The following is a 72,089-nucleotide window of genomic DNA, read 5'->3' on the forward strand; positions in this document are numbered from 1 at the left end:
CTGTGAGATGTGAAGCAAATTGTCACTGGCAGGGATTCATTTTATCTCCTGCTATCGGGCGTGTGCAGTTAATTATGCTGCCACGTTTCAAGAACTTATTATGGCTCCTCTGCTTAATTACACTTATCTTTTATGACGCCACATCAGCGACCTGGTGTGCACACTACATCGTTTTCAGTCTCCGTCTGAACACAAATGTGAGAACGCAATGACATGTTGTGTTTTAATATCCACCAATATATTCACCAAAGCTCTAATGTCATACACAACAGTCGAAAAACAAGATAATCCAGGATATGGCGTCAGTTCAGTTCAGAGTCTCATCACAGTCTTGACCAAATATGGCGTTCAACAATGTATGATATTAGTTTTGCCCACATATGGAGTTATTTGCCTGACGTTTGTGTGGCTGAACCAATATATGTGTTGGTGTGTAGAACAGCACTGCATTCTTTTATAGACCGTTGGCCAAATTGTTGTTGTTCTTGTTCACAATGTGGTGCTGGACCTTGCAGCTGAACAGAGGAACAGGGAGATCCTTGGATGCTGCTGTAACAGTGGGCCACAAACTGTACTCCTTTGGAGGGTACTGTAACTTAAATGACAATGACCAGATTGCAGTGCATCTCTTCAACACAGTGTCTTTGCGTTGGATTCAGTTGCCTCCTGTGACAATGGGAGGCAATTTGGAATTTCCTCCTGAGGTTCCCTCCAACCGCGTGGACCACACAGCTGTGCTCATAGAAGATATCGTTTACATCTGGGGGGGAACCGTGGATTTTCAGATAGACAAGAATGCTGATGGTTTCGCCGTCCATGGGAACGACTCCAACATTGTTTATGGTTTTGATGTTGACACTCACAGATGGTTAAAGCCCGGTGTTTCTGGAACAGTTCCAGAGGGGAGGGCGAGCCACTCAGCCTGTGTCACGGAGAAGGTCATGTATGTCTATGGAGGATGGAACCAGGTGATTGGGGACACTAATCACATCTACAAGTTGGACACTACCACCATGGTCTGGTCTTTAATTAACACCACAGGCACTCCGCAACCTGCTTCTTCCGGTCACTCTGCCACCATCATCGGGACAAAGATGTTTGTATTTGGGGGCGAGCCGCACCAGGACAACGTCATCAGAGTGTTTGACACAGAGACCAAGTGCTGGATGAGCACACCATCACTGTCAACACAGATTTTTCCAGAAGGACGCTGGGGTCATTCTGCCTTTACCTACAATGGAGAGCTGTACATATTTGGTGGATACTCTCTTCATTTGAAGCAGCACTTTAACGATCTGTGGAAGTTTAATCCAGAGACCATCTCCTGGAAGAAGGTTCAGCCCAAGGGAAAACTCCCAGGGGTGTCATTGATGTCCTGTTGCATGGTGGGAGATCTTATCATCCTCTTCAGGGGATTCAACAAACTTAGTGTCCTGTTCATCTTAGACTTGAGTCCTAGTCTTAAGACATTATGCAAGCTAGCAGTTTTTCATTATGATCTGGAGCAGACTGAACTCCCACATGACATCATGTGGGAACTGTCAGCCATGACGGCAACAGTGTAAATAATAAATCCACCAATGACAACTGTGTTGTCTGTTCTGAAGTATAAACTCAGAATGTCACCCCAACCGTCCAGACTATAGGATCTGATTAGATCCACCAATTAACTGAGTTTTAACAGGTTCCATTTACTGTTATTTTACTTGTTTAGCACATTGTCCAGTACACTAATATCGGATGAATGTGTTTGTTTGATTGATTGATTGATTGATTGAAGACTTAGAAGTTTGCATAGGAAAAGGTACAGTTTCATGACGGTACAGTTCACTGGTACAAGGTCTACTAAAAGGAGATCCTAGAAAAGACTAAGCTTATTTCCACAGGAAACCATTGAAGTATCTAATATAACATTGAATGACAGACGAATAGAACACAGTACTATGCAGTAGATATGCAAAGAAAATAAAATGAAATAAAATAACTTATTATTTATAAATAATAATAATAATAGAATAATGCAACAAAAAAGTGGGAATCCCTCTTTCCAGCTCCCAAGAACCACCAGCAACAAGGATCTGAAGCCTTTTTATGGGTTTTATTAATGCAAAGTCATTAATAAAATGAATGACTTCAGAGTGGGCTTACAGCCATAAAGCAAAAGGAACTAAACAAACCAAGTGACGCTCGTGTCACTTTGCCTAACAATGTGTCATCATGTCATCAGGTGCCAACAAACCAGTCAGCTCCATATACAATATTCACAAACACAGTAAGCTTCCATATTGTGTAACAATGAGCTGCCCAAAGAGGACGAAACAAACAAATAACATGAAACTCATGGACACAACGGAAGGGAATTTATAACAGGGAACAAAATGTTTCAGTCCAGTTATGTTGCAAAGTGGTGGGAAACAAAAACAATGAAGAAGCTGTAGAAAAAGTCATTTTTGAGGTAGGCTACCATAACGTTAAAAAAAAAAATCCAATTTTTTTTCCTCAACAAGAGCTTTGTCTCGACTCAGAGGTCTTTGGGGCAGTACGTCCTCTCAAAGCGCGCCACGTCAAACTTGCGGAGGCAGCCGTTGTAATTCATGTAGCGGATCTTCCCCAAGACACTTCTCTCTGTCCAGGCCCGGTCATGGAGGCCACAGATAGACCACATGCAACCTGGGGCAGGGGACAGGAGTTAGACCACATGCAACCTGAAGAGGGTACTGTAGTCTCGTTTAGCCAGACTATTCCACAAGCTCCGAATGCTATATAGAGTCTACCTCCCGAAATCTGAGTAACGGAAGCTGGCATTTCCGGTCCCGAAAAAATAAATCATTTTTATTTCTATTTCTGCTAAGCAGCAAGCTATAGATGCTTAGATGATTTTCATTTATATTGGGATATATTTGCGTGACTGTAAAGATGAAACGGAAGTGGGGAGGAGGCTTCGCATCTGCTTTAAATTTTACTCGTGATCGGGGCTTCCATGCTCTTTGTGAGCAGAATTGTGTGAGGCAACGGCCTGGCTACGCGAGACTAAGAGAAGGGGACAGGAGTTAGGAAGGACATGCATAATAGAGGAGGGTCTTCGGGATAGATTCACTGCATCATTATTGTTGTCGGTCTTGAATTGTCGGTCTTGAATTGTCCTGTAAGTCAGGGGTCTTCAACGTTTTCAGGCCAAAGACCCCTTAGCTGAGAGAGATGAAGCAGGGACCCCCAGATTCCATATAGTTTCATCGTTTGACAGCACAATCATCAGTGTATTTTGGATTCATGTCAGTTTGTGTTTTCAGATATTTAACCACTTGAACCTTCAATACTTAATAAACTTTACCTTTCACTCTGTACTTACTGTAGTGTGTTCTATATTTTCCCCTGTACACCAAACCTCTTTGCCAAAAATAGCCGATCTACAAGCTCACAACGCCTCGCAGCGCGAGGCGTTGTGAGCTTGTAGATCTGCTATTTTTGGCTAAAGTTCTCAGAATATGTACGTAAGGGTTCAAGTGGTTAATATAAAAAAGGAGAAAAAAAAACATTTCTATCACACAAATATTTGAAGGACCCCCTGTAGTAACTCTGAGGACCCCCTAGGGGTCCCGGACCCCCTGCTGAAGACCCCTGCTGTAAGTAATAGCAATGTGACGTTATGTCCCAGTATTGTGTGTTATCGTATAGTGTTTGAAAACTGAAACTGTACAGATATACATGATGACATTCAATTGGAAATGAAGTGTCAAAGTGAAAATAACATAATCTTTTTATTACTTTGTTTTTTTAACAGCAGAAGACTCCAAAGACGACATGCCATGACATGAGACACAGTGATAATATATTGTGCTGTCAGTGTGTAAAAACTAAAACTAAAATGCAAGTTCTAACAAGAAAATATACAGTAACAAAATAAAGAAGAACAGAAAAGGCATTTCTATCAACTCGACCAACACACCAGCCCCACTCCACGAACCATTTTATACAAAGAATGTTTCAACAGAAGTCAAGTCAACAGAAAGTTTATATTCTAAATGTAATCTTTTTGAGGCAGTATTAATGTTAAAGTTGCAATATAGCAGAGCAATAACAACGAAGTTTGTAGGAAAGGTTCTTCTTGAGGTAGGCTACATACAGTATGTAAACAGTAAAAAGAAGAAAAAAGAAAATAAAAACTGTCAGGAGATTTTCTTCATGGCCAACTCTCAGACGTCTTTGGGGCAGTACGTCCTCTCAAAGCGGGCCACGTCAAACTTGCGGAGGCAGCCGTTGTAATTCATGTAGCGGATCTTCCCAAAGACCTCTCTCTCTGTCCAACCCATGTCATGAATCCCACAGATAGACCACATGCAACCTGGAACAGGGGAACGAGTTGGGAGTAGTCTCACGTAGCCAGACAACTGTTCCACCATCTCCGAATGCTATACGAGCCTGGAACTACACCTAACGGAAGCCCAGAGCGGAAGCTGTCACCTGTCTTCCATTCACGAAAATATTGTAATATTTTATTTTAGAATTTCTATTTCTGATAAGCAGCCAGTTCGAAATATGCTATGATTGGAAAGGAGCGCTTGTTTTCGGTGATGGCGACGGAGGCGCGCCGTCTCAGGCGACCATGAGCCACGTGAGACACCGCCCAGAGAGCGGTAGCGAGCGAGTTGCCGTGACGAGCGTTGCGACGGTCGCATGAGCCGACTCAGCGCCGTTACCGAGTTATGTGCCGTTATGGACAGAATAGTAAATTTGTCCCCCCGACTTTCGGCACCTCCGCGCGGTCCCAGTGAACACAGCGAAGCGCTCCCTACCTCCTTGCCCACCACTGGCCCCCACCGTTGCGCTCAGGGTCCCAGGGAAAACCGCGGTCGCGCTGCAGACTGTATGACGGCAGCATTTGGAAATTGTGGGAGGCAACAGTCTGGCTCGCGAGACTAAGTTCGGAAGCATTTGAGGAACTTCTTCGGGAAAGAATGTAGTTGTAATTAAGAGTAATTTGTGAATAATAACTAGGGCTGGGCATTTAACCAAAATATACATCCGGAATTTTACAACCAACAACTAACTTAAAGGGATAATTCACCCCCAAAATGACTTTTTTTCTATTGATTACTCACCCCATGGAGACTTAAATTCATGGAAGCCAATAATTTGAGGGAACAAAGCAGGCTCTTTGTGTCTCCATAGGGAACCACTCTTAGAAATGCGACCAAAACAAAATAATCCATAAATTCAAATCTCAATGGGGTGAGTAATCGAGCTTGTAGATTGACCATTTTACATAATAACGTAATAGTAACAATTTATCATAATCGAGGCAGAGTTAGAAATAATGGTGACAGTGATTCTAAGTTTTAGCCTCAAACTTACCGACGAAACCATTGGGGTCCTGTCCATCCAGCGAGTAGCGGTCGTTGAGGTAGAGGGCGTTGGAGAGCGCCTCATCTGGTGAAGAGGTCCATTCCAGGATCTTTTTGGCCCAGTACATCCTCAGGAAGCCATGCATCTTGCCTTCAGTCACCATCTGGTACTGGAGGTGAGAAAATACAGAGCAGTTGTAACGGAGGTGAATCGGACCTCACCACCCGGGCTTCGAACCCGGGCCTCCCACGTGAAAGTCCAATATCTTAACCATCGCTCCAAAGGGATATCCCTCTGGAACGAGGGAGATACTAGACTTTTGAGGCTTCAAGGCTAGGTCTGCGACCTCATTTCGTCGACTAAAACTATGACGAAAAATGTTTGTCGACTGCGTTTTTTTGTCAAAATAAAAACTAGACTAAAACGATAGGGAGGGACTAGTGGAAAAGAGAGTAACTTTTTGTTTGGTTACTCTCAGGTGTTGTGTGCTAAAAATAGCAGATCTACAAGCTCACAACGCGTTGCAGCGCGACGCGTTGTGAGCTTGTAGATCTGCTATTTTCAGCACACAACCAAGTGTAAAATCAGTCATTACGATGCCATCAAGGCCTGCCAAAATACATTTCAGTTGACTAAATCAACTGTAGAGTTAGTCGACTAAAATTAAACTAAAACTAAAACTTTTCAGGTGACTAAATGGACGACTACCGGCTCCGCCCCCTCCAAAAGCTGCCTCCGCCACTATCACAGCGCGCCGCTATTGGCTTCATTCACTTCAATGGGAAATACGGCGGATTGTACACACATTTTACACATTAAATATTAATTCCGTTTTGGACCCAGAGCTTCGAAATCTCTTCCAATCCATCAACAAGGCCTGGATCTGCATTGGAAAAAATATTTAGACCTTTACACTTTTAAAACAATACGACATAGGAATATATAAGGTCGCAGCAGAGGAATAAGGTTGCTGGACCACAGAAAGCCGTTTCAAACCAATTTAAATATGAATGGACTGTATTGGCCTAAACGACAATAACCCATGACTACAAACACCTTATTTGTTATGTTAAATAGCAACTGATATGTAATGTACGTCTCTGAATGTCTGAATGAACAGGGGTAGCGACGCGAAGTGTTGTATTTCAACTCTGCTTTCGACTGCAGGCTGTGGGTAGGGGCGTCACAAGGGGGGGAAAAGTGGGACTGACTTACCAGGGCCCACGGTGGAAGGGCCTTAATTATTTTAGACTTTAACGATTGAAAAATAGCAGATATACAAGCTCATAGCGCGGCACTGAGTGCCACGCTGCGAGCTTGTAGATTTGCTATTTTTGAAATCCCACGATGAAGAACATTCATGTGGGCCCACAGCGAATCCTTATACCCAGGGCCCAGAATTTGATGCGACACCCTCTCCCTCTGCGGCTCGGCAGCTAAACTTGTCAGGAATCGCGAACATTTCACGCCAGAGATATCAAATGTTATAGATAAGATTTATAAGCAATCGGCATGATAAGAAACATGTAGCCTACATTTGAAGCAGTTTATTCTGGTTGGTTGTTTGTGTAATGGAGAGTAATAGCCTCTAAACTAATCAGTGAAAAGTGAAAACGGCTCTGTATAGGTCCAGCAGACAGGCGATTTCCTCATTCTGCTGTTGCGTCCTTATATATTCCTTTGTCGTATTGTTTTAAAAGTTTAAAGGTCTATATATTTTTCCAGTGCATATCCAGGCCTTTGTTGACGGATTGGACGAGATTTCGAAGCTCTGGGTCCAAAACGGAATTAATATTTAATGTGTAAAATCCGCTGTATATCCATTCAAGTGAATGGTGCGGCTGTGATTCTCGTCGGAGGTCTCGGCGGAGAGGTGGGGGCGGAGCTCCCGGTAGTCATGAATTATGACTAAAACTAAATGGCATTTTATTCAAAAGACTATGACTAAAACTAAATCAAAATTTGCTGTCAAAAACAACACTGATACAGAGCAACAAGAAAACACACTAATATTATATCTTGTCTAAGCCAGTGGTTCTCAACATGTGGGTACAGTAAACAAACCAAAATACAATTTAGGTGTATAGACGGTATCGGCACATTTCTAAAGTGACAATTTAAGGACTTTTTAATACCTCTAAAATGACAACATCTGCCACATTGTCAAATATTAGAGGCAGGAACTGACTTGCAAGGCATTGTGAGCATGTAGATCAGCTATTTTCACAATAGAACTGTGTTATACAAAGTGTAACGCCTCAACTCTTACAACTCTTAGTGCTCGTCAGGGTGGGGTGGGGTCCCCAGTTCAACTATGATTATTTTGGGGGTTGCGGCCTGAAAAGGTTGAGAACCACTGGTCTAAGCGGCATACGACAAACGCCAACATTACTTTAACAACTTAAGCCCTAAATACTTTGGCGCATGATCAAATAGCAATAGTAGCATACTGTATCTACAAGCTTACAGCATGTCGCATTGCGACGAGTAGATCTACTAATCTAAAATATTTTTCATAATTGAACAGTTGAGATTTCTTTTAGTTTTAGTTTTTGCCCCAAATTGGGTTAAAGCGGCACTACGTAACTTTTTTATAACCCATTTAGGCCTAAAATTATTGGATGCTTTAACTATTAAAAAATAGCAGATATACAAGCTCACAGCGCGGCACCGAGTGCCGCGCTGCGAGCTTGTAGATCTGCTATTTTTGAAAAAAGTCGTGAAAATGTGTGCAAAGAGAACGTTTGTAACTCAAATTTTGCTTCTGGGTGGTCCCTGGAACTAAATATTTTGAGATGGGAGTCCGTGGCCAAATAAAGATCATTTTGGGGGTCCTTCACATGAAAAGGTTTGAGAACCACTGACATAGTAGTCTCTCAAGAACAGACACACTGAGCTCCAGTTAAGTGAAAAGGACCTTTTCTTTGACGATGGCAGGCCAGATTGCTGACATAGAAACATATGTTTTTCAAAAAATCTTAGAAGGATTTGTAATGATGGAGACAGAGACACGTGGTTCAAGTGCACAAATCAAACGGTTTATTCGGGGGATTCTTGATAGTAGGGGGGAGGGGCAAAAATCAACTAATTTCCAAACATAAATTCTTCCCGGTCCGGGGTATTCTTCAAACAAACATTTCAGAGTTCTCCTATGTTGCCGCCCGAGCAACGTCCTTCCAGCCCAAAGACAGAACCAGAACTGAGGGAGAGTCAGCACCTTTATAGCCAGAGCTTAATCAGCCGCACTCAATGCAGCTGTGACCAGCCTGTTAGTTGAAGGGCAGGTGGGAACATATCAAGCTGATTAAGAACAGAGTTAGGCACATACCTCCCTTCTATGAGCTGTCCAAGGGGACAGGGCTGGCCGTGGTGCTGAACTTCTCCCTCAGTTAACCCCTGGTTAACCTGCTGGAAGTACTCACCCGGGCGTCTAGGCAGTGACACTCCACATACCCCCCCTCTAAGCTCACAGCCTGGGGTGGGAGCTTCAGGTCCTTGCTCCTCATACAAACGGGACATGGCATCGGCATGCTGGATATCTTTTCCTGGTCGATGCTCCACTCTAAACTTGTAGTTTTGTAACTCGAGGAACCAGCGGGTGACTCTAGCATTCTTATCTTTATTTGTGGACATCCACCTCAGTGGTGCGTGGTCCGTCACGAGGGTGAACTCCCTGCCCCATAGGTAGTACCTCAAGTGGTGTATTGCCCACTTTACTGCCAGGCACTCCTTTTCCACGGTCGAGTAGTTCATCTCGTGCTTCAGCAGCTTTCTGCTTATGGGATGTTCTTCTCCCTCAATGACCTGTGCCAAGACCGCCCCTATGCCCGTGCCAGACGCATCTGTGTGCAAAACGAAAGGTTTAGTGAAGTCCGGGGCCACCAGGACTGGCTCCTCACACAGGGCTCGTCTCAGCGCCTGGAAGGCAGCCTCTGTCTCTTCCGTCCATTTAACGTGGTGGGGAAGGCGGTCTCGGGTCAGGTCATGGAGAGGTGCTGCACGAGTAGCATAGTTCGCAATAAATTTTGAATAATAGGACACTAAGCCCAAAAATGATTTCACCTGTTTCTTTGTAATAGGGCGTGGCCAGTTCTGGATCCTCTCAACTTTCTGTGTCTGTGGTTTCAGACACCCCCTTCCAATTGTGTAGCCAAGATAATCGGTCTCAGCCAGCCCCAGCCGACACTTCTTAGCGTTTGCAGTCAGGCCCGCCTGCCGTAGCGCTCCCAGGATGGCCTCCAGGTGCTGCAGGTGGTCTGTCCAGGTGGAGCTGTGGATCACAATGTCGTCCAAGTAGGCGGCCGCATATCGTTGGTGGGGGCGGAGGACACGGTCCATCAACCTTTGGAAGGTGGCGGGTGCGCCATGGACCCCAAAGGGGAGCACTTTGTACTGGAACAACCCGTCGGGGGTCGCAAAGGCAGTCTTTGGCTTGGCTCTCTCCGTCAAGGGGACCTGCCAGTAACCCTTTGTCAGATCTAGGGTACTGACAAAGCGAGCAGGCCCCAGGCGTTCGATAAGCTCGTCGACGCGTGGCATTGGATAGGCATCGAACAGAGCGACCTCGTTGACTTTTCTAAAGTCGTTGCAAAACCGTAAGGTACCGTCCGGCTTCGGGACAATCACAATTGGGCTGGACCAGGGGCTGTAGGATTCTTCAATCACCTCTAGCTCCAGCATCTTTCTCACCTCTTCTCGAATCGCGTCTCGTCTGGCTTCGGGTATCCGGTATGGGCGTTGACGGACCACCGTCCCCAGGGGGGTTTGTATGTCATGTTTGATGAGAGACGTTCGCCCAGGCAGGTCCGAGAACACATCTCGGCTTCGACTTACGAGCTCTCTCAGGTCCTGCTGCTGTGGGGGCGAGAGGTCGGTGCCTGTTACAACAGGTGGTGGGGCCTGGGGAGAGACAGCCGTTAACAAGGCGGGATTTGGTGGAATAACTGTAGCATGCCATTTCTTAAGAATGTTTATGTGGTATATTTGATGCCCCTTTCGCCGGCCCGGCTGTCTTACCCGATAGTTCACTGGCCCCACCTTTTCGACCACCTCATATGGCCCCTGCCACTTGGCAAGGAACTTGCATTCATTGCTCGGCACGAGCACCAACACCTTCTCGCCCACTTGGAACTCCCGTAGCTGGGCACCTCTGTTGTATGTTCTACATTGGGCTGCCTGGGCTTTCGCCATATGCTCCCGTACGAGTGGCCAGACTTTCTTCATCCTGGTCTGCATCTGGTCCACGTGCTCGATAATGTTTCGGTGGGGAGAAGTTTGGTTTGCCCATGCTTCCTTAGCTAAGTCTAGCAGACCCCTGGGGTTTCGACCATATAAGAGTTCAAAGGGTGAGAAGCCTGTAGAGGCCTGGGGAACTTCACGAATGGCAAAGAGAACATATGGCAACAGCTGATCCCAGTTTTTCCCGTCTACATCGGTTAACTTTTTAAGCATCTGCTTTAAGGTCTTATTAAAGCGTTCTACTAGGCCATCTGACTGGGGGTGATAGACTGAAGTACGCAACTGTTTCACTTTTAACCACCTACACAAGGCAGCCATGACTCGTGACATGAAACAGCTTCCTTGGTCTGTCAATACTTCCTCCGCTATCCCCATACGGCTAAACAACATGAATAACTCTCTGGCTACATTCTTGGCCGTGGCCGTGCGAAGGGGGATGGCTTCTGAGTAACGTGTGGCGTAATCTAATATGACAAGAATGAACCTGTGGCCCCTGGCAGTTTTTGGGAGAGGCCCTACAATGTCCATCCCCAATCGGGTGAACGGGGTCCCAATAATGGGCAAAGGTATGAGCGGATTATGCTGGGTCGGCCGTGGCGCGGTCTTCTGGCATTCTTCTCCGGGGCCTTGGATTCTCTGGCCGGACCCCAGCCGCCCAATACCGGTCAAAGAGGACACAATCTGAGCCAATGAGAAGCGGTACGGGCAGGTTGGGCACCACCCCCGCCGGCACCGTGGCGTCCCCACGTGGTGTCTGGATGCGAACCTGGGTGACAGGATACTGCCGCATGTCGCCGTGCACACAGGTTACGGGGATGGTGGTGGTGCCGACAGGGCCTGCTAGATCCGCTCGAACCAGCGTAACGACACTGCCCGAGTCTAGGAGTGCCAGAGCGTCGGTGCCGTCCACCTTCACCGGGAGCGTGGCGCGATGGTGGCCCCCCAGGGCGCTGTAGGAGGATGCGAGCAGGCTGCGTCGTGGGGCGTCGGAGCTCACTGCTGAGGCCATAGTGACGTCTCTCTCTGGACAGGCCCACGATATATGGTCTTCCTGACCACAAACATAACATTTCCTCGGCGAGGCTCGGACCGGCCGGTCAGTTGGTGGCACGGGTCTGAAGGAGGGCGGCGGCTGTGTAGGCGGCGTCCCCCGCCTACGCTCCCGGCTGGATCTCTCCTCCGCCGGCCCCCGTGGGCCCTCCACTTTTGTAGTCTTCATCATGTCCAGGCTGACCTGGTGGTTCTCTAATAAGGCGACTAAGTTGTCTAATGAGACAGGGCTGACTTGGGAGGTATATCTTCTTGCATCGGGCGGCAACGCTCTTATACATCTGTCAATAACCAACCTCTCTATCCAGGGAGGGTCCCCCGGACTTGTGAGCCAGCTTTGAGTGTACCGTAATAGGGCGGCTACCTGGGGTCGTGTCGGTTGAGAGGAGTCGTAGACCCAGCTATGGTAGCGCTGGGCGCGTGCCGGCAGGCTATATCCGTGGCGGGATAGTATGGCAGCCTTTAGCTTGTTGTAGTCCCTTGCATCGGCCACCGGAAGGTCTCTGCAAACGCGCTGTGTCTCCCCAGTCAGAAAGGGAGCCAATATGGAGGCCCAGTCGCCCGCTGGCCACCGCTCTCGAACCGCTGTCCGCTCGAAAACCTCCAAGAACGCCTCAACATCGTCCTCGGGTGATAACTTGGTTAACACATCACCAGGGGCTCGGGGGGTTGTATTGTCTTTGTCAATTTTTTTCAAAAGTTCCTGCACCGCATTTTGTAGGTCACTCTGACTTTTTAGCAGCGCGGTGAGAGCTTGTTCCATCGTGTCTGTCATCGGCGATCAGTCATTACCCGTATTCTCCACCATAATGTAATGATGGAGACAGAGACACGTGGTTCAAGTGCACGAATCAAACGGTTTATTCGGGGGATTCTTGATAGTAGGGGGGAGGGGCAAAAATCAACTAATTTCCAAACATAAATTCTTCCCGGTCCGGGGTATTCTTCAAACAAACATTTCAGAGTTCTCCTATGTTGCCGCCCGAGCAACGTCCTTCCAGCCCAAAGACAGAACCAGAACTGAGGGAGAGTCAGCACCTTTATAGCCAGAGCTTAATCAGCCGCACTCAATGCAGCTGTGACCAGCCTGTTAGTTGAAGGGCAGGTGGGAACATATCAAGCTGATTAAGAACAGAGTTAGGCACATACCTCCCTTCTATTAGTGGGGCTGTTAACCAAACCAATTGTGCATTTTATGACAGAAGCATGAAACTTTCTACAGTGTTTCTATATACTATGAAGTTTGTTTTCAGACGTGGAAGCACTTCTGAATTGACCTCTGCGGCCCCCGAAATCCAAGATGTCCGTCCAAAAAAGTGTTTTTACCTTTTTAACTCCAAATGCATTGATTTTAAGACCAATAAATGTATTAAAGTTGAATATAAAATCAGGCATTGCGGACAATTTGGTACCAGGTACGTGTCTGTATCCATTTCAGTTCTTGAGATACAGCATATAGGTACACCTGAGTCTGTAAACGTACCTATATGTTGTATCTCAAAAACTGTAATAGATACAGACACATACTTGGTACCAAAATATCCGCAATGCCCAACTTTATATTCAACTATAATATGTGTATGGGTCTTAAAACCAATGCTTTTGGAGTTATAAAGGAGAAAACACTTTTTTGGACGGACATCTTGGATTTCGGGGGCCGCCATCTTTGATTTTCACATGGCTCGGCTTCTTAATTCAAAGAGTGGCCTCCAAAGATGATGTGTACCAATTTTCACGCTTGTATCACCGAGTGAACGATTGCTCTTATTATTTCCTGTACTATGAGGCAGTTTCTTCATTGTCAAATTAGTTTTTGTACCAAGCTGCACAGGCACATCCATATGCTCCACTTCAGTAAAGCCCTCTTTTATGACAGAGACAATGCCCTATACTGCACTGGTTTACACTTGCCTGTAAGTGGAAACCACTGCACAAACTGTTCCAAGCATCTGGCCTGAAGAGGTTCTTAAGTTAAGGTTCTGGGGGACCAACCTGCCTTCTACCATGTGCCAGCCACAATTCATTGGTGAGGGGTTTGTGAACTTCCAAACGTATTACTGCTAATGTGGTAGTGAAATGAAAATGCAAGTAGCAAAGCAAATATTAGTTGATGCTGGCAAAAGTGATAATGAATATAATTGTCTTTGGGTGTGATGGAGGATATGGCTGATTCTGTGTGTGCAGTCATACCTGGTTGTCAGGGGGCCAAAGCTGATATTGACTTGACCTAAGATAACACCTCCTGGTTGTATTTTGACAAATCAGTACTGACCATTTATTTTAAATTTGCTGCAATAATGTTGAGCAAAGTTGCATAATTATGTAAATGTACTGCTAATGTGGTAATGTAATGGAAATGCAGGTAGCAAAGCTAATAATAGTTGATGCTGGCAAGAGTAATGGTGAATATTATTTCAAGAGCATGATGCCCTTGTTTGCTGCTTATGATCACAGACATGAGACACATTATAAACCGTTGGTCCATCACCTACAATGAAGGTGTTTGTGCAACCTTGGCAGAGGATACCAGATCATGTTTTGGACTGACACATGATGATGAAGACACCAAGAATCAAAAGATCACATCTTCCAATAGGAGAATGTTTATGATCTAGTGTCTCTTACAACTGGTGATGTTGATTCAGAAGATACACTGAAGGACCTTGGAAATGCTGCAGTCTGGCGAGATAATTATCACTTAATTTGTTGGGAACCAACTGGTAATAAAGAATAAAGACTTCCACGAAAGACTTCCACGACAGCCTCTCCAAAAACGTCCTCAACCCCAGTGCAGAGTGCTCTCACTACCAGTTCACTATAGGAAAAAAGAGAGCCTGGAAATTGTTCCAGCCCTCAACTTCTCCATAACTTTGGTGAGGATGAAGTACCAAGTACAGCTACTATCTCATTGGCAGTTTGTATGCACACTCTATGACCCCAAATCAACAGCAAATCAAGGGTATCCAAAGCCCTCACCAATGAATTGTGGCTGGCACATGGTAGAAGGCAGGTTGGCCCCCAGCTTTAAACTTAAGAACCTCTTCAGGCCAGATGCTTGGAACAGTTTTGCAGTGGTTTCCACTTACAGGCAAGTGTAAACCAGTGCAGTATAGGGCATTGTCTCTGTCATAAAAGAGGGCTTTACTGAAGTGGAGCATATGGATGTGCCTGTGCAGCTTGGTACAAAAACTAATTTGACAATGAAGAAACTGACAATGAAGAATTAGATCTTGATCAGGAGTCTTGCCTCATAGTACAGGAAATAATAAGAGCAATCGTTCACTCTGTGATAAAAGCGTGAAAATTGGTACACATCATCTTTGGAGGCCACTCTTTGAATTAAGAAGCCGAGCCAGGTGAAAATCAAAGATGGCGGCCCCCGAAATCCAAGAGGTCCGTTCAAAAAAGTGTTTTTTCCTTTATAACTCCAAAAGCATTGGTTTTAAGACCCATAAACATATTATAGTTGAATATAAAGTTGGGCATTGCGGATATTTTGGTACCGAGTATGTGTCTGTATCTATTACAGTTTTTGAGATACAACATATAGGTACGTTTACAGACTCAGGTGTACCTATATGCTGTATCTCAAGAACTGAAATGGATACAGACACGTACCTGGTACCAAATTGTCCGCAATGCCTGATTTTATATTCAACTTTAATACATTTATGGGTCTTAAAATCAATGCATTTGGAGTTATAAAGGTAAAAACACTATTTTGGACGGACAGTCGGACATCTTGGATTTCGGGGGCCGCAGAGGTCAATTCAGAAGTGCTTCCACGTCTGAAAACAAACTTCATAGTATATAGAAACACTGTAGAAAGTTTCATGCTTCTGTCATAAAATGCACAATACCTTCCATATAATGAGCTTAACAGCTGCACTATATGAGCTGTCCAAGGGGACAGGGCTGGCCGTGGTGCTGAACTTCTCCCTCAGTTAACCCCTGGTTAACCTGCTGGAAGTACTCACCCGGGCGTCTAGGCAGTGACACTCCACAGATTCCAAAGACACTTATAGAATCGGGTCAAAATTCTAATTTTCACGATTTTTCAAAAATAGCAGATCTACAAGCTCGCAGCGCGGCACTCGGTGCCGCGCTGTGAGCTTGTATATCTGCTATTTTTCAATAGTTAAAGCATAAAATAATGATACACAAAATGTGTACCCGTTCTGAATGGGTTAATGAATAAAATGTTATGTTGTCCAATCTGTATGGAAAAGTATTAACACAATATCACTCTACCATACATCTATCGTCTTCTATATGTCTCACAGGATCTGACATGACGTTTGACCTGATGGCCAAGATTACATTTACCCCCCTATTAGCTCAAAGGTCAAAATGTCAGCATTTGCACAGGAAACCGGGTTCAAATCCAGACTAAGGGCCAATTCATACTCCACTTTTAGAGACCAAATTTATTTCGGTTCGGTTCGGGGAGAGTCACACAATCTCGGTGGCACCGAACAGAGCCGAACCGAAATAAATACGTCTCTAAAAGTGGAGTATGAATCAGCAAACTTTGATTTTGCCAATGTTTTTCAATAGGAACGCAGCGGTTTGTTGCCATTCGAGGATTTCCGCAAAAAAAAGAAACACTTGTTCCCATTAAAAAGCATTGGCAGAACTTAAGTGTTCAGTGTGACTAGGGATGGAGCCCTAAACAAGGGTAGCGCGATAATCCGATAAAAGATAAGCTTTGGGCTTATCAAGCTTGTTATCGAGCATAGCGGCCCATGATGTCATGTTTAAAGGAGCTATGGTTTTTTTTTTCTTGAAAAACGGACGCTAAAATAAAAATTATGTTTCGAAAATATTTTATAAAAAAAACAAGCTTCATATATAAATGACCACAAAAAGTGTAAAATAATGATAAAGTTATCATTTTGGCCATTGTCAGGCTGACACTTTGTTTACATTCTGGGTAGGATGTAAACAAAGTGTCAGCCTGACAATTGCCGAAATGATTATTTCATCAGTATTTTACGCTTTTTGTGCTCATTTTTGAATAGAAACACATATATGAAGCCTATTTTTCATAACATATTTTCAAAACATTTATTTTTATTTTAGCATCAGTTTTTCAAGAAAAAGTTGACTATAGCTCCTTTAAACAATCAAGACAAGAGGCGATCAAGAAATTATTACAGTACTATCCATAATATAAAGCCATTTAACACTTATTGCACACTAATGAATGATTGTTTTTAATGTTCTTTAACTCATTGTATGCCAGGCCCGATAGTCCCGAGATTATTTCAATGTCTTTACCTGCCAGGCCCGATAGTCCCGAGAATTTCCCGTTTTTGAAAAAAAAAAAAAAAAAAAAAAAGAATTGACCCCAAAAAAATGTAGTAGGCATGATAGCAATTGCGAAATTGCATGTTTAACCCCCATAGCAACCCCATCTTTCAAACATGGCAGCCATCTTTGTTTACATTTTAGGAAAACATAATGGCTGTAATCTCATGAAGGCCTGAACGGATTTCCATTCGGATTTTTTGTTTGAAAGCTGTGAGCAATGTGGACACACGTGGTGCATTATCTAGGCATGGGTGTGCATGATCCGTGCACTATAAATTACATGGAAGTCTATGGAGACGAATGGCAAATGGGAGTACGAAGGATTCTTAAAAGACGGTTAATGTGTTAATGATATGTGTAACTTTTGTCAATTGTCATCTTCATAGATGGTGGTCAGCAAAAACTCACAGTCGCAACAACTGGCCAATAAAAAAAGATACCATTTATGTTCTGAATTTGTCGTCTCATATCTTTCCACAAAATATTAGAAAATGCTCAATAGTAGGCTCGATAAAAGCCCGGCTCAATAAGCAGGATCGATAAGGTGCTGATTATCAATAAAAAATAACGAGCTCCATTCCTAAGTGTGACCGCACCCTAAAAGAGGAACGTTTTGAAGTGGTTAACCACTTGAACCCCAGGGGGGTCCAGGGGAAAAATCCGCCTAAAATGCATGCCCAAAATGGAACAGTTGTGGACACAAAACTACAATGATTGTGGCTACTCTTGACCCACCACATGTAAGCTAACCCCTGAAAATTCACAAATGCAGCGTAAAACATGACAATTCTCTTACCAAAGTGTAATGCTGTGATCACTTACTAGGAAAAAGAGGATTGAAAAAGACCTCCGCCTATGGAACATTTACATTCTGAATAGTGAAAAAGACTCAAGACCTCATTGGAGACATATATATTGAATAGAGAAATTGTCCATCAAGGTATCGTCAATAAACCCTTTTGCAAATCCCGCCCCATTCTGCCCTGTTACTATGATGGGACATTAACCCTGGGCAGATTGTTTTTATAGTGGAGGTGGATGGGATTTTTTTTTCCCTTCAAAGCCTCATTACAGCTATATAAAGTACCAAAGGAAAAACACCTAGGTGATATTAATAAAAAGGGAAGACAAAGGTACAGTAGTTACATTGCAAAACAGGGGATTTACCCGAAAATATATGTTTTAATTTGTTTAATCCCAGTGGGACAGAATCCTCTTTGCAGATTCTTTTATAGTGGTAGTGGATGCGATTTTTTTTCCCTTCATAGCCTCATTACAGCTATATAAAGTACCACAAAAAACACATCTACGTGATATTAATAAAAAGGGAAGAAAAAGGTACAGTAATTACATAGCAAAACAGTAGTTTTCCCCCGAAAAATAAATGTTTTAATTAGTTTAATCCTCTGGATCAGAGATAGAAAGAGAAGCGAATTGCATCTTGGGTACTAGGAAGAGGACAGAGAGAATGTTTCTCCTCACATAATAGGCTGGCTTTTCGTAATTCTGCCCATTTAAATTATATGTACCCAATCGTGACTCTTAGACCATTGATAAGGTACATGTGAACTAGTTTGTTGAAGCTTATTCGTTATGATGAGCGAGATCGCTTGACGCTTGCCGTCGCTATCACCGTACCGGCCGATCTCCGTGTCGCGCACTGCGGACAGTTTTTGAAAGGCTGAAGCAACATTCTCCACTGCACAAACTCCACCCCCGATAGCAAAAAGTGAATGTTTTTTTCTGGTTGGCCAGTCAGGGAGTCTCAGGGACCAATCAGAAGGCTGACAAACGGTCTATTGATAGGCAACATCTTATGAATATATTTCAAACTATATATACTCTACAGATGCTTTAGTGAGAGTAGTGCTGTAATATTGTTAATGTAAAAGTATAGGGTGAAAAATGATAAAAACAAGTAAAAAATAATGTGTAATAATAATGTAATATGAGTAATGCATGGATGTAAAAAAAAATACAATGGCAGCTGATTATATGTGCTGTAGGAGCCCCTGTAGCAGAATCAACTTTGAAATTGTAATTTGATTTTGTCTCTATTGATTTGTTGACCACTGAACAGTTTGGTGACTGGTCATGGGAAGCCGGCTTCCCATATGGGGCTTAAGAAATTGTACAAGAAAAAGAAAATATTAAAAAACAAAATGACATTTCATGAAGTGTATATTGATTTTGGTTTGGAGGAAAGGCTGCACCTGGGCTGCGTTCCAGAGCCTGTCGTGGGTCTTGGCTTTCTCCAGCTGCTCACGGTTGTAGACGTACTGCCTGGAGTCTTTGCTGTGGTCTCTCAAGGTCTTCTGGGCCCACTCACTGGCACCTGTTCACCCCCCACACACACACACACAGGACGCATTACTTCAACCATTAGTTTATGCTTTAACTATTGAAAAATAGCAGATCTACAAGCTCACAGCGCGGCACGCAAACATTTGTGCAAGTCTTGACCCGATTCTATGAATGTCTTCTAAATCCTTACACGGCTTTTGTAAAACTCGTGTTTCTACGTCAGTGGTTCTCAAACCTTTTCATGTCAGGGACCCCCTAGAATTATATGTATTTGGCCCGCCGACCCCGTCTCAAAATATTATGTATCAGGGACCCCCCCCCTCCCAGAAGCAAATATTTGAGTTACAAATGTTCACTTTAAAAAAGATATATTCAAAGATATTCACAAATGTTCCATGATTTTTCAAAAAATAGCAGATCTACAAGCTTCTATATCTGCTATTTTTCTATAGCTTAATGGGTTAAAATTAAAATACCAAAAAACTGATTCATCATCACATGCAAAAAAAAAAGAACATCACGCATATCTATCCTCCAAAGGCCAGCCTTGAGAACAAAACAAATGGCATTAGTCTAAATCCTCACCCCAGGGATGCCGTGGGGGAAAGACTTAACACCGTTATGAAAGAAGGAATTAAATGAAAGCAAAGAATTACTGGGAAAAAAATACGCATGCCATGATCCCCAAACGGCAGTGAATATCCAAAATGTCATTACGTCTGGAATAATAGACTCGTTTACATATTAGCTAATAAACCATAGTGTCTCTATTCTGGTTGGAGAAGATGCAGTGAAAATAGCTGATCTGCAACACACACACACACACACAGCCAATTTGTAGATTGGCTATTTTTGAAGAGATTCGTTGTAGAGGGGACAAAAGGAGGGGACAAAGTATGGATTTTAACTTATTTTCACACATCTGTTGCCAACCCCGAGTTTCCCGAGTTCGTATAGGTACCATCCCTGTGCCACTGCCAACCTCCAAGTTCAAAAATGTTTTTTGGACCTCCAGAAATGTATTAGGCATGATCACGATCGCGAAATTGCATGTTTAACCCCCATACCAACCCCATCTTTCAAACATGGCAGCCATGTTTGTTTACATTTGAGGAAAACATAATGCTGCTATATCATGAATGCCTGAACGGATTTCCAAGACGATTTTTTAGTTTGAAAGCTGTGAACAGCGTGCACACACGTGGTGCATGATCTAGGCTTGGGCGTGCATGATGCGTGCACTATGAATTACATGGAAGTCTATGGAGACTTGGCAGCTTGGATCTTCAAAGAGATTTTTTAGATTGCAACGAATGTGTTTAGTTTTCAAATATCTTAAAGTCTTTTGAAAATAGCAGATCTGCAAGCTCACAATGCGTCACGACGCATTGTGAGGTTGTAGATTGTCTATTTTCAAATGGCCGAAATCTACTGTATATATTTAGTAAACTAGTTACTCAAGTTTTCAATTCATTTTAGTGTAGTAAAAGTGCAATATTTGCCTCTGAGATAAAAAACACTTTTGGGGACTTTCTTCGCGTCTGCGCCTGCTTTTGTGTGCACCATCACAGACAGTTTTTTAACTTAAATTCAATATTTGATATTCATATGATAAAACCTCCCACCTATATAATACTATTCACCTTCAAACTCCATGGTCGACTCGTTGAAAACACACCGCTTCTGGTGACCGCTATGATCCGTCTTCTAATGAATGGGGACGCCTTCATTTTTTAGATGAGTTATTTCATTATGTTAATATTTTATGTAATGCAGTATTGCTTCGAGGAGTCCTGTATGTCCATGCATGAAATCCATGCATGAATTACATGAATTAACTACAGGTAATCGAAAAATGAAGGTCTCCCCATTCAATTACTAAGGACACATTTTCAATGAGTCTGGCATGGAGTTTGAAGTTGAATAGGAGGGTCTCAAATGAATCTATGAATCAAAACCCACTTAAAACTAACTGTCTGAGGTGCAAGCAAAAGTCAGAGAAGATGTGAAAATTAGCGTTTTAAAGTGAAAATTATCCTTCAAGTTGTTCACATTACACAATGTATGACCAAATCCCAAGTGAAGAAGAATTGCCCTCTCTGCGTAGAAGTTTTCACATCTTGATTATGTTTAGTTTAGTGTGGTATCAAAACATGTCCTTGGTTCGAACTCCCTTTGGTCCGACCACCTAAACCTATCCTTAACCCTAACCTAACGCTAATCTGGTGAATTTAAACCTGTTCGGACCAACGGCAGTTCGAACCATGGGGCAGTCCCCGTAGTAACGAAAATAGCCGACCTCCAAGCTCACAACGCGTCGCAGCGCATCATTTTAGATTTTTTATATAATATATAAAAAATCTAAAATGATGCGCTGCGACGCGTTGTGAGCATATATTATATGCTCTTAGGATATTTTAACATTGGTTTAGAACAGTGGTTCTCAAAAATAGCAGATACATCTGGTATTTCTGAAATTGTCCCTGGCACAGAACATCTTCAGATGGAGGTCCTTTGAGACCACTGATTTAGGAGCCATTTGTAGAACCGGCCTCAGATCTTAACCATTTAAGACCTGGAACACTTTTATTACGCGTTGTTACTTTAGCCATTCTATGCTTTAACTATTGAAAAATAACAGATATACAAGCTGTGAGCTTGTATATCTGCTATTTTTCAATGGCTAAAGTATCAAATGATTGCGGGTCTTAATGGGTGACAACAACGACATCACCGTGACACCACCTTAAAGGAGTAGCTCACCCCCAAAATGACTTTTTTCTATTGATTACTCATGCCATGGAGAGTAGAGTTCAATAATATTTTTTGGTTTTTGTCACATTCCTAAGACAAAAATGTTATTCGAGTAAATTTACCCCCATTGATTCCGGATGGGGACACGTTTCGAAACGGGTCCCCATCCGGAACGAATGGGGGTACATTTATTGTTATCACATTTTTGTCTTAGGAATGTGACAACAAACTAAAAATATTATTGAACTCTACTCTCCATGGCGTGACTAATCAATAGAAAAAAGTCATTTTGGGGGTGAACTACTCCTTTAACAACACATGTTGTGAGGCTGACCTTCCACGCTGTCATATTTGGGGTTGTAGAAGCAGAAGTTGTCCGTCAGCTCCCTGCGCACCACCAGCTCCTCCAGGAAGGACGACACAGACTGGCTGGCGTTCTTTCCACAGCGCTGCACCTGCAGCGCCACCCGCTGGGCAGACAGATGTCCTGCAGGGATGAATGAGGGGGGGGCAAAAATGAGAGCAATTATTATAGGAAAGACTGTTTGGACAACAGAGAAGGGAGAGACACACAGAGATGTTGATGGCTATTAAAAAGAATAGTAGATCTTTTGCGATTTTAGAACATTTTTCTGAAAAACATAATTGAATAATTTAGATATATATTTTTTTAGATTTGATTTTTGTTTTAACAAAAATCTTCTCTTCTGGGGGTCCCTTGCACGATAACAATTCAGACGGGGGTCAATCAATAAATATCAATTTGGGGGTCCTTGACTAATAATTCCTAGATGTCTCCTGTTTAATTGACCATTTTTAAAACAACATTTGATTTTAAAATATAAATCCTCCCTCTCACTGCCAGTGATCACCCTCCCCTGTGCCAATGTCGGCAACCGTGCCTAAGATTGCCTACCCCTGCTTTAGCTATTCAAAAATAGCAGATATACAAGCTCATAGCACGGCACACTATGAGCTTATAGATCTGCTATTTTTGAAAATTTGAGCAAATCTTTGAATATATGCATTTTTAAGAACCCAGCTCACATAACACACACTCCCCACCACCTAGCGCTGTCACGATTATGACATTTTACATGACGATTAATTGTCACTCAAATAATTGCGATTAACGATATAATTGTGTTTTTATCAATTACATTTCTGTTTGGCTTTTAGGCTTTGAAGTTGCACATGGTAGATATGACACAGCCTAAATATACAAAGAAATTACTGACATATCTATACTATAATTTTGCGAATGTCTGAGTGAGTGTCTGTCTGTCTGTCTGAGTGAGTGTCTGTCTGTCTGTCTGAAACAGCGTTTCTCCTCAGTGGCTGGAGCAATTGATCTGAAATCGCATCACCATTAGCATATGAACACACCTGACATAACTGTGAAGCCCGTTTGTCACTTTCACAAATCGTATGCTGTAGATTAGCATTTTTATGGTGTATCTATATTAGCCTACAGTACCTTTTGTGACCACACATGTTAAGGGAGGGGCGCTGTTCAGGCCATGCACAATCACACACAAACACACACACACACACACACACACACACACACACACACACGGGGGGGGGGGGGGGAGTGTGTGTGTGTGTGCAGGCGGGCAGGCGGGCGGGCGGGCGGGCGGGGGGGGGGGGGGGGGGGGGGGGGGGGGGTTCTGGCCCTGTTACAGATGTTGTCCAAAAATCATGCAGATCGGTACACAGTATCTATGTAGCCGTTAAATGGAACGGGTATTTCTTACATTGATGCTCCTACATATTAGCATGCAAGCACCAGTTAAAGTTACTTTCCATCCCTCATATACTGTGTGCACAGTGCACATCCCATAACCCACACACTGCACATCATTTCGGAGCTCATATCTTTGAACGGGTAAGGACTAGTTTGACAAATTTATACTTAAAAAAAGAACATTGATAGTGGAAATAGCTGATCTACAAGCTCACAACGTGTCACGATGCAACGCGTTGTGAGCTTGTAGATCTGCTATTTCCACTATTTTTGACTTTTTTTAAAAAATATATGTAAAATTTTCAACATGGAAACGATTATGACGATTATGAAAAATAATCACGATTATGTCGAATAATTGCGACTAGACGATTATGTAATAATTGCGACAACCCTACCACCACCCCATCCCCATCCCCATCCCCCTCCCACAGCACTCATACATACTGACCGAAGCGCAGCCAGGGGGAGAGCTGGCTGAGGGCCTCAGAGTTGGGGTCGTTGCGGTGGGTGGCGAAGTACTTGAGGCGCACGTCGATGAAGGACTCCAGCGTGGCCATGCCCGCCGCGCTGCCCGCCGCGGCCCAGCCCACCTCGGCCACCGCCCCGTCCACCTGCAGGGACGCCAGGGTCTGGGACCAGTCCACTGGCTGGAAGAGAGACACGCACTGGTGTGAAGTAGGGGTGGGCGATATGGAAAAATACAATATCCCGATATCTGCTTGTGTTTGACATGATGATACTTTTTGGACTAACTAGCATTGACTGTTATGGTCACTTTGATTTGGGCACTGTATTATATTGATAGTTGTGCTTTAGGACACTTTATGTATATATATTTATATATATTATTTGTTCCCTTTCTTGTTGTACCTTGCTCTTACTGTACTTACTGTACTCTGTACTCAGTTCTTGTTTTGTCTTTTATCTTTTTCATACTTCTCTGTAACTTTGTAAATAACCTTATACTGCTGTGCTGCCTCTGGGCAACTGATTTTCCCCCTTGGGATAATAAAGGTAGACCTATCTATCTATCTATCTATCTATCTATCTATCTATATTTTTTCCAAGCTGTATCACGATACACAAGCTTATCACGATTCTTTTTCATGGTGGTTTTTAAGGTTATTTTTCAAGTTACTTAACAGTAAAACCGCCTAACAAAAGCTAAAAGAAAAAGGAGTAACAGACCATTTAGACCAGTGGTCCTCAAAGTGGGGTCCAGGGACTCTCTGGGTTCCTTTTGGGAGGTCTAAAATTGACCCTTACAAGTATGTAACTCTGACAGTGTACAAATGAAACCAAATTTGGTTTCATTTGTATACTGTCAGAGTTAAGGGGAGACCATGACATTTTAAGGTTTGAGAACTACTGATTTAGACCAAAATGCAGGTTTAAATTGATTCTTCAATGAATCTCTGTCAACAGGATTTTTTCATAAGGCTCCCTAATGCTATCACGATATATACGATATCTCTGAAAAGGCATATCGTGGAGACATTGTATCATCTCAACGATATTTATCACCCTATTGCCCGCCCCTAGTGTAAAGTAACTAAGTACCATTTTAAGGAATTATTTTACTTTACTGGAGTATTTCCAATTTTCAGTACCTTTACTTCTACTAAACTACACCTCAGAGGCAAATATTGTACTTTTACTCCACTGCAATTATTTGAAAGCTTTACTTACTGGTTACTTTGTAGATTTTGATCATTATTACAAATAATATACATTAACCACTTCAGCCCTATATACATTTTGGGCCATTTGAAAATAGCCGATCTACAAGCTCACAATGCATCGCTATTTTCAGATAGCCTAGGTATAAATTAGGACTAAAGTTCCTGGAACAAGATATTTTGAGATGGGGGGTCTGCGGCTTAATACACATCATTTTGGGGGTCCTTGACTTGAAAGCGTTTGAGCACCACTGAACTTCAGAAAACTGTTAAGCGCCTTCCAGACGGGAGGCGGTTGACGCGGGCGTTCTCGCTTGGCTCAGCGGGGATCGCGCAACGGTGGAGACACAAACACAATCGCTCCTCGAGTAAACACCGGGTGATATTTACAAAGATCAACACAATCCAGCTCTCGTTGCCCACGGGCACGAACGAGCACGCACGCGCGAGAATTTCACAGGGACGAGCCCGATCGCCTCTCCACCACTCAACTTCTCTGCGCGCCCCAAATAATCGCCCGCCACTCATTGAAAATGAATTAGCCAGTAGCTATGCCCCTCCCAAAAAGCTTTTGTCCAATGCTAGCTTAGAATAACTTCCTGCTTGCCAAGGTTTGCCTTGGAAACAGCCTTGGCAAGCTGCCGGTTGCTAAGCTAGCATTGGACAAAAGCTTTTAGGGGAGGGGAATAGCTACTGGCTAACTACTAGAGCGAGTCTTCTGAAAGGCGCTTTAGGACTTAGAGGACATTTAGAATTGGTTTCAGATCTATGGGTAAAAAAAAAATCACACCCGTGTGAACTGAGCGGTGGTCGTGGAGGCTGCGCAACAGCAAAACAAATATATATATATATTGTGTGTGTGTGTGTGTGTGTGGGTGGGTGGGTGGGTGTCTGGCCTGGCCTGGCCTGAACAACAGCGCCCCTCCCTTAACATGTGTGGTCACAAAAGGTACTACATACAGGCTACATACACCATACAGACAGACACGCATACAGACAGACAGACAGACAGACCCACACACACGGCCACGTATAGGAGCGTTGTGACCACCGCTCAAAAAATCTAATTAGCAGACCGCCATTCCATCTGTTAAGCAACGGCCACTTAGTTAAGATGTAACTACGGACACAGTGCAAGTTATCCATGGTTTTAATTACATAATGAGCAAGTCGGTTACGATAAAATAACTGCACTCCAGGGGAGTAAATGGAAGCATCCCCATGTCATGTAATTATTTCCTCATACCTGGAGAAAGACACTGGCTAGCCTGAAAGGAGAGAACACATTTCTTTAGTTTTCTTTTAACCTTCAGCAGCAGCACCAGGCCGGTGTGAGAGCTCAGCACACAGTACAAGCTGACAAGTCCCGGGGCAGCAATAAATGAGAACATTATTCCTAGTGGTCGTGTTGTTTTAGTGCTCCACGTAGGATACATCCCACACAGCAGCTTGAGACCGCGCTGATTAATGGCTAGTGAAAAGGCTTCATCTGTGTGGGCACTGGACATCACTTATAAACGGCTGTAAATGGCTGTAAATGGCTGTTCTAAGAGTGCACTCTGTTTTTGGAGCGGTGAAAGCGCTCCCAATAGACAGGTATGTCCGTGGGTATGTGGGTGGCTGGCTGGCTGGCCGTGTCCGTCCGTCCGTAGTCTGGCAATACCTTGAGTGGCCACACACAACACACTAGTTAAAGGAGGGGCGCTGTTTTGTGCAGGCCAGGCACACTCACCACTCACTCTCACACACACACACACACACACACACACACACACACACACACACACACACACACACACACACACACAGGGTATAGCTACTCAGATTCACCGCTCCACTTCGAACCGAGGTTTGATTTTTGCTTTTAGTGTGTAGTGCAATTTGACCACTTTCAAGCTGGTGTTCCTATTCTGGGCACACAAAGAAAATGCATTGTGTATGCATAGTGGTGCATACAACTATCGTTGATGTCGGGTGGAAGCCTTGTATGTCCAAAACGGTTGGAAATAAACTAAAAAGAACTATGCTCTGATGAAGACTCAAAGCCGAAACGCATAAGTGTTAATTTGTTGGCGCGTGCCAATGAGTACTTTATATCCATTGATTTAAAGTTTTGGATGTGCTACCTTTTGGGGATTCTTTCCTACTTTGTATGTACAGTATACTGGATTTTGGGTCTAGCACTCCACTGACAAAACCCACTGCTGATGCACATAACCACTCTTCCTTATTTCAGGGTTCCCACACATCTTTACCAATTAACTTCCAAAACTTTTCCAAAACTTTTCCAGAATATTTAACCCGATTTCCAGGACTATATAACAATAATTCAGCTCAATAACGAGTCGCTTGCTCCTATGCGCAATGCCCAAAGACAGGTAGTGTATGCCAGTGGTTCTCAACCTTTTCTGGCCGTGACCCACGAAATAATCATATTTGAGCTGGGGACCCGGGCACCCTGACGAGCACTAAGAGTAGAGGAGTTTTGTATAACACGGTGAAAATAGCCGATCTACATGCTCACAACGCCTCGCAGCTATTTTCACAATTTCTGCCTCTAATATTAGACAATTTGGCCAGTGTTTCATTTGTCATTTCAGAAGCATTAAGAAAATCAATAACAAAAGACAATGCATAGCTATTTTTCCAGGACCTTCCAATTCAATTCCTTCAATTCCCAAACTTTTCCAGTACTGGGAAAATATTTTTCTAATTTCAAAATATTTCCAGGAATTTCATGACCGTGGGAACCCTGTTATTTAAACAAAAACCACATACTGTAATGGCACTATAATAGTACAGTCAGGGGTGATATGCTATCACCGCGGTGTAGTCTTTTAACATCAGAAAACTACAACATTACGTAATTTGCTACGGTGAAGGGCTATCACCGCAAACTCCTCTGTTTTTACCTTCAGACATCTCCCCATCACCCCGTTCACTGATTGGTCGATCTTGACCAATCAGTGTGCCCCTGGTTTCAGAGGCACAGAGGCGCAGAGGCGTGGTGATAGGACTTCACCGTGAGTCCGTGACTACGATGGCCACCACTTGGCCATCACAGGTGATAGCTCTTCACCTCAAACTATGATAAAGCCTTAAGGGTGTCACTCACCTTGGCTGTCCTGGTAGCTGTGTAGGGGTGCTGGTCCACCAGAGGGAAGTCGGTCAGGAACTCGGGCAGAAGCTTGGTGATCTTTCCTCTGATGGTTCTGGCAGCGTACTCCAGCTTGTTGGAGGCCACCCAGCAAGGCACTACGTTGTGGGTGTCCACCTGTGTATGGAGGAGGGAAAAAACGGATTAGACTGAATTATTTCATAGCGTAGTGGTGTTGGATCTTTGCTGCACACTATAGTTATCATATTTCTTTTTATTTTATTTTATTTTATTTTATTATAATTTATTCTTTTTGTTTTCAATTTCAGTTTAGTTGGGTTAGGGTTGGTTTTCCCATTTAGAACGGGTACACATTAATTGTGTATCATTATTTTATGCTTTAACTATTGAAAAATAGCAGATATACCGGTACAAGCAGATATACCGGTACAAGCAGATCTACAAGCTGTGAGCTTGTAGATCTGCTATTTTTGAAAAATCGTGAAAATTAGAATTTTGACCCGATTCTATAAGTGTCTTTTAAATCCTTCTAAGGTTTTTTGAAAAACCTATGTTTCTATGTCGGCAATCTAGCCAGCCATCGTCAAAGAAAAGGTCCTTTTCACTTAACTGGAGCTCAGTTAGTCTGTTCTTGAGAGACTACTGGTCCTCAAACTTCTTCATTTGAAGGACCCCAAATTGATATGTATTTGGCCACAGACCCCCATCTCAAAATATCTAGTTCCAGGGACCCCCCAGAAGCAACATTTTAGTTACAAACGTTTGCTTTGAAAATACATATATTCAAAGATTTGCACACATTTTCACGACTTTTTCAAAAATAGCAGATCTACAAGCTCACAGCGCGGCACTCGGTGCCGCGCTGTGAGCTTGTATATCTGCTATTTTTCACTGGTTAAAGCATTCAATAATTCTACGCCTAAATGGGTTAAAGCAGCCCTGACGGGGCGCCCGCTGGCCTAGCGGTCCAGGCGCATTACCACAAAGGCTCTGATGCCTGACAGCGTGCCGCGGGTTCACATCCCGTTCCCAACGACCCTTTGCTGTGTGTGTCTCCCTCTTTCCTGTCAATCTTTAGCCTGACACTCAGCCTCAATTTTTCCATTATTCAGTCTGAAAGCCCTTCCTACTACAGCCGTTTCTGGGATGGGCGTTGCCAAAGTGGCAGTTGAGAGAGTCACCAGACCCCTGAATCGCCTAAACACATTTTTAATGGCAGTGGCTAGCGATTCAGGGGCTGGAGCCAGGCAAATGTAAATGTATTTTACATGTACATTTTTTTTTAAAGTGATTTGTAACTCAAATCTCTGCTTCTGGGGGGTCCCTGGAACAACATATTTTGAGATTGGGGTCCGCGGCCAAATACATGCAATTTTGGGGGTCCCCTTGACTTGAAAAGGTTTGAGAACCACTGATTTACAAGACATTTATAGAGTCAAAATATTCAAATACTTGTATATCTGCCATCTTTTAATAGTTAAAGCATAAATGGTTAAAGTAATAATGTGTTCAAGGTATAATGACCTTGTTTAAGGGATGTCTTTGGTCAAACCATATTACCTGTATGAGAGGGGTGTCTTTGGTCTAACCATATTACCTGTATGAGAGGGATGTCTTTGGTCTAACCATATTAACTGTATGAGAGGGATGTCTTTGGTCTAACCATATTACCTGGATGAGAGGGATGTCTTTGGTCTAACCATATTACCTGTATGAGAGGGATGTCTTTGGTCTAACCATATTACCTGTATGAGAGGGATGTCTTTGGTCTAACCATATTACCTGTATGAGAGGGGTGTCTTTGGTCTAACCATATTACCTGTATGAGAGGGATGTCTTTGGTCTAACCATATTACCTGTATGAGAGGGATGTCTTTGGTCTAACCATATTACCTGTATGAGAGGGATGTCTTTGGTCTAACCATATTACCTGTATGAGAGGGATGTCTTTGGTCTAACCATATTACCTGTATGAGAGGGGTGTCTTTGGTCTAACCATATTAACTGTATGAGAGGGATGTCTTTGGTCTAACCATATTACCTGTATGAGAGGGATGTCTTTGGTCTAACCATATTACCTGAATGAGAGGGATGTCTTTGGTCTAACCATATTACCTGTATGAGAAGGATGTCTTTGGTCTAACCATATTACCTGTATGAGAGGGGTGTCTTTGGTCTAACCATATTACCAGTATGAGAAGGATGTCTTTGGTCTAACCATATTACCTGTATGAGAGGGGTGTCTTTGGTCTAACCATATTACCTGTATGAGAGGGGTGTCTTTGGTCTAACCATATTACCTGTATGAGAGGGATGTCTTTGGTCTAACCATATTACCTGTATGAGAGGGATGTCTTTGGTCTAACCATATTACCTGGATGAGAGGGATGTCTTTGGTCTAACCATATTACCTGGATGAGAGGGATGTCTTTGGTCTAACCATATTACCTGTATGAGAGGGATGTCTTTGGTCTAACCATATTACCTGGATGAGAGGGATGTCTTTGGGAAGGGCTTTCTTGACGTCCTCCAGCCACTGCAGACGCTCCCTGAGAGGGCAGAAGTCTGTGACCACGCCCCCCAGTCCCCGGTCACTCACAAAACCCGGCAGCACCTCCCCCGGGGAGCCGTGGAGCAGGTGGAACTGGATGTTCAGGGCTTGGCAGTCCTGGGAGATTGGAACAGGTGGACAAGAAGTTAACCTCCAAATGAATAGACCAGTGGTTCTCAACCAAAGGATGGTTTGGTATGCATTAGGGCCACAGAGTCACGGACTCCCATAACTCTCCATTTGGTTCCATTCGTACACTCTCCTGTAAGGGTCCATTTGGTTCCTAACGATCAATCATTTAGCTGGGGGTCCTCGAACAAGACTGACTTGTGTGTAATCTGTGTATGCATTGCCAAAATGATTCAAACCACGGCCTGATCTTTTTTTTTTTTTGTGCCCTGATTGCAGACGGTCTGTTTACATTATATCTAGCTATCCATCTAGCTAACCAGCTAAGGCCAGGGCTCCACCAAAAAGACGGTGTCTTTCCAGCATCAAAAAATGAACCGGGGCGAATTTGGGCAGTGGAGCAGCCTTCATTGATTAAAAAGGGAGCGTTCCCAGCGTTGACGCTGATGCGACACTCGACGGCTCCAGTGGAGCCGGGGGGGTTACGGACGGTAGCTAGCCTAATGTGCACATCAAGTACAGTAGGCCTACTATGTGCAATTTTGAACCAGGTGATATCCTATATAGGTTCAGTGCAGAACTGTAGTCCCTGGTTTCAAATCTGCTGCCGTGCCAGTCAAATGGAGCTATGAGAAACAACTGGTACGCAGAGCAGGAAATGGGAATGCCACCTTCTGGAAAAGGGAACTAACAGTCATGCACAGAACATATTGAACCACTGCCAGTAACTGAACGCACCCAGGTGGTGGTGGGAGACACCCATTTAGAACGGGTACACATTATTGTGTATCATTATTTTATGCTTTAACTATTAAAGCATTAAAGCAGAGATTTGGCACCGAGTGCCGTGCTGCGAGCTTGTAGATCTGCTATTTTCGAAAAATCGTGAAAATTAGAATTTTGACCCGATTCTATAAGTGTCTTTTGAATCCTTCTAAGATCTTTTGAAAAAACGATGTTTCTTTGTCAGCAATCTGGCCAGCCATCGTCAAAGAAAAGGTCCTTTTCACTTAACTGGAGCTCAGTTAGTCTGTTCTTGAGAGACTACCATGTCAGTGGTTCTCAAACCTTTTCATGTGAAGGACCCCCAAAATTATATTTATTAGGCCACGGACCCCCATCTCAAAATATTTAGTTCCAGGGGCCACCCAGAAGCAAAATTTGAGTTACAAACATTCGCTTTGAAAATACATATATTCAAAGATTAGCACACGTTTTCACAACTTTTTCAAAAATAGCAGATCTACAAGCTCGCAGCGCGGCACTCGGTGCCGCGCTGTGAGCTTGTATATCTGCTATTTTTCACTGGTTAAAGCATTCAATAATTCTAGGCCCTAAATGGGTTAAAACTCTACCTTGGCAACTTCCTCCAGCCCCTTCAGCAGAAAGGCGTAGTGTCGGGCGGTGGCCAGCTCGGACTTGGGGACAACCAGACAGTAACCCACGTGCAGGGGTAGTTCCTCTGCCACGGCCAGCCTCTGGGCATGGATCAATGCCCAGTTATCTACCACACAAAAGTAAAGCAGACAGGACTTAAGAGACAGAACTTTGCTCAAGGTTCATATTATTGGGAACATTTCATATCACGATTATTGTGACCAGAGAAATTGCGATTTGGGATATTATCGCAATAATCTAAATATCCCCAACATCCATTATCCTGGGGTGGAACATTTGCCAAAACATAGCTCACAACGCATTGCGATGCGTTGCTTGTAGATCGGCTATTTTTTGGTAAAGAGATTTGGTAGAGAGTGAAAAGAATACTGTATCAAGTAAAAGTATGTTATTTCCAGGGTTTAAGTGGTACCGGATATGCAGCTCGGCAAATAAAAAGTCAATTGATCCCAGTGCATGAAGGAGGAATTTTCACGATAAATGTAAATCTCCACGATACGATTATTGCTGAGTGTTTTTTATCACGATAAACGATAATAACGATTAATATCGTCCCATCCCTAGGTCATATCTAAGTCAAAAGTCGCTATTCTCATTATAACGTGCCACACAAATGTCGGTGCCTGATCTGTTAGTAAAGCTGCAATTACCCTGAACTCTGCAGTCTCTTGACATCCAGTACAGAACGCCCTCAGAACCCTGCTTAATCTCCTGGGTTTTCGACATGATGCGAAGTCGCTTTTTGTTGAACTTCATGTCCTTTTTGTCTCTCCTCTGCTCTGCCACTTGCTCCTGCAGCCAGCCCTCTGGTTTCTCTCTCTTGCCCTGGGTCATGGGAGCAAACTTCTGCTTCTTGCCGCCCCCAGGAGCCTTCGTAGTGGTCGCTGCCTTGCGCTTTGCTGCTGACATGGTGATGGTTTGACTGTTGAACAGGTTGGTCAAGGAGACGAGAGGTGACCAGGGTTTCTGCTTCTCTAAGGTCTCTGTCACCAGGCTCAAGACGTGCCTGGATAGAAGGAGAAGCAATATTATCTTTAGGGTACAGGGATGGAACATCACTGGAACAAACACAATGTCAACAGCGAGACTGAAAGAACAACAACAACAAAACATCCTCATCTTATATTTTAGCAGACTCATAGGCTTGTACACCTAATGTCATTGTAAATCAGTACAAAGGTACCCTACCCCCCATCTACAAACTAGGGCATTCACAAATAGTGATTTTTAGTATTTGAATTATTTGACCTCAAAGTATTCGAATAGTCGAATATTCGACAGGAATGGCCAAACTGTCAAATATTAAGTAAACAAGAGGCGAACATTGTGAAAATAGCCGATCTACATGCTCACAACGCCTCGCGTTTGTAGATCTGCTATTTTCACAATATTTATCTGCGGAACCGAGTCACATTAAATGTAATACCTATTACCTACAATTCCAAGTGCTTGTCAGGGTGGGGGTCCCCTGTTCAAATGTTTATTTTGGGGGTCACGGCCTAAAAAGGTTTGAGAACCCCTGGTATAGAGCATAAACAAATTCATCCACCAGGGGCATTGACAACTCATTCGAGATGTAAAAGAGTCTTTGATCTCGAGTCAAGTCCGAGTCACGAGTCTTTGATCTCGAGTCACGAGTCGAGTCGAGTCTTTAGTGGGTCAGCCCGAGTCGAGTCACGAGTCTTTCATCACGAGTCACGAGTCAAGTCACGACTCACGAGTCACATAAATACCAAGTTAGCTGAAGTAAAATAGCTGATGATGAGCTAAACATGTGTGTTTTATTTCGCCGTTTTAATATTTAAATCTTACGATGAAAGGTCCATGCAGACGGCTGTGTCTGTGGCACCAGAGAGGAAAGAAGAAAGGAGAAGTAAAGGCCAATATTTGTCGGGCTTGTCATGCATTATAGTGCTTAAAATCTAGATTGTTCACGAGTCTTATGAGCTCGAGTCGAGTCGAGTCTCGAGTCTTTGAGGGGCGAGTCCGAGTCGAGTCTCGAGTCTTTGAGGGGCGAGTCCGAGTCGAGTGACGAGTCTCCAAAAACGCGACTCGAGTCGCGAGTCTTTAACTCGAGTCCCCATCTAGCCAAGCTTTTTAAACTATATCTTTTTTAAAGAGAAAATAAAAATAAGTGAATGTTCGACATCGAATAGTGACTTTGATATTCGAATATTTGAATATTTGGTGAATGCCCTACCACACACACACTCATCAATCTAGCCCTAGAATGGCTGTGATACATAGGCCTACATTTATATATATATTCCAGAATGTTGTAATATCACAGCCATTCTAGGGCTATTGATTGATTGCTTTATTAATTAACAATTGTACAGTGGTAAGATTAAACAATGGTGCTAAAAGGATAACACAAAAAGCCCTAAGGGCTCGTTGCATTCAATTCATCGAGACATTTAAATAAAGACATACAATGATATATAATAATCTTCAACACTAGTAGTAATGAAAAGTATGCACATTTATTAGTATTACACAGAAGATGCCTACATGTATGTAGACTAGACCAGAGCTAGTAGACTAGTAGTAACATCATCTTATATTTTAGCAACAATAGCATGCATTACTTACCTCCTGCTATGCAATAACATACAATGAATGAACTGCAGGGTACTGTATTCAATCAATCGACAATCGATCGATCGGTGAATGGTATTAGTGTAGAGTGGACAGGAAGAAAGCAAAGCAACAGAATATGGTTATAAGCTAGATTCTCTAATCACTAGATCTGGTAGTAAAAACCGACAGTATGCTGTGCGAGAGCTACTGTCTGTCGGCCACTTACGTACAGTGAGTGTTACACAAGCATGTTACGCATACACGTGAGGGTTGAATAACACTGTTGTTTTGGTCCCCTGGAACTCCACTTCCCAGGATGCATCGCGCTGAACGTAGCGACTCGCTACGTTGTTTACGTCCCGTGTGTGAAGGGGGAGGGGCTGTTGGCGTTCACTAGGCTAGCAGCCAGCGTTGCCATGTTTGCTTATTATAAGCGGCTTTGAGCTTCTCTTGCTGTGAAGTTGAAGTACAGTGTTCTGGACTACAGTCGTCGACTACAGCCCTAGCACAAGTACAAGTACAGTCAATACAAAAATGTACAACACAAGTAGAGTCAAAACAGAAAACACCCTGTCTAAAAGGAACACACCAAAAATGTCCTTGCAGTCTTTTTTCCTTTGGGGTCCCATCAACATATAAAGACAGTGCAATTAAAAACAGGGCAGGGGTGCTGGTAGTCAATCTATCACTTCATGGAATGATCAATCTGAATAACTGGCATATTACAAAAAAATTCTAATCAAATAGGTGCCGGATCCAATCAAAGAAAGGGGTGAGGAAATATGTCCAACCTTGTTCCCCCACAAATTAAGCAGTGATCAGGAAAGCACTCTATGGCTTGTTTAAGGCGTAATGTGTGCACTCAATTCATCTGTACCAGATAATTTGTGTTATAGAATGTTTAAAAAATATATTCAAAATATTCCACATTTTGTTTCAAGAGTTAAAAAAAGAAAAAAGAAAAGCTGATCTAGTTTTTTACAACAAGGGTTCATATTTTAGATTGTAATTAAAGAATATAAAAGATGAGTATTAAAATCATTTCATTTACTTCTTTCTATTGTTTTAGAGATTCTTATTTCAGTGGTTGGGGGCATGCGTACAAGTGGCTAAATATGTCATTTTACACAGAATAAGCCTATTCCCAAGATACAACGCAACCTTTCATGGTTGGATGTGACTTATGGGGGCTAGTAGTGTTACTGTAAATAGCAATAAAGAAACTGATGGCTTATTGTGTCTAAAAATACATATTTAGCCACTTGTACGCATGCCCCAATGCGTACGCATGCCCCACATTTTAACACGGTAAATGTGATAAAACAATAGAACGAAGCAAATGAAAACATTTTAACACTCACTTTTTCTTTTCTCTAATTACAATCTAAAATATGAACCCTTGTTGTAAAAAAACAAAGTTGTCCTTTAATAGATCAGCTAATTTCAAAGTGACCTAATATTGCTTCTTTTGGGCTTGTTTTCCTAGACCCAGTTGCTTGTTTCTCTCGCAAACCATGGCAACACTGGCTACTAGCAGCATAAGCATATCTTGGTTGCTAGCTGTAAAGAAGCTGTGTGTGTGAGTGTGTGCGTGCGTGTATGTGCGTGTGTGTGTATGTATGTGTGTGTGCAGCAGTCAGTGTAGCTTATACCAGCATATCTCCCTCTTTTATTAGCGTTTTATTTAGTTCATGTTTTATTGTGTTCAGGTATGAGTAAAAAGGGATTCCCAGCCGGCCAGAGGAGGACGCCAGTGGTTCAGGATAAGGTCGATATGTCATTAGGTAAGAAGGCCTTAGACTAGCATAACCTGCTACTACTAACCTACATACTACTACTACTACTACTACTAGTAATACCACTACTAGTCTAGGGAGGCTACTGCTGCTGCTAACTGACTAGCCTAAATACTACTAGTTAATAACCTTCTGCTACCAGGCTGCTACTAACCTAAATACTACTAGTAATACTACTGCTACTACTAGTAATACAACTACTAGCCTAGTTAGCTGCTGCTAACTGACTGACTAACCTAAATACTAGTGAGTAACCTACTGCTACTAACCTAAATACCACTAACACCACTACTGCTATTGCTAACCTAACTACTACTACTAGTTATTAACCTGCTACTACTAACATACATACTACTAGTTAGTAACCTGCTACTGCCTACTACTAGTTAATAACCTGCTGCTACTAACCTAAATACTACTAGCAATACTACTGCTACTACCCTAAATACTGTACTAGCACATGCCTTATACTACTACTAACTAACTAACCTTAGCTTAACTTTACTTTACTAAAATACTACTACTAACCTAAATACTACGAGCAATAAATACTAGTAAGACGCCTCAGGGCGACGTGCCAATTCTTGGCCATCTGGCCAGTGATATATATTGAACCAGTTACCCATATATGGAGACCCCTGGTACCCATATATGGAGATCCATGTACTGTATATGGAGATATGCTGTGAGAGCCCAAACATGCTTACTCAGTTATTAATAGAGTCAAATTGTGCATAAAATATATGGGAATGTCAGTGTATGTATGAAGAGGGCAGTGCAAGCACATCCGTGGCTCAGGTGCAAGACAAGCAAAAATATCATTAAAGGACACATGTTCACTTCTGATGAAGGTCTGAATGAGCTGAAACCTTGACGATGCAATAAAAACACAGCAGAGCAGACTCTATTCCTTTTGATGTCAGTCAGTCAGTCAGTATCATTACATTCCGAAGAGACAAAAACAGAGATAAAACATCAGAACACTGTTTTCAAGCTCCAAAACCGTGCTTTTTATTGAATATTATATTGATATTACAATTTAGGCATTTAGCAGACACTCTTAATCCAGAGCGACTTACAATAAGCAAGGTAATACATGAATACAATAAGCAAGGTAATACATGAATACAATAAGCAAGGTAATACATCAATACAATAAGCAAGGTAATACATGAATACATCAACGTCAATACAATTGATGCAATACACTGCATAGAAATATCAATCTAGATCTAGAAGCACCTAATCAGTAAAAAACGTTATATATATAAACTACAAATTCTATCTAGTTTTCATATATGATGTGCAAGATAACTCCCATGAATGCAATGACATGTTTGCAGAGATAAGGATGTACAGTTGAGGTAGACTAGAGGAGAAGTACAGTTGCAGCAGCATAGAAAACAGTGATAAACAACAAGGATTATGTTTGTAAAAAGGATAACGATAAAACATCTGTAAATACAGAAGCAGCCAGTATGTTGTAGCAGCAAAAAGAGACGGTAATTCTATTTTGTCAGCATGTCGAATGCTTTGTCTTCTTTCGCATAATGCGAGCATGTCAATGCTGTTGGTGACCATTGATCATTTAGCGTGCAGGGGGTAGGGGATGCATTATCATTTCTTAAAGGAGTAGTTGACCCCCAAAATGACTTTTTTTTTTCCTATTGATTACTTACTTGAGTTCAATGATATATTTTTGGTTTCTTGTCGCATTCCTAAGACAATAATTTCTCTTTTGGGGGGGTTTGGCCACATAAAAAACACTTTTTTTGGGGATAATTTTCTTTTTCATTTTCAATTTTTACTGTACCGAAACCAAACCGAAACAGTGAGCCAAAAACCGAGATACGGACGGAACCGCGGGCTGACTGAACCGTTGCACCCCTATTAGGAATAGGAATGTGACAAGAAACTAAAAATATCATTGAACTCAACTTACTCAAGTCTCCATGGCGTGAGTAATCAACAGGTCATGGATTGGAGGGCCTGGGTTGACGGCTGATGCGTTCCACTGTCCGCATGACCCTTGCTGTTGCCTTATGATTGAGGTCATTACAGTTCTTGCAATCATCGGACGCAGCCACTCACAATGCTCTCAGTGGATGGTGCCTGCAGGGGTGTCGCACCAAATTCTGGGCCCTGGGTACAAGGATTCACTGTTATTTTGTGCTTTAACTATTGGAAAAATAGCAGATATACAAGCTCGGTGCCGCGCTGCGAGCTTGTAGATCTGCTATTTTTCAATAGCTAAAGACAGGCCCCCTCCACCTTGGGCCCTAGTAACTCAGTCCCACTTCCGCCCCCTCACCCTAACCCTCTGTGTGGCTTCCTTTAGTGTAGTCTATGATCAACTTGGCACTGTTGTGTCTGTTTTCCACATCCCTTTAAGCTACAATGGTCAAACTAACCAACTTTATCCATGTTCCACTGGCATGACGATGGATAGATACGAATTATAATGACTGAATTGTCAATGTTTGGGTGGTCTATTTCTTTTAGCCATGGCAAATACTAATAGACCTTGCTGAAGCAACAGAAGCATTCTCTCAGCCTGGTTTGTTCTCAATCTCGTGCTTGTTGTGTTTTTACTTGGTCAGACGACATCATTCGTCTGAACAGAAGAGAGCAACAGTCAAAGGGGAGACAGACCGCAGGGAACCGACGGCCGGCTCTGAAGAAGGGACGTTTTGCCCAGGGAAAGGCTTTCACACCGAGGACTGGGGGACCAGTCCAAAGAGGTATTTTACTTCCTATAACTGGTTATGACTGGCTATACACTGTATACATACATATCGTTGTTGTCGGGTGGAAACCTCGTATCTCCAAGTTTTCAAATTTGTCCGTTCTTTCGCAAAGTAAAGCCCTGCTTCATCGTACAAGGCCGTCGCACAAAAGTAGTGAAAACAGCAGATCTACAAGCACACAACGCCTCGCGCCGCGAGGCGTTGTGTGCTTGTAGATCGGCTGTTTTCACTATAGTTTAAATCGTTTTTAAAATGATAAATGCAAAACGAACGGTTTTGGACATACAAGGTTTTCACCCGACAACGACGATGTAGTACACACATAGAATATACAGAGGCTTAGCGTCACCCTTTCATAAACTGGACATCTGCTTGTCTTCTAGTGTTGTACACCTCACCTGGCTATATTAATTCAATTATTAAATTACAAGTCCTGTGCCTGGGGGTGTGCACACGGTATATGAGTGCACAGTATATGAGGGATTGAATGTCCCTGAGGAGTCTCAGAAGTAATGTTGGATAACCCAGACGGGTGCCCGTTGGGCAGAATAGTCACCATTTACGTCCAGTTGTACAATACCCGTTGTATCAGTCTGTCTGTCTGTGTCCCTTTCATGCCCATACATTATATGGGGATTATCTCTGTCTGGCTGCCTCTCTTTTATGCCCATGTTCCGTGTCCAGGCCAGTCTGTGATGTCATCTCCGAATTTGGGCACTGTAGTAATGTCAGTCAGTGATGTCAGTCATCTTTTGGTCACTTGTTTCATCATGTCAGACAGACATTATTTGCGCTATAAAAATGCAGTCCATTATGGTGGCAACACGGTTTATTATCAGTGATGTTAGCATGCAGACTGTTTCACCCATTTATGCCCATAATATGGTATTCCGTGATGTCAGTCAGTGATGTCGGGCATTGTTTCAGCATGCGGCTGTTACCATGGCGGGGACACTGTTTAGTATCGTACCTTTTTTAGTTCTGTCGCTGCCATTATGTAATAATATAATTATCTATTGTATCCTTACTGTATGTAGGCAACCACCAAGTTAGATTATGTGTAAGTGTGCTGTACTCGATGATGGGCTCTCCTTTTCAAGCCACCTCCTTGTGTTGTTTTGGGTCTGACCAAGAGTAAGCGTAAATGTTGTGTCTTCCAGGTGGAGTGGTAGCCAGGTTAGGTCTACGAGCCAGGAGAGGGCCTCCCCCGGTGGGTAGGAGACGTGGGCAGGGGGTCATCACAGGACTGGCAGCCAGGAGAACCGCCGCGCTGCAGAAAGGCATCAGCCCACTCAACAAAGTAGCTGTGTTTCAGGTACTGCAAGTACTTCACCACCTAATGCTCTACTAAAGCAGGGGTAACCAACCCATGAGCACCTTTTTATTATGTATAAGCCGAGATCTACCGATACAAATTATGTTCCAAAAGAAAACACCATGAGTTAGACTTTGTAATTTCTGACGGGGGCCGTGGGCTGATTTTGGAATGACTTTTATTTGATTGTATTTCATTCTTACTCGCGTCTATTTATTGAAAACATGAAGACAGGTGCACATCTTGTCTGGGGGGCGTCCGGGCGTGCATGAAGTGGCAATTTGCCAAGTCCTAAAAATAAGCTTGACAGCCGTGCTACCCCAGAGCGGTGGTTCCCAAAGCTCCCCAGCTCCATTTGGTCATGCAGTCGATATACAAGCTCACAGTGCCATTTAGAACTTTGTCATTTAAAAAAAAAAAGACGACACTAATTGGACCCGTGAGGGGGAAATAGCCTGCCTACAAGCTCACCGCTAAAGTCATGAGTTGTCGTCGGTGTGAATGGCCCTTTTTGAGCGGTGGTCACACCGTCTCCATAGCGTGGCCGTGTGTGTAGGTATGTATGTTTGTAGGTATGTTTGTGGGTCTGTATGTAGCCTCAAGCCTCAAGCCTGTGGTGTAGTACCTTTTCTGGCCTCACATGTTAAGGGAGGGGCGCTGTTGTTCAGGCCAGGCCCCCCACACACACACATTTCTGACCACACATGTTAAGGGAGGGGCGCTGTTGTTCAGGCCAGGCCCCCCCCCCCCCGCACACACACACACACACACAAGGGGGGGGGGGGGGGGGGTTGGCACACACACACACACACACACACACACACACACACACACACACACACACACACACACAGCCCCCCCCCCCCTTCTCACCCCCCCCCCCCCCCCCCCCACTCCCACTCTCTCTCTCACTCTCACACACACACACACACACACACACACACACACACACACACACACACACACACACACACACAGCCCCCCCCCCCCTTCTCACCCCCCCCCCCCCCCCCCCCCCCCCACTCCCACTCTCTCTCTCTCACTCTCTCACACACACACACACACACACACACACACACACACACACACAAAGCGCCCCCCCCCCCCCCCCCCCAGAAGGGGAAGCAGGCACCATCAGGACAGGCCCTATCTACTGAGGGTGGGCTCCAAAGCTGGCAGGGTCTGATCCAAAGCTTCTGATCCCATCCTCCAATGGGGCCCGCACCAAAGCATTAATCATATGTATTCCTTCATGTTTATTTCTATTCACTTGTAAACCTTTTGTAATAAATGTCATTGCATTTATTTTGTGCGCTCAAGTCTCTTTTAAGTTGAAATATTAATGAAAGAACAATTGTTTGCCATAACTTCACTGTCTCTGTATCACACTCACCTTGCTTTTGGCCCCACTGCTATACCTGCACCATTTACTTTCAACAACTGGGTGACCTACCTTCAAGTGCCACTATTGAGCAATCTTGCAATGCATGTATTTGACCCATAAGTACTGCAACCCCCGCTGCACCCACCCAGTAGTGCTGTTGCGAAGCCTCCACGACCACCGCTCAGTTCACACGGGTGTGATTTTTTACAACAAGGGTTCATATTTTGGATTGTCATTAGAGAAAAGAAAAGATGAGTGTTAAAATGTTTTCATTTACTGCTTTCTATTGTTTCAGCTCAGTTAGTCTGTTCTTGAGAGACTACTATGTCAGTGGTTCTCAAACCTTTTCATGTGAAGGACCCCCAAAATGATATTTATTTGGCCACGGACCCCCATCTCAAAATATCTAGTTCCAGGGACCATCCAGAAGCAAAATTTGAGTTACAAACGTTCGCTTTGAAAATACATATATTCAAAGATTTGCTCACATTTTCACGACTCTTTCAAAAATAGCAGATCTACTAGCTCGCAGCGCGGCACTCGGTGCCGCGCTGTGAGCTTGTATATCTGCTATTTTTCACTGGTTAAAGCATTCAATAATTCTAGGCCTAAATACCTCCTCTCTGCAGAAGCCGGGACCGAGGACGAGGCCCTTCATTCAGCGCAACAACGCCCCCTTCAGGAAAGCAGAAGTACAGCAGCGGAGGCCCTACAGACAGACAGACGTACAGCGGAGAAACTTCAGACAGACAGAAGCACAGAGGATACCTTACAGACAGACAGACGTACAGAGGATACCGTACAGACAGACAGACGTACAGAGGATACCGTACAGACAGACAGACGCACAGAGCATACCGTACAGACAGACAGACCTGCAGAGGAGTCAGAGTACAACGTCAGTCAGGAGGCCTTTCCTGCTGCGGAGACGGTAAGAAGTCCCATAATCCATCAGAGGGATGGCACTAACGGTTGCCCCGACTGCCCGCGGCAAGTAAATAAAACGCTTGGGCCTGCTTTCAGGTTGCCTCGGCGGATAAGTGTGTTTGAATGAGGATGCAAATCGTCTTCGTTAAATATTATTGGTTATATTCATGAAAGAACAAATGCTGCTACCGTTTTACAAGCAGCAGTTGGCGCTCATTCAAACCTAAGGGGAGCACACACTGGACGCGGGCGGCTGCGCAGCGTCGCGCCACGGTATCGACGCACGTGAAGTGCCGCACGGTAACCCCAACTGGATGCGGCGCGGTGCCACACAGCACATCCATTTCCCCCGGTGGGGAGAACCATGGGAGAACATGTTCAGCGCGCGGCAACGCTGGAAAAATAGAACAACGGCGTATCGGCACGGCAGACCCGCGACAGCGCACGTCTGATGCCGCCGGTGTGGGTTAGTTCATTGAAAATAATGGGGCTGTATGTTTTGACGCGGCGCTTCCGCGCCGCCTCCGTGTCCAGTGTGTGTTCCCCTTTATACCACTCGCCAGTTATCGATTGTATTTAACCTTAATTTGGTTTACTTTTCGGGCGAGTGGGCATGACCTTTTGGGCAGGTAGAACTTGAGCTGTACTTGCCCGATGCGCGAGTGCCTCAGAGACCAAAGTGTCAAACCCTGTGTAACTGCAGATCGTTGCTGTCGGGCAGAAACCTCTTATCTGCGTAATTCTTTTGTGGGTTAACTCTCAAATACCTGGAACGCACCCGAGTCGCGTTAGATTTTAACCACTTTAACCATTATTTTATGCTTTAACTTTAGAAAAATAGCAGATATACAAGCTCACAGCGCGGCACCAAGTGCCGCGCTGCGAGCTTGTAGATCTGCTATTTTTGAAAAAACGTGAAAATGAGTGCAAGTCTTTGAATATCTTTGACCCGATCTTTGACCCGACTTCTAAATCCTTCCTCTAAATCATGCTGTTCTCAAACATTTTCATGTCAAGGACCCCCAAAATTACAGGTATTTGGCCACGGACCCCCATCTGAAAATACGTTGTTCCAGGGACCACCCAGAAGCAAATATTTGATTTACAAATGTTCGCTTTTTAGTAGATATTTTCAAAGACTTGCAAAAAAAATCATGATTTTTCAAAAATAGCAGATCTACAAGCTCGCAGCGCGGCACTCGGTGCCGCGCTGTGAGCTTGTATATCTGCTATTTTTCACTGGTTAAAGCATTCAATAATTCTAGGCCTAAATGTAATGACCCCCAGCCGTACTTGAACATACAACAGCGCCACACAAACATATTAAAAGTAGTTTGAGTTTGTAGATCTTCCACTTTTGCAATCTTTGGATTTAAAGTAGCAGTTTTCGGACATCTGAACAGACGATATGCAGATGTTTTCTACTTTAACCACTTAAACCCACCTAGTTTACTGGAGTCCCCCAGCTCTATACCAGGCCCGCTCCTTTTATACCTTTAAAACAGCTGATCTACAAGCTCAAAACAAGCTGAATTGCAACTTGGTGTGAGCTTGTGGATCTGCTATCTTTTTTAAAGACTGTTCAACTGTTCAATGCAGATAAAACGTGCAGAAACATAAGCCTTTTATGTTTCGGAGCCTTTCGGGGTCGGCTTGTAACGTTTTTAATTGGCAGAGCTCTTACGGTTATAATTCTGTACGCATAAAGATAAACAACATATGGCACTTGGCGCACCCGCTGCATTTTGATAGACTAAAGCGGGGGTTATTAGTCTAGTCCTGTATAACGCTGCGTATGTCCTGGGTTTTCACAGGCCCCCGCCACCTGTCCATCAGGCTCAGAGGGAGGCCCGCCAGGCCACCTTCCTCTTCCACAGGGGACTCAAGGTACGTGGGGAAGGCCTTCATGTCACCACCTGCTGCCTGGATGGGATGTCCCGGGAGTAATAGCAGAAACCTTGTATCTCCATCTTTCATTCTTATTTTGTTTAGTGTAAATCAGTGTTTCTCAATCTTTTTTGGCTTGAGTACCCCCTTTCCATGATTTCTGAATCCAAGTACCCCCTTTACCCGGCAACAACATTTTGCTTATAAAACTGCAATTAAAATATAAATAAATAGTGGTGTATGATGCTATGATAACCCCCCATTTCAAGAATATAAAATAACATACAAGAAATGGGGAGTTTCAAACGATGCCTCTTTTTTTCGTTTTCAACATTGTGGTCATTGTGGTCAAGTTTTCATGTAAATAACTTCCAAACAACTTTAAAACACATCCCAGTTGCCTGGTACCATGTAATTTGGTTTAACAACTCAGGCTCATTATCAAGTTTCTCCATGTGTCTTCATTAAACATAACAGTAAATGTTTTTTTCCCCTCCTAATTCAATTGTAATCAATTCTTTAACTATGAACAAGCATGATTTATACTAGTTTTCTTTTTTGAGGGCATTTTCTGAGTATCCCCTGCAGTACCTCCACGTACCCCTAGGGGTACACGTACCCCCATTTGAGAAACACTGGTGTAAATGAATGCCCTACTACAGGGTACAGGAGATTAGGAGAAAAATGCATGTTTGTGCAGCAGCGTTACAGGGAATTGAATCAGGGAGATAGATAGTGTTTTTCGTCACCGCGGTTGCCTGGTACAGTAGCTACAGTACAGTATAGTTTACTGTACAACGCGTCAAACGTGTCAACGGGCACACAGAAACATCAAAGAGTTTGGCGTGTTGACACGTCGTGGATCTCTAATGAGTTAAACTTTGGATCAGCAGAGAAATTGACATTTTCCTGCTAAATTTAACATTGGACGAATGGAGATTTGTTTTTTGGATGTAAACCGGATGCGCTACTTTTCGAGCAGATCGGCACCAGTGTGGTTTTCAATTAAACGAAATAAAACAAATATCTCAGGGAAACTCAGGCGTGGCAGTTTTAAAGGTTGTCGTTTTTATCCATCTCCTGAAATGTAGCGGTTTTGGACATACAAGGTTTCCGCCTAACAGCGACACTAATACGATGCTTTGAATGCAAGCCGCGTGAGAGAGAGTTTACTGACCATGACTTAACCTCACCTTCAAGGCATCTAAACATGTTTATCTGACAGGCACGAAGCCACTTAACATATTTATAGGATTATCCCATTCAGAACGGGTACACTATATTGTGTATCATTATTTTATGCTTTAACTATTGAAAAATAGCAGATATACAAGCTCACAGCGCGGCACCGATTGCCGCGCTGCAAGCTTGTAGATCTGCTATTTTTGAAAAATCGTGAAAATTAGAATTTTGACCCGATTCTATAAGTGTCTTTTGAATCCTTCTAAGATTTTTTGAAAAACTTGTGTTTCTATGTCAGCAGTCTGGCCAGCCATCGTCAAAGAAAAGGTCCTTTTCACTTGAATGGAGCTCAGTTGGTCTGTTCTTGAGAGACTACTATGTCAGTGGTTCTCAAACCTTTTCACCCGAAGGACCCCCAAAATGATATGTATTTGACCACGGACCCCCATCTCAAAATATCTAGTTCCAGGGACCACCCAGAAGCAAAATTTGAGTTACAAACGTTCGCTTTGAAAAGACCTATATTCAAAGATTTGCACACATTTTCACGACTCTTTCAAAAATAGCAGATCTACAAGCTCGCAGCGCGGCACTCGGTGCCGCGCTGTGAGCTTGTATATCTGCTATTTTTCACTGGTTAAAGCATTCAATAATTCTAGGCCTAAATGGGTTAATATCCCGCTGTCGCCGTGTGTCTAATGTTCTTCCCCTGTGGATTGGAACCATGCTGCAGGTGCACACCCAGGTGCAGAAGCCAAGTCCACCAGATGCTCCGGTCCGGACTCGCCCGTAAGTATTCCACCATACGGGGAGACGTTTTTCTTTTGGTGCTGTTGTTTTTAGTTGTCAAAAAAACTTGACAACTGTAAAATTCAGTGGTTCTCAACCAGTGGTCCGGGGACCACCAGTGGTCCTTGAGGAGGTTCCGGGTGGTGCTCAGCTAAATGATGGAGAGAAACCAAAATTAAAGGGATATTCCACTTTAAAAAAACTCTGCCTTGCATGGGTCTGCTGCCCCAGGCTCAGGGCCTCTCCACATACACACCCATTGTAACTTCAAACTCCATTTTAACCATGATAGATTCATTAAAAACACACACATTATTTTTTCTGGTGACTCCTACTACCCTCCTAATACGTGAGCAGGCCGTGTTTTTTCCATAACATTTTTCATTTATTTTTAATAATTTAGTTTTGTATTACATTTTTCTCATTTTCCCAGAGAATTATTAAAAATAAATGAAAAAGGTTATGGAAAAAACACGGCCTGCTGTGCTCACGTATTAGGAGGGTAGTATGAGTAACCAGAAAAATAATGGGTGTTTTTAATGAATCTATCATGGTTAAAATGGAGTTTGAAGTTACAATGGGTGTGTATGGGGAGAGGCCCTGAGCCTGGAGGGCCTGATAACATTTACATCAAATATCTAAAAATTGAATTAAGTAAATTAAAAACTGTTCAGGGTGTTCATAAAAGCCTGATTAGATGATAAAGTGACCAAAAGTTTTTTTGAAAGTGCAATATCCCTTTAAACCCAACCAAACAAGATCATGTCCAACTATAACAAAATATTCAAAAACGGTGGTCCGTGGCTCAAAATGATGAACAAATAATGGACCTTGATATGAAAAGGGTTGAAAGCCACTGGTATAATGTAATAAATTCAGATTTTATATTCTGATTGAACACAAGATTGAAGCTAATAAATGGGTACCCTCTCTTGATTGGCTGGAATTGGTACTGTATTCCCTCCTGAAAAATGTGTTTTTTGTTTGTCAAAGCTAAAATTGTGAGAAATTGTGAAAATATCAGATCTACATGCTCACAACGCCTCGCAACGCGAGGCGTTGTGAGCATGTAGATCTGCTATTTTCACTAGAACCGTGTTATACAAAATGTAATTCCTCAACTCTTAGTGCTCATCAGGATGAGGGGTCCCCAGTTCAAATATGACTATTTTGGGGGTCCCCAGACATTTAACATATGATTATTTTGGGTGTTGTGGCCTGAAAAGGTTGAGAACCACTGTAGTAGTCTATGCTGTATGTCTGCCCGGACTCACCTTACACTTCTCTCCACTAGGTGGCAGGCACGTGCATCTACGTCTGCTCGCACATCAACAGACAGCAGTGGAATCCTGACAGTTTCCATTGACAACCCCACCGCCAGGACACAGCCTGAGTGAGTTTGCATTAGGGCTGCAACAGTTCATCCATTTAACCGATTATTTAAACAACTATCATAGATTAATAATTGATCATTTAATAAAGACATTGATTAATAATTTATCTTGCCTAATAAGCGCGTCACATTATTGCCTAAGCTATGAGCTTAGGCAATAAATATTGAGATGGCGATGCGCGATAAGTACATAAATACAATTTGGAGGTATACTTGCCATGAAAAATGTTTGAGAACTACAGATATAGAACAAAATAGTTTTTTCCAGAAAACTGTTAGGATTTGGAAGACATTCGTAATTGGCCTTATCGGTCTTAAAGGCTCAAGTCACTTATTGCTATTCTAAATATACATCTTATTTCTTTTAACTATATTTTGGGTTGATCGCATAACAAAGAAATTGCCAGGCTTATTGTGTCTAAAAATACATATTTAGCCACGCACGCCCCCACCAACTGAAGTCGAAATACTAAAATTGCTAAAACAATAGAAAGCAGTAAATGAAAACATTTTAACACTCATCTTTTTCTTTTCTCTAATTACTATCTAAAATATGAACCCTTGTTGTAAAAAAAACAAAGTTGTCCTTTAACCATATTTTGGGTTGATTGCCAGCCCCGCAAAAACAACTTTAAGATATACATGTCACCGTCTCTCCTCCAGGCCCCCCACCTCGTGGGTCCTGAACCCCCCTGCCGCCCCCCCGGCCCCCGTCGTCAAGGCGGAAGAGACCGAGGTGAAGAAAATCCCCAAAGGCGTGCCTCTCCAGTTCGACATCAACAGCGTGGGCAAACCGGTGAGTTACCGCCGCGGCGGCGATAAGCCGCGCGGATTTACTACGTATTTACGCTAGATACGACTATCACCATTCAAGTGCTCACCTGCCCTAATCCTCTAAGAGGATCCATTTCTCACAGCGTTCTCAAAGTCTCAAAGGAGGATGTTTGACTCGCTTCTGCGGTTTATTTTTATGGTAATAGAAAGGGAGAGAGAAGAAAGAAAGAAAAAAAAGTCGGCAAGCAAATTTAACCCATAAAGACCAGGAAAAGCATCTTTGTCTTTTTAGATTGTAACTACTTTAACTATATTTTATACTTTGGATAATCAAAGATAGCAAATCTACAAGCTTGAGCTTTTAGGTCTGCTATTTTCGAATCGTGAATCGTGAAAATGTGTGCTCAAATACATAATATTCTTTAAAGCTGAACATTTTTATCTCAAATCTTTGCTTCTGGGGGGTCCCTGCCTGAAACTAAATATTTTGAGATGTTTTTTTTTTTTTTTTAATTGGGTTTCAGAGGACATTTGAATAATCAGCCTCAGGCCTGGAACTATTTTATGCTTTAACTATTTAAAAAAAAAGGCAGATCTACAAGCTCAGCGAGCTTTTTTTTTTTTTCTTCTTTTTTTAAAGATTTCTTTTTGGGCTTTTATGCCTTTTATTGATAGGACAGTAGACTGACAGGAAATGGGGGGAGAGATGGGGAGTGACATGCAGCAAAGTCGTCCGGATCGGGAATCGAACCGACGTATATACTATATGGAATGCCAAAGTGGTATGCGCCTGGACCAGTAGGTCAGCGGGCGCCCCCCAGATCTGATATTTTTGAAAAATCTTGAAATATTTTGCAAATCTTTGAATATATATATATTTTTTAATTTGTAACTCAAACATTTGCTTCTGGGGGGTCTCTTATAAATAATATTTTGAGATGGGGGGCCATGGCCAAATGCATATAATTCTAGGGGTCCTTGACATTAAAAACTTTGAGCACCACAGATGAAGAAAACCATTAGGATTCAGAATACATTTTCAGGTATTTCTCAGGTCTTAATGGGTTAAAGTATGCATACGATTCCACTGACACAAAGGCTTCTCTTCTGATCGTCTTCTCCCCTCTCTCTCTCTCTCTCTCTCCCTCCCCGTCACAGCAAACGGCCATGACCCTGAACGAGCGTTTCCGCATCCTGAAAGACCGGCGCGTGGCCACGGCGCACAGCAGCAAGGGCAGTCGCTTTGTCACCGTGGGTTAGCTTAGCTACCTAGCTAGCGGCAGGACCGGCAGGGAAAACGGACGCTATATACTGAACCTGGGGGAACCCTTTTTTAACTTCCCCACTCACAGGCCTATACATACCGCCGATGATGATGTGTCCCCCACCCCCAGCTTTTAGATGGATGGAATGACTGGTCTCACTGTTAACCTGTGGAGTGGACATGACTGGGCTTTTACTCTGGGAGGAAGACCACTTACAATATAGTGCACAAGTGCCCAAAGACCAAGACAAGAGGATCCTGGGTGAGGGTTATTATTGACCCATTTGAGTGGGGAACGTATTATTATTACGCATCATTACTTTTAACCATTATGTTATGCGTTAACTAGTGAAAAATAGCAGATATAGAAGCTCACAGCTAGCTTGTAGATCAGCTATTTTTGAAGAATCATGATTTTTTATTTTTTTTGCAAATCTTTGAATATACAGTATATTTTTTAAAGCAAACATTTGTAGCTCAAATATTTGCTTCTGGGGGGGGTCCCTGATGCGTAACATCTTGAGATGGGGGTCGCCGGGCAAATACATATAATTCTAGGGGGTCCTTGACGTGAAAATGTTTGAGAACCACTGACGTAGAAACGTTTTTTTTCAAAAACCTCAGAAGGATTTAGAAGACATGGGTCAAAATATTCAAAGACTTGCACAAATTGTCATGATTTCTCAAAAATAGCAGATCTACAAGCTCACAGCGCGGCACCGAGTTTTTGAGCGGTGGTCACAACGCTCCTATACGTGGCCGTGTGTGTGGGTCTGTCTGTCTGTCTCCGTGTCTCCGTGTCTGTCTGTCTGTAGCCTGCAGTAACCTTTTCTGACCACACATGTTAAGGGAGGGGCGCTGTTGCACACACACACACACACGCGCACACACACACACACACACACACACACACACACACACACACACACACACCACCGCTCAGTTCACACGAGTGTGATTTTTTAATAGTTAAAGCACAAAATAAGGTTTAAAGTAACAATGCGTAATAATGCGTTCCCAGACTTAACGGGTTAACCCGGGGACGATTAGTTATTTTCTTTGGGTTTACAGTACTACCAATATCGATATCGCGTTCTCGACTGTTTGTCTTGTGTCATGGAGATAACTATATTGGGGTGAAAAACATGTTTTTAGTTGTTTTAGGTTTGTTTTTGCCCGGGACTACTTTGGACTGTTGTTACAATGATAACTGCTTGGGTGATGACGTTTGTTCTTTTTCCTCCCACACCATAGAGCATCGCAGCGGAAGTGGTTTACTCGTTCCACTAAAACAATCTCCCATTCATTTTCCCCATAGACCTTTACAAAAATATTTATAACAATTATGTTAAGCCTAGAACCAAGCCATCCAGGATTGCAGTGAATCATGACCATAAAACCTTTGATCCTATGTGAAAACATATTTTAATATTACTTTATTTGATATACTACATTTAATAAATACCCTTTTGTTTAGCGATTTTCAAAATGTTCTTTTCATAGAAACAAAGGTTTTGTGGTCATGATTCACTGCCATCCTGGATGGCTTGGTTCCAGGCTTAACATAATTGTTATAAATATTTTCGTGAAAGTCTATGAGGAAAATGAACGGGACATTTTTTAGTGGGACCAGTAAACCACGCCCACTGCGATGCTCTATAAAGAGTGCTACCATTGAGCTGTTGTAGTGGCACCTACTGTATCTACCCCCCCTTCAACATTTTGTAAATTGTTTTGTATTGTTTGTTCAAATAAAGAAATGGAACACAATTTGCTTTTAGTTTTTTAGTTTTTATTTTTTTTTACGTCTACATCAGCCCTGGAATTTCGCCATTTTAGGGGCAAGGCCACTTGGCCTTTGTTGTTGTCCATTGTTTGAGGGAACAAATGCCAGGGCAGGAAGGCCATCAAATAGAACAAGATTTTAGTCCATTGAGAGAATTTGTTGAACATAAGGTTAGGGATGATAACCTAATCTGCGGTGAAATAGATAAATGATGGTATTTACAATCTGATCCATGCTCAGCCCTGCACCATTCAAAGTCACTGGATTGGTTTAAAGATGGGGACTCTGGGGAGTTAAGATTTCAGAATCCTGTTGACGCTGGTGTCTACATGACAAGAAAGAGACATCGGTGTCTGCTGTCTATATATTGACCAGAAAGTGACACAGGAGAAAGTGGTACAGTCAGCTGGGGCATTAAGGCCACTGTGGCCTCAAGTCATGCCATTGGTTTGAGGGGCACAAGGCCTAACTAAGGGGCAACGACGGCTATGGCCTTCATGGCCTCCATGAAATTCATACCTTGGTCTACATTAAAAAGTTTGCATTGCAGGATGTGCATCCTTGGTCTGGGTGACTCAAAAGGTTTACATTTGTCAACAAATTGCACCATCTAGTGGTGAGATGTCAAGTAAAATTGTCACATTTCAGTAGGGCTGGGCAATACTTGAAGTGAATCTAGATAAATGTCTGAGATTTGGAATATTGACATGGAGAAAGTGTTTTATTTTTCTGGTTTAAATCACTTTACAAGACCTATTTTATACTTTTTAAAATCTTCACATTTAAATGGCCACTGACAAAAAAAAATGCTATTTTATTTGCTAATATTTTGATGTCATTGTGGGAATGCGCAATAAGCCAATCAAATGAATTTACTGTACTTTCTGTACATATTCTCTCCCCTTGCCCACACCAACGTTCTCGCACTGAACTAGGAAGTGACTAAACAAAAATGTCCTTTATATATAAATCTGTATACAATCTTTGTTACATCAACATTGTTCATGTGAATGTTTGTTTATGCTTAGCTATTGAAATGGTGAAAAAGCGCGGCGTTTCAAACTGTTTTCAGAGAGACCACATGACTTACTGTATCATACATGATAATTTCGGGCAGTGTCAGAGGCTCTTTAAAAAAGTGAAAACAAATGATCTCCCGTCTCTCGCCACATAACTTGCGAGCTTGCAGATCTGCTCAGTTTTCATGTTTTACTCTAATAGTCGGGGGATATCTTAAAAAGTCCTGGAATAAATTCCTTCCCAAAAAATGTCTTCACCAATGTGTTAGTTAAGGTCTCTGGTAACACATCTCACAAAGACTGAAATTCAGTTTCCCTATAGGAGAATCCGTGACAAGCTGCTGAAAGTTGGGGTCCCATTAACTATACAGAAAAAAAAATGCTTTAAGTAGCATGTGAGGGGTCAAACTAGGAGTTTTTCATGATTCTGAATCCATTACAAGCATTTATTTTGCAAGAAAAACATTCCTTGGGGTAAAGGCTGCTCCCACAAAACCGTGAAAAGTGATGACTGACTCATCAGTAAACCATAGTTTTGTGGGGCCATCTTTTGCCCAAGGAATGTTTTTTGTGCAAAACAAATGCTTGCAATGGATTCAGAATCATGAAAAAACCCTAGTTTGACCCCTCACATACAACTTAAAGAATATTTATTTTGGTGTGTTTTATTCTGTATAGTTAAGTTAATGGGAACCCAACTTTCAGCAGCGGTCAAGGATTCTCCTAGGGAAACTGAATTTCAGTCTTTGTGAGATGTGTTACTAGACACCTTTACAAACACATTGGTGAAGACATTTTTTGGTATGGAATTTATTCCAGGATATGAAACTATTTCTGAAGATATCCCCCGACTATAAAGCAGGGGTCTTCAACGTTTTCAGGCCAAGGACCCCTAAGCTCTGAGAGATGAAGCTGGGACCCCCACTACATATCCTATAAAATTGTGTTGCAGATGTCCATGGATTATTTCTTATACAGTTTAGACTTGACAGCACTATCATCCGTGCAGGCTGGATTAATGTGTATTTTCATATATTTAACCTCTTGAACTGTGAATACCTACTAGTCTGCTCTTCTTTTCTCTCTACACCAAACCTCTTTGCCAAAAAATTGCTGATCTGCAATTTTTTTTGGCTAATGTTGCACTGAGTATAGGGATCAAGTGATCAAACATGGTCACACAAAGATTTGGATGACCCCCTGTAGTAACTCGGGAGGACCCCCTAGGGGTCCCGGACCCCCTGTTGAAGACATTGGCTCTAAAGATTAAGAGAGAAAGATATCACAATACAGTATTAATGTCACAGTATTGATAGGTAAAGTGATATTTGATTTTGTCCCATCCCATTTTTCGCCCATCCCTATAAGGGCCAAGAGCAATATTGGGTATTAGAGCAATTATTACGCATTATTACTTTAATTATTATTTTATGCTTTAGCTATAAAAAAATTGCAGATCTACAAGCTCACAGCGCGGCACCGAGTGCTGTGCTGCGAGCTTGTAGATCTGCTATTTTTGAAAAATCCTGAAAATGAGTCTTTGAATATGATTTTTCTATGAATGTCTTCTAAAGTTTCTTTTTTGAAAAACACGTTTCTATCAGTGGTCTTCAAACCTTTTCATGTCAAGGACCCCCAAAATGATATGTATTTGTCCACGGACCCCCCCATCTCAAAATAGGTTGATCCAGGGACCACCAGTAGCAAAGATTTCAGTAACAAAGGTTTGCTTTGAAAATGATCTATTCAAAGATTTACACACATTTTCATGATTTAAAAGAAATAGCAGATCTACAAGCTCGAGCTCGTATATCTGCCATTTTTCAATAGCTGAAGTATAAAATAATTCCAGGTCTTGCAGTGTTTCTCAGGGTTTCAGATTTGTGCGAAAACAATCGACAAAAAAAACTGGTTGGAATCTGAATATTGCGTTTATTTAAATACATTAAAATTTTGCAATGTAACAAAACTATTGGCATATGAAATTCAAACACCATTTGAATGAACAAGAAAAAAAAAAGAAAAGGAAAAAAAAAACATGGCTCACTTCATTTTTCTGAAGCTAGTGTCTGGGTAAACACTAGGTTTAATAGTTTTACTCTCTCTCTCTTTCACTGCCACCTCCTGCTCTTTGCTCAGTCAACCCCCCCCTCCCCGCCCTCCCATTTACATTGTTCACAGACTACTATGTTACAACAAGAGTGCTGAATAAAAATGAGGTAAGAAAGTGGTTTTGAAGGATTACAGAACATGCAGAGACATGCTGAAAAAAGTAAAAAAAAAAAAAAAAAGTGAAGGAGGAAGAAAAAAAAGAAACCACAAAATAATAAACAAGAGGTGTGCATTTAAAAATAATTTACACAGCTTTGCATCTTTGGTTAAAGGTTGAATGATTCTTTTTCACAGCTTTCTTTTCCCCCTCCGGCCAACCCAACCCGAACACATTGAAACCAAGAATAGGGGGAGGTGGGGTATATGGCAATATTCATTCATTTATTCATTCTTTTTAACTAGTGGTTCTCAAACCTTTTCAAATTTCAAGGACCCCCCCATAACCCCGAGAGCGAACACGTGGAAAATTAATGGATCCATATACGGGGTCCATTTGGTTGCCCGTTTGAGCACTCCGGAGTTACAAACCATGTCGGGGGGGGCCCATTTGGGGGTCCCCTGGACCGCACTTTTGAGAACCACCGAAGATCAACCTATCGGAACAGACGTTTCCGTTTTAAGCCAATTCGTGCAGCGGCGTGCCGCGGAAATAGCCGACATACAAGCTCACGGCGCGGTGTGAGCTTGTAGATCACATTCAAAAAAGGCTCTATATGCACCGCAGCCATATTGGGGGGGGGGGGGGGGGGGGGAAACAATGGGTCTCTATCTTACTTCCTTCACAGGTGTTACCAATGATACTAATGAAGGCTCTGTTCTATTTAAGTGTAGGCCAGTGGTTCTCAAACGTTTTACACTCTCAACAACTCTTGAGTGTGCGCAATTTGTACACTCAAGAGTTACACACCCGTAAGGGGTCATTTGGGACCCGCTCGAGGAACCATGAGGGTCCCTGGACCGAACTTTGGGCTCTTTTCCACCAAAAGAACCTTGGTTCAAGAACCAGTGCTGTTCAACTTTCTTGGAACATTCATTCGTTCTTGCAAACCGTCCACAAACCGGCTTGCGTTTCCACCAGATATAACCAGAGGAACCAAGGATTTTGTGGTTCCCGTTCCGAACCAACTTTCACGGTTCGGAAACCAACTCGGTTCTCGGTGGAAAAGCTCACCTCTGGTTCATCACATAGACGGGAGAAAGAACCAGAACCGGTTCTTTGCCTGCCGAAAAGCGCACTTTCAGACCCACAGGTGTAGCAGAGTGTGTTTCCAGTGAGCCAACATGCAACAATATCAGCACCCTCCCTGACCAACTCCGTTTGACCAGAATGGAACAGAGCCTTCATCAGCATCCATTGCTAACACCTGTGAGGGAAGTAAGGAAGCGGCCCCCAATTTCTTTCCCCTAATTTTGACCGCCGGTTGGAAGTGGTGAAGGAACCCCCGCTTGCCAAGGCAGGCAGGCTGACATTTCCATTCTGTCACAAGGTGGCGCTCAACCCATACATTTGTATTCATGATTCATATGGGGCAACCCCCACAAACAAAACAAAACAAAAAAACTGTACATTCATAATTCGATCTTTTTGACTGTGAATGAGCAATTCCAGTGAGTTTAGAATTTCACTTAGTGTTGAACATTTGTTTTGTCAGAATTCCTTTATTATTATTATTGCCTACATTTCATTTTTGTACAATTGATGTAATTCATTATCCCTTGCAAGGGGAGCGAACAATCATCTGCAACGCTGTAAAAAGAAAGAAAAGCAAAACGGAGGGAGGCAGGGGGGGGGGGGGGGGGGGGAGGCTTTCGTAGATTTCATTTTTAAAAACGGGTTTCCGTGACATTGTTCTTTTTCTTTTTAATATGAAAATAGCAGCCCTGTAATAAATAAACATCGACAGTAGAACTCCAGAATGAACGCATGGTGGTGGGGGGTGAAATGGGGGGGGGAAAGGGGTGGGGGTGGACACGATGTCAAAGTAACGATCGGCGGCGCTTTTTTTTTGAAAATAGACTCTCTCTCGTTCTCTCCCAAAACGTCTGAACCACCTCTTCATGTTGAAACATCATCAAGGCTTTTTAAAAAATACACTCCCCCTCTTCTTCAACCCGCTGAAGTTTGTTTCTCTTTAAAAAAATATTCTGCTCTCTTATTTGACACACATTCTCACTCGTTTTCATTCCCCACCACCACCATCTCCCCCCCTGTTCCGTGCACCGTGGAGGGAGGGGTTGGGAGCACGGGAGGGCGGGCGGGCGGGCGGTGGGTTTCTTGAAGCTCAGTTCGGGTTGCAAGGCCCTCCTTTCCCCCCAGGGTCCCATGGTGGTACCATGTCCGGTACCACCGGGGCCTATGGTCTTTTTAAGTGGGAGAAGAGACTGTCTTTGTGTCCACAGGCTCGGACCCCAGCCAACACCAACCAGTCCACAGCTCCAGCTCAGTGACCGGTGGGTGAAGACCACCCCCTCTGCCTTCTCGTGATGACCACCACCAACACCGTTATCACCCCCAAGAAGTCTGACCCCCCCCCTCCTCTTCTGAACACCCCTTGACTCAACGCTTTCGTCTGTTCCTCTCTCGGGATGATGATTGTGTTAACACTGGAAAAGAAAAAGGCTCACAGCAAACACGCACACATACGTACAGCACACACGTACACAAACACTGGTCGACACACTCCTCACACACACACACACTCTCACTCACTCGTGCTTGCGCACCTCTTCACATTCGCACACACACACACACACAGAAGCACTGCACTTTGTATGGTCAAGCTGGTGGCTAAGAAGACAGAAGTTTGTTTCTCTTGTGTTTTTTTTTTTATTCATTCACATATACTAACTGTATTAAGTTGAAGAGCGGGTGCCCTTCCTCCATTTTTTGTTTTGTGTGTGTGTGTTTTTTTATTGTCCTTCTAAAGACAGCGGTTCTCAAACTCTTTGATTTCAAGGACCCCCGCCCCCCCCCCCTGAAACCCCACCAGTTTTGTTATACATTAGGCCAGTGTGTCTCAACCACTGTGCCTGGGGACCTTTGGTGTGCCCCTGAGAAGGGTCAAGTGTGCCCCTTGAAACTGCTTGAAAGCCAGTATTGTATTTATCATTTTAAAAATGATTTAAACTAGTAGTGAAAACAGCCGATCTACAAGCACACAACGCCTCGCGGTGCGAGGCGTTGTGTGCTTGTAGATCTGCTGTTTTCACTACTGTTGTGCGACAGCCTAGTATGATGAAGCAGGGCTTTACTTTGCGAAGAAACGTACAAATTTGAAACTTGGAGATACAAGGTTTCTTCCCGACAGTGACGATATTTACACCCCCGTATTATGTGGATTCTTGGGACATGAAAAGTGTGCCCATGCAGAAAAAAGGTTGAGAACGACTGCATTAGGCCACCCTTCCCCCATAACTCTGTGTGCCCCTCTTCCACCCAAAGAACTTTGGTTCTAGATCTGGTTGCGTTCTAGATTCTTAGAACCTTGTGTGCTTTCACGGAACCTGCGACCCACTTCTTTTGGTTGCAGTTCCCGAACCAAACTTTCAGAGGTTCTGAACCCAATTCATTTCCAGTGGAAACACTCTGAACTGGTTCAATATTCTAGGTGGGAAAGAAAAGTGATACTGAACCGGTTCAAACTCCGGTTGGGAAAAGAGACCTGGGGATTACTATAATGGAACCGAATGGAAACGCTGTACATTCTCTTGAGTCACGGACCCCGTAAAGGGTCCATATTTTGGTTTCCTAACTATCAATCAATCATTTAACTGGAAACAACCACCGCCCCCGAACCCCGTCAAGGACCCCATGGTGGGTGGGTGTGAGGGGGTCCCCCGGAACCGCAACTTTGAGAACCACTGCTCTAAGAAAGCGTGAGTGAGGAGAAGAGGAGATGATGGAGCCGTTTTTTTTTTTTTCTTGTTTGTTTTTCAAGCGGAAGTGACGCTGGGTTGCGGTAGCGGTGGTTGTTGTTGTTGTTGGCCGTTGCTGGGGTCGTTGCTGTGAGGCTGCGGTTGAACTTGAACTTGAGGTGGTGGTGGTGTGGGCTGCTGCTGCTGCTGCTGTTGTTGTAGTTGCTGCTGTTGCAGTTGCTGCTGCTGCTGCGTCGTGTTCGCCTGCGCCTGCAGGATCAGTCCTTGCTGCTGCTGGGGAGGAGTTACGGCCGAGGCGGAGGGTGGCGGGGCGGCCGCAGCCGCGGCCACGGCCACAGCGCCCCCGGTGGCGGTGGACTGCACCGACTGCACCTGGGAGAGCTGCTCGCTGTTGGCCAGCGACTTGAGCACGGCGTTCTCGCGCTCCAGCAGGGAGTTGCGCTCGAACAGCTCCTTGATCTGCTCCTTGAGCACCTCCACCTCCTCGCGCACCGCGTACATCAGATGGCTTTTCACCAGGTCCTGAGAGGAGGGGGAGAGAGAGAGAGAGAGAGAGAGAGAGAGAGAGGGTCAGTCTTTAACCCAGGGGTCTTCAACGTTTTCAGGCCAAGGACCCCTTAGTTAAGAGAGAGATGAAGCAGGGACCTTTTCATAGATTCCATATGGTTTCATTGTTTGACAGCGCAATCATCAGTGTATTTTGGATTCATGTCAATTTGTGTTTTCAGATATTTAACCACTTGAACCGTCAATACTTACTACTACATATCATTTTGGGGGTCCTTCACATGAAAAGGTTTGAGAACCACTGACATAGTAGTCTCTCAAGAACAGACTAACTGAGCTCCAGTTAAGTGAAAAGGACCTTTTCTTTGACGACGGCTAAAGCCAGATTGCTGACATAGAAAAATCTTAGAAGGATTCAAAAGACACTTATAGAATCATGTCAAAATTCAAATTAGATATACAAGCTCGCAGCGCGGCACTCGGTGCCGCGCTGTGAGCTTGTATATCTGCTATTTTTCAATAGTTAAAGCATAAAATAATGATACACAATAATGTGTACCTGTTCTAAAAAGGGTTAAAATGCACCGTAAAATGACACGGATGCTTTCCCGGTTTTGATGGTTTGAGGTCAGTGGTGAGATAGCGGCTGAGAAGGAGGCGCTTGGATCATGTGCACTTCATATGGCCTGTTGGTGTTTACCAGGCCTTTCCACATGCAACCCACTTTGACACAACCAGAGTAGCACAACACAGAGGGACTCGAGGCTTTCATAAACCACATGGACCCAGGAGTCCCTTGTGTCATGACGGCCCGGGGGGCCATTTGGAGAAAATAAAAAAATAGCTTATCTACAAGCCTGTAACCTGGTGGATAGGCTTTTTTGTTCCTCCTGTTAAGAGATTTGGATGTGGAGGGGGAAAAAAAGAAGAGAGACCATAGACCAATACAGACCCCTACATAAAATATAATAAAAAAAAAACTTCCAAGACTTTCGCCTATAAATGACCAAAATTGGGATGCAGTGTTGAAAACATTTCTTTTTTTTTTTTACATTTTCAAATGATGACCCAAGACAAAGCATCAATCACAAGAACAATGTGCAGGGGTCTTCAATATGTCTGTACACACCACGGACAAAATGTGTCCGTGGCAGGGACTTCTTCAGATTTCTTCAGAATACGGCAAAAAGTAAGTAAGCTTTACCGAGCCTTGAGGGCCATCTCCTGATTCTGTAGCGTATGGCAGATTGATGTACTGTACAAGTAAACCCCCTGGACATGACGCTAGTATGTCACAAGCCAACCCTTGATGCTGAGTGCCAAGCAGCGAGTGCACTGGGTCTTTGGTATGACCCGATCGGAATCGAACCCGGACTAGGGCTGTCACAATTATTACATAATCGTCTAAGCGCGACTATTTGACATAATCGCGATTATTTTTCATAATCGTCATAATCGTTTCCATGTTGAAAATGTTTTATATATTGGGTGCCCGCTGGCCTAGTGGTCCAGGCGCATACCACATACTAGACTATGATGCCTGCTGGCGTCGCTGGTTCGATTCCCGATCCAGACAACCTTTGCCACATGTCATTCCCCGTCTCTTTCCCCATTTCCTGTCAGTCTACTAGGCCTATCCTACTCTCAAAAAATATAAGAAAAATGTTCATATATATTTTTTAAAGTAAAAAAATAGTGGAAATAGCAGATCTGATGCGACGCGTTGTGAGCTTGTAGATCGGCTATTTCCACTATCAATGTTCTTTTTTAAGTATCAAGTTGTCAAATATGCCAGTAGTTTTTTGTATATTTAGGTTATGTGTCATATCCGCCATGTGCAACTTCAAAGCCTACAAGCCAAACAGAAATGTAATTGTCAACGACAAATACACAATTAAATCGTTAATCGCAATTATTTGAGTGACAATTAATCGTCATGTTAAAATGTCATATCGTGACGGCCCTAACCCTGACCTCCCAGTCTCAGGGCGGACACTCTAACCATAAGACCACTGAGCAGGTAATATGGCAAAAAAGTCTGGGGCTAAAATGTTTATTTTGACAAAAATGTCCACCATAAGCCAACATGCTGATGACCCCTGACAATACGAAATCTAGCATGCAAAGGTTGCAAGTAGCATATCGTCGTTGTTGGGTGGAAACCTTGTATCTCCAAGTTTCGAATCTGTATGTTCTTTCGCAAAGTAAAGCCCTGCTTCATCGTACAAGGCCGTCGCACAAAAGTAGTGAAAACAGCAGATCTACAAGCACACAACGCCTCGCGCCGCGAGGCGTTGTGTGCTTGTAGATCTGCTCTTTTCACTAGTTTAAATCATTTTTAAAATGATAAATGCAAAAACGAACCGTTTTGGACATACAAGGTTTCCACCCGACGACGACGATATAATGATGCAATGAGAATACTCTTTAAAAAACCCAGAGGGGGCAGTGCTAGTCTGATGTTTGTCACTGCTGGAGTGAGGACTTTTAAAGCACTTTTTAAGACATTTAATGTACAAGTTCATGCAACGGCTGGATGCATCTGCTAACAGCATCAGTGTGGCGCTCTCCAGCCCCATAATGAGCAGTTCAAGATATGCATCCAGACTAAGGGTGCGCTGGCTAAAGTGCCTGTGTGTGTTGCCTGTGGGTTCATTTATGTCAGGGGTCTTCAACGTTTTCAGGCCAAGGACCCCTTAGTTGAGAGAGAGATGAAGCAGGGACCCCCCACAACCTTTTCATAGATTCCATATACAGTAGTTTCATTGTTTGACAGCACGATCGATCATCAGTGTATTTTGAATTCATGTCAATTTGTGTTTTCAGATATTTAACCACTTGAACCGTCAATACTTAGTAAACTTGATCTTTCACTATGTACTTAGTCTGCTCTTTTTCCCCTCTACACCAAACCTCTTTGCCAAAAATAGCCGATCTCTGCGAGGCGTTGTGAGCTATTTTTGACATTTTTTTTTTGGACTATTTTTGGCTAAAGGACACTAGGGTTCAAGTGGTTAATATAAAAAAAAGAAGGAAAAGGTTTCTATCACACAAAGATTTGGAGGACCCCCTGTAGTAACTCTGAGGACCCCCTAGGGGTCCCGGACCCCCTGTTGAAGACCCCTGATTTATGTACTATTTATTTTAAAAATGTTATATTGATTTTTAATGCCTGTCGTGTTTCTTTCTTGCGTCTTGTTTCTTGTATTTTGGACCCGAGTCTGCTAATAAAGACTGAATTGAACGTGATAACAAAAAAAAAAAAAAGGGTTTACTCACCATCGCCTGTTCAATTTTATTATCGATGGCAACAACACTGGTTCCAGAGGCACTGCAAGACACACAGAAGATCACGTTACAATGAATCCAGTTGCAGAGTCAGAGAACATTTGATTCAGAAAATAAGACTAGTAAATGCTTGATAGAAAACGGTGTTCCGCATTAGGGACACGATCCTTAATCACATCCCCATGGCGTGATTTCTAGGCTAACAGGACACGTCATCCAGCCATTCAACACCTTTCAGCACAACCGGGTTGCACCCCCAAAAAAAAGGAAAACAAGGCAAGAAAATCAAGGGCGACATCCAGGGTTCCCACACATCTTTATCAATGCATTTCCAAAACTTTTCCAGAATATTTAACCCAATTTCCAGGACTATATAACAATAATTCAGCTCAATAACGAGTCGCTTACTCCTATGTGCAATATGCCTAAAGACAGGTAGTGTATGCCAGTGGTTCTCAACCTTTTCAGGCTGTGACCCCCGAAATAATCATGTTTTAACTGGGGACCCCCCCACCCTGACGAGCACTAAGAGTTGAGGAATTTTGTATAACACGGTTCTATTGTGAAAATAGCAGATCTACATGCACACATACCATGTAGATCTGCTATTTTCACAATTTCTGCCTCTAATATTTGACAATTTGGCCCATGTTTAATTTGTCATTTCAGAGGTATTAACAAAATCAATAACCAAAGACAATGCATAGCTTTGTTTTCCGGGACCTTCCAGGACCCTTGATCAATTCCAAAACTTTTCCAGTACTGGAAAAAATATTTGTCTAATTTCAAAATATTTCCAGAAATTTCATGACCGTGGGAACCCCGTTTGATTCAGAAAATAAGACCAGTTGATAGGAAGCGGTGTTCTGCATTAGGGACACGATCCTTAATCACATCCCTGTGGCGTGATTTCTAGGCTAACAGGACACGTCATCCAGCCATTCAACACCTTTCAGCACAACCGGTTTGCGCCCCAAAAAAACAGGAAAACAAGACAAGAAAATCAAGGGCAACATCGCTTTTTGTTTGATTGTTGTTGTTGTGGTTAGAATGAAGGTGAGTGCTCGAGTCTGAACCAGTTATTCACAAGCAGTTGGATGCAAGACAGGGCATATAGGATCAACCCCCATACCAGGGACGTGCTGGCCATTGGGAAAAGCGGGCCAACTCCCGAACGGCCGGGTTCATTCCCGGCCGGTCCAGGCCGGCCGTTTAGGAAAAAATAAATAAATAAAATGTCGGCCTTTATTCCATTTTGGGGGCTGGGCGGCCAACAAAGTAAATCGTCACTGTCGGGCAGAAACCTTGTATCTCCAAGTTTCAAATGTGTAATATTTTTTGCAAAGCAAAGCCCTGCTTCATCATACAAGGCCGTCGCACAAAAGTAGTGAAAACAGCAGATCTACAAGCACACAACGCCTCACGGTGCGAGGCGTTGTGTGCTTGTTTTCACTAGTTTAATACATTTTTTAAATGATAAATACAAAACAAACGGTTTTGGACATACAAGGTTTCCACCCGACAACGACGAAATATAACCTATGTAATTGGCCCACTGGCTTGTCACTTGTCATGATCTGAAATTGCAAATCTTTGAGTAGCAGCAGCGCTATAGAGAGAGATCTCTCTCTGTAGCGCGCAATGAGGGCCTCTCCAACTTTTTTTCCCGGGCTGAATCAGGGGCCCAGCACGTCCCTGCACATACATACACACACGTCCCCAGCAGCAGCCAAAGTAATGCCATCTCCTGTGCATTAAGAATAGGCCTGTTCTTCTAGGTCAGGTCACGGGGTTGACACATGAAAGGAGAGAAGCTAACTGTAACTAGCACAGTTACCACGTTGGCACCTCCACTAGTTAGAGGTTTAAGGGGCGATGTCATACTACTACACAGTGTTTTATTGGTCCATAGTCCATACACGGACACGTGACAAGCAGTTTATTTCTGTTTTACACACAATTATAATGTTCTTATTTTTTTATCGTAATACCCAATTACTGAATGTCAAGTCATGTATGCAAAAAAATAATAATGATAAAGCAGTTTCAGGCCAAGGACCCCTTAGCTGAGAGGGAGATGAAGCAGGGACCCACTCAACCTTTTCATAGATTCCATATAGTTTCATCGTTTGACAGCAAAATCATCAGTGTATTTTGGATTCGTGTCAATGTTTTCAGATATTTAACCACTTGAACCGTCAATACTTATAATACTTATAAAACTTGATCTTTCTTACTTAGTCTGCTCTTTTTCCCCTCTACAGCAAAGCTCTTTGCCAAAAATAGCTGATCTACAAGCTCACAACGCCTCACGCTTGTAGATCTGCTATTTTTGGCTAAAGTTCTCTGAATTATGGATGCTAGTGTTCAAGTGGTTGATATGAAAAAGGAGAAAAAAAAGTTTCTATCACACAAAGATTTGGAGGACCCCCTGTAGTAACTCTGAGGACCCCCCTAGGGGTCCCGGACCCCCTGTTGAAGACCCCTGGTATGAAGTACAGGGGAAAATCTACCACTACATTTCAACATACAAATGATGGAAAGGCCACTTGACAAAACCGAGTAATAACATGAGACTTACATTAGAACCCTAAGGACACCCACTGTACTCAATGGGCAAGATAAACCAACACCACCTCCCCCAAAAACAAGAGTTGCCACATACCATTTTATACCCGTCTTGGCGTCTTCTAGAATCTAGAGATTACAAAATGATAAAACTGACAAAAACATGGTTCACACTAAGAGATGCATGCATGCAACAAGTACTATAGTGTAACTGTAGTAGTAGTAGGCTACAACACTACTTGGCACAGAGGAGCACAGCTCAGTCAAACTCCAATTCAAATTCCATCCGAGTCAGATCTACAAGGCACGTTCACATGATCGTCACAACTGTCGGTTGTGTAGACCTGTCTCGCGCCGACAAGCGACTCCGCGGCGAAACCCGGCGGCGGCGCGATCGATGGTTACCTGCGGCGTCCCCTGTAGTAGTGCGCCACTATGATGGCCTCCTCCGCGCCGGGATAGCTGTGCGGGTACCCGGGGTAGCACGGTAGCTGGTAGGAGTACGAGCACCGCATGGTGTGGGTGTGTGTGTGTGTGCTGGTGGGTGACAGGCAGGCAGGCAGCGGGGCGGACGGACGGACGGACGGCGCGTTCTGAGGCTCCCAGAAGAAGTGAGAAGGCCGGCGGGGCTCTGAGCGCACCGGAGGGGAGGGAGGAGGAGAGGGGAGGAGGAGCGGAGCGGCGACGGAACTGAAGTGAAGTGTGAAGTGAAGTAGGTCAAAGCCCCGGACTACATTTATAGAAAACGTGAAATGTGACCCGGCCTTCACGCTTGTAGACGAAGTCATATACTGCTCCTCTCTCTCTCTCTCTCCCCGCCCTCTTTGTAAATAGCGCTTTGAGCCCAGATTCATGCTTCCACGCAGGGGTGTCGCACCAAACTTCTGGGCCCTGGGTGATTTAGCTATTGAAAAATAGCAGATCTACAAGCTCACAGCGCGGCACCGAGTGCCGCGCTGCGAGCTTGTAGATCTGCTATTTTTTTTTAAATTGTGAAAGTTTGTCTTTGAATATTTCAAATCCTTCAAAGGTTTTTTGAAAAACCCATGTTTCTATGTCAGTGGTGCTCAAACCTTTTTATGTGAAGGACCCCCGAAATGATATATATTCGGCCACGGACCCCCATCTCAAAATATTTAGTTCCAGGGACCCCCACAGAAGCAAAACCTGAGTTACAAACGTTCGCTTAAAAAAATACATATATTCAAAGATTTGCACACATTTTCACGACTTTTCAAAAATAGCAGATCTACAAGCTCGCAGCGTGGCACTCGGTGCCGCGCTGCGAGCTTGTATATCTGCTATTTTTCAATAGCTAATGTATAAAATAATTCCAGGCCCCTCCACCTTGGGCCCTAGTAACTCAGTCCCACTCCCCCCCCTCTCCTTGTGACGCCTATGCTTCGTGGTGGTGTCGGAAATACCAGAGCTACAAGCCCACATGTATGTGTGTCTTGTACGCCTGGTATGGCTTGTATGTCTGGTATTTCCTTTTGACAGCGCATGACCTAAGGAGGGAATAGTGTCGCATTCAACTACTAAACTAGGCCATACATCCACGTCATGTGCAATTGCTAATGAAACAGATTTTAATTGGAATTTGCACGTGCGCCTCTTATGCGCGAAACGTGTGGTTGCTTATCATAAACAACTATTTACACAGCCCGGTCAACGGCATAAATCAATGGTGACCGTGTCACCGAGACAGAAAACACACGCATGTCCCCGTCGCCTGCTTGTCATTTGACTGACTGTTGTTTGGGAAAAGCTGTTTGGTAGCCTGTGATATGGGTCTGACTCTGAGCAGCGATGGAAAAACTACTCAAATGTTTTAACTTACCGTAAGTAACAGTATCAATACTGCAATATAGAAATACTCTGTTGCAAGTAAAAGTCTGGAATTCAAAATGTACTTGAGTAAAAGTACAAAAGTATTGGCATCAAAATGTACTTAAAGTACCAAAAGTGGAAAGTACTCATTATGCAGAATGTCCCATTTCAAGTTTTCAAATGTGTAAAAACCTATTGAAAATAGCAGATCTACAAGCTCACAATGCGTCACATTGTGAGCTTGTATATCTGCTATTTTCAAATGGCCGGAATGTATATAGGGATGAAGTGTTTAATGTATGTTTCGTAACGATAATTGATCTACAAAGTAACGAGTAACTAATGTTTTCAAATAAATGTAGTGGAGTAAAAGTACAATATTAAGTACGGTACTTAAAGGAGTAGTTCACCCCCAAAACAACTTTTTTTTTCTATTGTCTTAGGAATGTCACAAAAACCAACAAATATTATCGAACGCATGTCTCCATGGTGTGAGTAATCAATAGAAAAAAAGTCGTTTTGGGGGTGAACTACTCCTTTAAGTAAATGTACTTATAGTCCTGACAACAGGCCTTTTTTCAGAATCATTAAAAACCCCTAGTTTGACCCCTCACATGCAACTTAAAGCAGATCTTTTGGGGGGTATTTTTTCCCCTTTATAGTATAGTGTATAGTAAGTGAAGGGGCCTTAAACTTTTACCCCCTATAGAAGAAATTGCTCAATGCTTGCTGACAGGCGGTCAGCAGGTGGATTCATGATGTATGTATATAGACCAGGGGTTTTCAAAGTGGGTGACGGGGCACCCTGGGGTGCCGTGACGGCAGTCCAAGGGTATTTAGAATCATTTTAAACTTTAAGTACAAAGTTATTTTCAGTCAGTTCTAACCAAAATGGCTATTATCTCAACGTTTTCCTCGCAACATAATCACTAAAATATCGTCACAGGCAGAAACCTTGTATCTCCAAGTTTCAAATGTGTACGTCTTTTGGTAAAGACTGTCGCACAAAACTAGTGACAACAGCCGATCTACAAGCACAGTGTGCTTGTAGATCTGCTGTTTTCACTGGTTTAGTACATTTTATAGATGATAAATACAAAATGAACGGTTTTGGACGTACAAGGTTTCCATCCGACAACGACGATATGCTATAAATATAAGGTGCTGGGAGTGACTTGTGAGAATTATGATGTAGGGGTGCCTCAGATTTAAAAAAATATCTATGCGGTGCCCTGAGACAAAAAAAGTTTGGGAACCCCTGACATAGACAATACTTTAGGCCAATAAAAAATACCAAATCTCATACCCCACCTCAGGGGCAGCCGGACTACAACGTTACTTTACACCACTGACTCTGAGTCCCTAAGGTTTCCTGTTTAACATTGCACTATAGCATGAATTCAGATGTCACTGCTGTACAATTCACATTCACATTTTCATCTTAGAAGGATTCAAAAGACACTTATAGAATCGGGTCAAAATTCAAATTTTCAAGCTTTTTCAAAAATAGCAGATCTACAAGCTCGCAGCACGGCACTCGGTGCCGCGCTGTGAGCTTGTATATCTGCTATTTTTCAATAGTATGCATTATGCACAATTACAATTCACATTCACATTTTCATCTTAGAAGGATTCAAAAGACACTTATAGAATCGGGTCAAAATTCAAATTTTCAAGCTTTTTCAAAAATAGCAGATCTACAAGCTCGCAGCACGGCACTCGGTGCCGCGCTGTGAGCTTGTATATCTGCTATTTTTCAATAGTATGCATTATGCACAATTACAATTCACATTCACATTTTCATCTTAGAAGGATTCAAAAGACACTTATAGAATCGGGTCAAAATTCAAAATTTCAAGATTTTTCAAAAATAGCAGATCTACAAGCTCGCAGCGCGGCACTCGGTGCCGCGCTGTGAGCTTGTATATCTGCTATTTTTCAATAGTATGCATTATGCACAATTACAATTCACATTTTGTCATCCGCAATCTTACACCGATTGAAAGCAAGACATTTTGGTTTTGTGCTTACACTATAACGATAACTAGGGCTATACAAATCCTGTAGCCTGATTATTTCCAAAAGCTCTCTCAATTACCGTATATGTATAGCTCCAGGAAAGGCGGAAAAGCATTCTATTAATACTATGAAGAAGAAAAAAAAATGTGTTTGCAGTAAAGCCGCTTGCCAACGATCTAGGGGGAATTTTTAGACCTGGGTTCTCATGAGGTCGTCATTGTAATAAGATGAATATGCGATGCAAAAAGTGGAATTAGAACATGTAATAAAGTCAGCAGAGAATAATAAGTAGGAGAATGTTTTGCCTCCCCCCTGCTGCTTTTCAGGGCCATTTTTCTCCCATGCATATCTCTCTGAACCAAGGCTCAGTGGGTGATAGGTCGCTAGGCCACATGTGCATGTGTCCTAAGAACCACCACCGCCCCCATGTGGCAGGCAGTGGTACTGTACGCCAAAGGTCTCTCTCCTGACAAGAACTGGAGTTCTTCACAACAGTGGCTCTCAAAGCTGGATCCAGGGACAGGGGTCCTTGGGGGGGGGGGGGTTCCAGGGGGTCCCCCAGGCAAAATGAGGGCCAGTTTAACTGGGTTTGACCAAACTTGGGCGGGCTCCCCCAGAGTTAGTGTCGAAGAGTCCTTGAGCAAGACTCTGAACCCCTAGTTGCTCCCGGTGAGCAGGTTGGTGTCTTGCATGGTTTCCTCCGCCATCGGTGTATGAATGTGTGCGTGAATGGGTGAATGTAATGCACAATCTCTGTAAAGCGCCTTGGATAAAGGCGCTATATAAATGAACCATTTAACATTTACTTTGTCTGTTGGAAAAACAGCCATTCCACAAGCTCACAACAATACTTTGAACGACAAATCTTCTCTTGCGGGGTCCAACAACTCCACGGCCAAAACACACACACACACACACACATCAATTTTGCGGGAGCGTCCGACCTTGACGCGAGCATGTTTGAGAACCACTCCTTTCTCCACAAGACATTCTGTTCCTGAACATCCAATTTAAAGTGTCCCAGCCGAGCGGAAGCTGATGGCTATCAGCAGCATGCCTTGTCCCTGCATTGCGCTGCTGCCTCGCTGCGCGCTGCATAGGGGAAAAGGAATGCTGCTCGTACCTCTGCTGCTAAGGAATACCTGTCCCGTCTGTCTGTCTGTCTGTCTGTCTGTCTGTCTGTCACTGGCTTCCCTTTGTTCAGGAGAAATGTCTTTGATGATCAGATGACGGCAACAACACAAACATGTCACAGGATCAACAATGCACACCCACGCCATGCAGAGCCAAAAGTTAAATAAAGATGATGACAATAAAGTTGTCGTCTTAACCAATTATTTTATACTTTTAACTTTTGAAAAATAGCAGATATACAAGCTCGCAGCGCTGCACCGAGTGCCACACTGCGAGCTTGTACATCTGCTATTTTTGAAAAGTCGTGAAAATGTGTGCAAATACTTTGAATATATCATTTTCAAAGCAAACCTTTGTAACTCAAGTCTATGCTTCATATTTTGAGATGGGGGTCCACGGCCAAATGCATGTAATTTTGGGGGTCCTTGAAATCAAAAAGTTTGAGAACCACTGATTTAGAAGAAGGATTTAGAAGACAATCGTGTCAAAGATATTCAAAGACTTGCACAAATCTTCACGATTTCTAAAAAAAAAAAAAAAAAAAAAGATCTACGAGCTTGCTGTGAGCTTGTATATCTGCTATATTTCAACAGCTAAAGCTTAAAACAACGGTTAAAGTAATGATATGCATAATAAGGCATTCCAAGTCTCGATGGCTTAAAGCACTCACAAAACATTTAGTAAGACCGTATTTACATGCTTAAAAGCATTAGTTAGCACGCCCTACCACTCACGTACACACGCACCCTCCCTCACATAAATCTATTAGTTACATAAGCTGGGTGGGGGGCGGGGTGGGGGGGCTGTGTAAACCTAAACTTCACCCCTGTACTAAAATGTGCGTTTAATTACAGCAGGGCGTCTCACACACACACACACACACCGACCCCCTTCCCTTCCTATGGGGACCATAGGCTTTCCTGTCCTCTGGGACGTCTCAATCACTCCGGCTCCGAAGGACCCGGTGGTTCCCAAACAGTGGGTCGGGAGCCATGTGTGGGTCGCAGACACATTTTTGTGGGTCCCTTTGTTTTTTATGTTTCCTACCATTTTGTTGTTTAATTATTTGCGTTATTCAAAATGTTTTCAAAAAGCATTTTTTTTTTCTTCATGAAGAACACAATTCAATGATTTTTTCAGTAATTTCATGAAGAAATCAAAGAAAAATCGAAGAAATTCCATGGTTTTTGGGTCCCGAGCAAACGTCTAATTTAACCCTTGGGTCTCTTTTGGGTCTTGAGATAAAACGTTTGGGAACCACTGGACTAGAAGACTCTCCACCAAC

At 43.2% G+C, this 72,089-nt stretch overlaps 3 protein-coding genes across 3 annotated transcripts in view; 1 reads left to right on the forward strand and 2 right to left on the reverse strand.

Annotated features, from left to right (window-relative positions):
• Positions 1 to 4,193: 4,193 nt before the first annotated feature.
• On the reverse strand, positions 4,194 to 35,625 carry cpdp (CPD photolyase; the record flags this gene model as incomplete). Its single annotated transcript, XM_080725922.1, has 10 exons — positions 4,194 to 4,342; positions 5,353 to 5,512; positions 19,158 to 19,279; positions 22,337 to 22,489; positions 24,201 to 24,399; positions 28,547 to 28,705; positions 31,035 to 31,217; positions 32,585 to 32,733; positions 33,278 to 33,633; positions 35,564 to 35,625. The coding sequence occupies 10 exons, from the start codon at positions 35,623 to 35,625 to the stop codon at positions 4,194 to 4,196; spliced, it is 1,692 nt and encodes a 563-aa protein (XP_080582048.1).
• Positions 35,626 to 36,772: 1,147 nt separating this feature from the next.
• Positions 36,773 to 52,372, forward strand: LOC308285455 (UAP56-interacting factor-like). The gene is made up of 9 exons (XM_080726224.1): positions 36,773 to 36,991; positions 39,604 to 39,744; positions 40,911 to 41,065; positions 43,079 to 43,380; positions 45,191 to 45,263; positions 47,179 to 47,234; positions 48,529 to 48,627; positions 49,291 to 49,423; positions 50,560 to 52,372. The coding sequence occupies exons 1-9, from the start codon at positions 36,919 to 36,921 to the stop codon at positions 50,659 to 50,661; spliced, it is 1,134 nt and encodes a 377-aa protein (XP_080582350.1). The 5' UTR covers positions 36,773 to 36,918; the 3' UTR covers positions 50,662 to 52,372.
• Positions 52,373 to 58,807: 6,435 nt separating this feature from the next.
• The window catches only part of LOC308285458 (TSC22 domain family protein 2-like), a 56,629-nt gene continuing 43,347 nt past the window's right edge, over positions 58,808 to 72,089 (reverse strand). The window contains exons 2-3 of the mRNA XM_080726227.1: positions 63,245 to 63,296; positions 58,808 to 59,980 (exon numbers count right to left, since the gene is read on the reverse strand). Coding sequence (XP_080582353.1) covers positions 59,516 to 59,980; positions 63,245 to 63,296 — 517 coding nt within the window. The 3' untranslated portion in view covers positions 58,808 to 59,515. The remainder of the gene's footprint in view (positions 59,981 to 63,244; positions 63,297 to 72,089) is intronic.

Source organism: Nannobrachium achirus, assembly GCF_963921795.1.
Source record: "Nannobrachium achirus genome assembly, chromosome: 5".
Classification (NCBI taxonomy): domain Eukaryota; kingdom Metazoa; phylum Chordata; class Actinopteri; order Myctophiformes; family Myctophidae; genus Nannobrachium; species Nannobrachium achirus.

Bases quoted from the DNA above. Each gene is read 5' to 3' on its own strand.
- LOC308285455 (XM_080726224.1), top strand. From the start codon at position 36,919: ATGAGTAAAAAGGGATTCCCAGCCGGCCAGAGGAGGACGCCAGTGGTT. The intron at 36,992-39,603 runs GTAAGAAGGCCT...TTACTTGGTCAG, and splicing joins TAAGGTCGATATGTCATTAG to ACGACATCATTCGTCTGAAC. The intron at 43,381-45,190 runs GTAAGAAGTCCC...GGGTTTTCACAG, and splicing joins CCTTTCCTGCTGCGGAGACG to GCCCCCGCCACCTGTCCATC.